This window comes from Amblyomma mixtum, chromosome 10 (genome assembly GCF_055824585.1).
Source record: "Amblyomma mixtum isolate Tamu chromosome 10, ASM5582458v1, whole genome shotgun sequence".
Taxonomy (NCBI): domain Eukaryota; kingdom Metazoa; phylum Arthropoda; class Arachnida; order Ixodida; family Ixodidae; genus Amblyomma; species Amblyomma mixtum.
The window spans coordinates 3875926-3948014 of record NC_143021.1 but is presented as its reverse complement, the minus strand read 5'-3'; the positions used below and the strand labels follow the sequence as shown (position 1 = coordinate 3948014).

Sequence of the window (72089 nt, the reverse complement as noted above, 5' to 3'; positions counted from 1 at the left end):
TGCAGGTATTCGAGTGGAGTACAACGTCAAGTTTCGGGCGTACCAGAGGGTGGCCAAGCTACAGACCATTTGTACTGACTGCCGCGTACCGATGTACATGAACGTGGAGAGGAACCAGACGTATCGCTACGTGGTGCCCCAGACCATGTTCAACGGCACAGCGCATGCGATCTTCGAGAGGCTTCCGAAGAAAGACATTCTCAACACTGGTGCGTACATTTCTGCCCCGCGTGATGGCAGACTTCCACTGCTCGGGTTTGGGGAAAAGTAATGGGAAAGCCCTTCCCGCGCCGTTGTCTCTGATTTCCCGTTTAAAAAAGGGAGAACGAAAAGCTGGAGCTCTAAGTTTAATTGTGCTCGGCTTCCGTGCTCTTCGTGAAGTTTTGTACACTGTGGGCTTCTGTGACTTTCAACACAGCTCACACACAGAGGCCCGGGCCGGGAAGCAACAATCCCTCTTTACTTTTAGTCCCTACATGGGTGTTGCGTAGACATGTTAGAGCGCTTCTTGGGAGAAATGAGAAATGTTCTGGGCAGTAGTAATCAATTTTAGTGTCATGTTCACTACGGCTACTTTTACAAAATAGCTAAAAGAGATAGGCAAAGGAAAAGGCTGCTTTTACCGCAGCTTGTCAATGCTACTGCCGCTTCATACCGCAATGACATGGCTAAAAGTACGGTCGTTTAGCGAATACTGTTATTTCAGAGGAGTGTTCTTCCGCATTTCAACATAGCTGCAAAAGAAAAACTTGAAATTCAGAGTTTGGTACACGTACGGAAAACTCAAGGAGGAATATCGTAATAAACGCTTAGACAAATTTAATGCTCATGTAAAAAGAAAAGACAGAATAAGTCTGTGCGCAACATTGCAGTAAAATTTATGAGCTGACAACCATTTAGATGGATAATTTCGCTCCTATTTGCCACACAGCTACAACGTGAAAAGGGAGAGAAAGAAACCAGATTGGATGATAACAAAACTGAAATGCAGCTGATGGTGGTTCGTTTAAGGTTTGGTTTGGTTTATGGCGTTTAACGTCCCAAAGCGACTAAGGCTATCAGAGACGCCGTAGTGGAGGGCTCCGGAAAGTTCGACCACCTGGGGTTCTTTAACGTGCACTGACATCGCACAGTACACGGGCCTCTAGAATTTCTCCTCCGAAGAAATTCTAGCCGCCGCGGCCAGGATCGAACCCGCGTCTTTTGGGTCAGCAGCCGAGCACCATAACCGCTGAGCCACCGCGGCGGCGTGGTTCGTTTAAGGTGTGCTTTATTTAAAACTGTATCAATTCTTTGCAATGGTTTTCTGTAGGTACACAGCAGCCTGGGCGGGAAAAGACTTTCAGCTTCCTTAAATTTTTGTTTGCGAAAAAGTTTTCACTGCGTCAAAATTTGAGAGTGTTTTTCTTGTACGGAGTTCCTTCTTTTCAAGCAATAGAACTCTTCATGTTAGCTGTGGAAGTGTCCGCCAGCACAAGGTTGCCGCGGTTAATCTGAGAACTAACCACAGCTTTGTGCAAAAGTTTCTTAACGTGAACTGAAAGCATCCGGTGACTACAGTTCAACGCACCCACATCCTTGTTTAGTTTAGAAGAAACCTTTTTAATATGTTCGTTCTGTAACATATTTTCGGAAAGATTACTCAAGCATTTTTACGCGCTTTTATGCAGTAGGGGCCCAACGCTCCACCGTAGTACGTCTTGTGCGGAACGAGGCATTTGCTCTTTTATCTTGTAATAAAACCGCGCAAGGACACAGGACAAGAACGGGGAGGAGACACACACTGCGCTGAACTTGCAACTGAACCAACTCGCCCAAACTGCCATTTTACTACTGCTGTTTTAATGAAAATAGCATTCTAGGACCTCTTATCGAGAAAAGCCTTTGGTGTCTTTTAGTGTCAAGTAATTTCCATTTAACGAGAAGGCTCTTCCGTGCTCGGGGCGTAGCAGTGACGTCTTTGCACGAGCACGTTCGCTTAAAAAAATACTTTTGGGTTGTGAGCCGGGCGCGCTCCTTGTACAACTCAGGAGCGTTTTTTGGCGTTGATAGTATACAGGCCTTGTGCGACCGCCTCATTCTACAAAGTGGCCAACAAACGCTTAGTTAATTTGTTTCAGCAATTCGCTTGACCAGTTAGAGTAATTATCGCTACCAGTTAAACAGAACTTATGCGCACTGAACAACCAGAATACTGTGCGATATCAGTGCACGTTAAAGAGCACGTCAAAATTTCCGGGGCCCTTCACTATGGCGTCTCTCATAGCCTGAGTCGCTTTTGGAAGTTAAACCCCATAAACCAGTAAAACTGAAGGGACATATGTCACTTTGAAAAGTACTTTCTTGCGCAATAGGACGAAGGACGAAACACACACACAAAAGGCATGATAACCGGACCGATGGCTGTTAACAGTAACGGACTGGATTCCAAGAGAAGGCAAGTGTAGCAGGAGGCGGCAGAAAGTTAGGTGGGCGGCTGAGACAAATAAGCTCGCGGAAATAGGGTAGGGTAGCCGCAGCAGATGTGCTAGGGGCCTTTAACCTTAAGTGGTCGTAGTCAGGCTGCTGTTGCTGCTGCTGTGATGCGATATGCACAGAGGACCCCGTGCCGCCGAAGCCAGCCATTAGCGGGATCATGTCATGTGCTTAAGAAGCAGCTTATGTGTCCCGCAATTTTTTTTTAAAATCAAGACAGTATGAGCGGCCGCGCTTTTTACTTTCAGCTTTTCATTCCAATAAACCTAGTGGTTGCTAGTAGCGCTCGTCTGGTCTGCATCGTTTCGTACGTGCTCTTGAGGTCCGGCTTCCCCTCATTCAACATATTTGACCGACTGGCTCAAAGTCCTCCTCAAAACAAGTGCGTTTTTTATCAGTTACGCATATTTTCTCGACGTGGAAAACAATTTGTCTTTATTTATTTATGTTCTCTTTTCAATCAATCAATCAATCAATCAATTTTATTTCCTTAAAGATCACTTTTCAGGGGCATTACATAAAGGGTGGGTACAATGTTTGGTGCGACAGAAAGTAATCATGCGTTATTATGATTACAAATATATCTATGCTCTGCGCGCGAAGTTTGCGGGACAGGTTATTGTTGCAACGTCATTGCAGTCCGCGGCGGTGCGAGAAAAAAAAAATGAAGGTGACGGTGCGTGAACGTGGATGGCTGATCTGGCGGTGATGGAGAGTGCGGTGAGATATGCGTGATGGAGGGACCATGTAGGGTGTAGCTCGTAGATGGCTGTAAAATAGCTTGTGAAATAATAAAATACTGCCTGTGCGGCGGCGCAGCTAGAGTGGCTCTATGCCTGAAAGCGATTTCAGATACGTATCACTTGTGCTGTCATGGTATGAAGAATGAATAAATCAAGCGGCGCGGTTCTGCGGAAGCTCGAGTGCATTAATGAAATGAGCTTGATGTAGGTGCCAAATGGGTGATGCGTATTCTAATTTCGATTTCACAATTGCTTCGAAAGCTAATAACTTAACATGCTTGGGCGCATGATGTTAGTTATATGCGTTTTCGAGGAGAGGTCAGCGCACAAGTTTACACCCAAATATTTGTATGATTCTACTGGCAGCACAGGAACGGAGTCGATATGATAGAAGGGCACGAGCGGGTTACAGCGGCGATGAAAAGAGAGTACGTTGCATTTGTGACGGTTAAGCTCCATTAGCCAAATTTTACACCAATCCTGAATCTTGTTAAGGTTGTTTTGGGGAGATAATTGATGGAGAGATTTTGGGAACAGTGATTTCGACTCTGGTTTATGCTTCATTGGGATTTAACATTCCAAAGCGACTCAGGCTGTGAGGGACGCCGTAGTGAAGGGTTCAGTAAATTCCTACCACCTGAGGTTCTTTAACATGCATTGACATCGCACAGTACACAGGTCTCTCGAATTTCGCCTCTATCGAAATTGGACCGCCGCGGTCGGGATCGAACTCGCGTTTTTCGGGTCAGTCAAATTTTTAAGGGAATCCCCGACGGTGGAGTAAATTTGTAATAAGGAGTAATTACTTATTGACGTCCACCCGAGTGCAGCCATACGGCTACAAAGGAAAGCTACACAGCTTTCTCAGAAACTTCGTAGCTAAAGAAAAATTCGTCCTGGTCCAGGGTTCAAACCCGGGACCACCGCTTCACCGGAGCAGTCGCTCTACCAACTAAGGTAACCGGGACGGTAAGCTCATGGTAGGGCGAGAACGAATTGATCAATAACTCGAAGTGGGAACAGTGTTGGTCAAATGTTTAGGGGAATCCCCGAAGGTGGAGTAAATTTGTAATGAGGGAGTAATTACTCATTGGCATCCACCCAAGAGCAGCCATACGGCTACAAATGAAGCTATACAGCCTTCTCAGGAACTTTGTAGTTAAAGAAAAATTCGTCCTGGTCCGGGTCAGCAGCCGAGTGCCACAAACACTGAGCCACCGCGGCGGCTGATTTCCCGTCTGTCGAATTCAGTTTCCGTTCAATTGCTGGCGTTCATATATTTTTGATGCCTCAAAGCTTGATTGATCTTTCTTTAAGTTATAAACACGGTAATCTACATTCTGTTCAAATTGAAAAAGCGTCGCGTAAAAGTAAAAACTTTTAAACACAATGTAAGCTTTTTCGCACCGTCAAGTGGCTGTTTTGCCAAAAAAAGACCAACAAAAACTTGATTTTCTTTAAAACAGTAAGAAGAAATGAAGAACGGTCCACTTTACGAGAAGAACCTAATTATGCTTTAAAACAGACTGAGGATGCAGGCGCTGCCATTCCACGTAACCCTTGCACTTCGCCGCAGGTGTCACAGTCCTGGAGCTCATACGGCTGTACATCAACCGGTCGTCGCCCGTCAGGACGAGGATCGAGGGCCGGATTACCATCACCAGTGGCTGCCGGCGCAGCTGCCCTGCACTCTTTGGGGTCTTCGCGCTGCAAGCGACGTGGTTGCTCGCTCGTGCGACGGCGTCGTGACGTCGCTTCGCGTGAAAGCTCCTTGTTCTGACGCCAACAGATTACAAATTAATGTTAACACCAATGTTAACAATGTTAACTCGACTGGTACTATTCAGTGCCCTGAATGAGCATTGTTCCTCGCTGTCGTATTTAATGACTGCTTATCGTGAAGCGAGCAGGCAGAACTAGTGACAAAATTTGCCAAACACTGGGTCGCCCTAAAAAATTTATGCTTTTATTTTATATTTATTCTTTTCTGATGAGCTAAGACAAAAAGCTAGCACATTTCTATTCATTTTTTTAACTGGACATGAAATCCGTGAGAGCAATTAACAGCATAGGTTACTTACTCCAAAAAACAAGGGTCAGTACTCGAGCAATTTCGAGATATAAATACAATGTGTAAGGACTTTTCGGCCAGCGCTGAGGAATTTGCCGCTCATATCATTATTTCTCTCAGAGAAAGCCAGGGAGACGCTTATAACTGACACGTCGCGATAAATACGCAGATAACGAGTGAAAGTTCGGCTTCAAGACCCTACAAATGCCCGATCATCATCATCACCATCAGCCGGACTACGCCCACTGAAGGCCAAGGGCCTGTCCCATGTCTCTGCAATTAGCACTGTCCTTTGGCCATACCTCTCAGTTACCAGATGGCTGCCTTTTCAATTGATAATGTCATCAATAAGTGTTTTTTTCTTAATATAAGAAGGCATAAGAGAAAAAAAGAAAAATGAATGTGGTAATTGTATTAAGAACCTTCTGTTTTGGTAATATCTTTGAATGGTATGATGTGTGATTGTCAAATTGGTTGAGAAAAATCCTCACCATGTACAGCGGTGGCTGGGCCAAGACGACGTTTATTGCTTTGATGCGTGTTAACATAGGCGTTGTGCGAAACGGTTAGAGAACGAGTGTGAGGAGGAGGACAGCGGCGATAACTGTAAGCTGGAGTGATGTCATTCCGGTGTAACATCTCGTTCACCCCATTGCACATAGAGGTATGGTGGTTTCCGTGTCCGGCCCGGCAGCGCACTGCTGGCGTCGGGGTGCTTGTGACAGCGTCGCGTGTTCCTGGCTCCTGTCCTGGCGTCCCAACTACTTGGGGGCTGGCGGTTCTATTTCGGCGATGAGGGTCACAGGCTCCGTTGTTCAGGTCATGCTCCCCCATACATGGCTTGATCTGGTCGATGTGTGCTCCCCCTCTGGACCATCGGCGTTCACCATGCGAGTGCCATCCGATCACGTTATTCGGGCCGGGATCCCTGGCTCGCCTCGCCCGAAGTACTTTACCCACACAGGTTCCCCCGGCCGCAACACACCAGCAACGTGGCAGTCAACTGGAGACTGCAGAGCGCGAGGTCCCGGTGGTGCCACTGCGTCGACCAGTATGGAACGGAGCTTGGAGCCCGTAAGGAGTACCGCTGGGGTACTGCCCCCGGCCTGCCGCGTCCTTCGGTACCTGTGCGGAATCCTTGCCCAGCGTGTTTTCAAAGACCCTCAGAAGCTCTTCAAGAACTATAAGAGTTCGCACGGCGCGTTCTGCGAGCCCATTGGACTGCGGATGATACAGTGCTCTCCAGAGATGGGCTATGTTATTCAGCTTCATAAACTCCCGAAATGGAGCACTTGTAAATTGCCGGCCATTATCAGAAACCGGCGTCCAGGGCGATCCGAACGTGCCGAACAAAGTGCGTCGGGCATCCACGGTAGCGTGGGCAGTGGTGCTTTTCAGGGATACTGTTTTGATCCATTTCCTATGTGAATCAACAGCGATCAGCAGTATGGGTACATCGACCGGCCCCGCAAAGTCAATACGCAGCCTGGACCAACGCTTGCCCGTTTCTGGACATGCTTTTTCTTTAGTTCAAATTTAAGCACCGCTAACTTTTAGGACGAATATACAGAGAACATGACAGGACGGGCGCTGACTCCAACTATGTTTATTGAACACGTTTTTCGTAGAACATAGAAGAAAAGGCCACCGTGAGCGCATGCGCATCTGCGACAGACCACAAAAAGAAAGGCCAAGATGACAAATATGACAGCAAAGGTAGATTAATGAGGGCGGCACGCTATTCGTCCCTTATTTTTAAGCAATGTGAATTCGCTGTCATTCAGGGAGACAGAAGTGGTGCTGACACACATGTCGCCTTTTGCCTTGATGAAAAATGCTGCGGATACTTCCCGAGCTAATCTATCTTTGCTCCTGGTTAGAGTTGATTTTGTGAAGCCGTGGCTCACAGTTCTCATCGTTTTGGTCCTTGCAAGAACGGCAATGGGCGGGTAGATTCAGGCATGAGTCTGATGCGTTTCCCAAACTTCGTTTATGTTCCCTGGCACGTTCGTTAACACAACGCCCTGTCTGGCCAACGTACACTTTGCCACAAGAAAGGCGGATCCCATAGACCACACCCGTGGCACAACGGACAAAGGGCTTAGCGTGTTTTGTTCCACAGACGGATGTTGCAGGGCCACTACTGCTGACTTTAGGGCACATCTTAGCCAGTTTACAAGGCGCAGAGAACACCATCGGGACGCCGTACTTGTTGCCCACCCTTTTTAGGTTATGGGACACCTTATGGATGTATGGCATAACCACTGGTTTGGCGTTCCCGGGTCTTTCTTTTCTACGTGTCTTTTTCTGCCTTCCTTTGAATTTCTTTAGGAGTGCCTCGGTCACAGCTGTCAACACGTGATCAGGGAACCCTGCTTTTCGCAGTCTTTCTACCTCGCCCCGAAAGCTCTCTTGCATCATGTGAGGGCACGGATTCTACACAAAGGGTCGCAATAGCCCTCTTAACAGTTTTTGACTGGGCCGAATCAAAAGGCAAAAAATCTTTCTTGGCTATAAGGCGCTAGCACCAGCGTACACACTTTTCTCCGAGCATGATGTTCAGGTCCAAAAACTGGAGGCGGTTAAGCACAGGTAACTCGTAGGTAAAAGAGAGCACTTTTCCATGTTGTACAAATTGTTCTAAAATATTCATGGCAATTTCCTCATACCGGTCTTTGTCACTTCTCTTTAAAATTACTAAAAAATTGTCTACATATCTAAAAATCTTCAGGAAATTGCCTTCGTCAGTTAGTGAAAGCACAGCGTTGTCGAATGATGCAAGAAAAATGTTGCACAAAACTGGAGCGACACATGGTCCGATGCAAATGCCCTGGCGCTGTAGATAGCGCCGGTTGTCAAACTCGATATAAGTAGCGTTTATATAAAATTCTAAAAATGACATGAAGTTATCTACACTTAAGCCAGCTGTATTCTGGAATGCGATAGTACCGTTTTCTTCTATGCACTGTCTGACAGCAATAAACAGGTCGTTATGTGGTATAGAATAAAAACAATCTTCAACATCTATGGAAAAGGCAAATCCAATCTGCTCTCCTTTCAACATACTGGTAACATGCAATGAATTCTTGGTTACAAACGGATCAGAAAGAACCAGATTATTTAAGTGCCTCAGCATGAACCTACTAATATGTTGCTGCCAGATCCCTTTCTCGGTAACAATCGTTCTGAAAGGTGCATCGGGTTTGTGAGTTTTCACAGAGAAGAACATGGTCAAGGTGTTCACTCGAGAGTCCACAATGGCTCTTGCAAGGCTCTGGAGTTCCATTGATTTACATAGGCCAACTGCCTTGGTCTTGATACGGGTTGCGGACGGTTTAACTGCCACAAAGTTCTTCTCTATTGCTTGCATCGCCTTCTCGCTGTAAATACCAGACGGTACAACGACGAAGCAACCTCCTTTGTCTGCTTGCAGGAGGCACAGTACGCTGTACTTGCAATGCGCCACAACCTTCTCAGTCAGTGCTTTCCCTTTTGTGGTGGGTTGTTTCAAAGTGGTCCTCGCCAAGCTGTCAACACCGTCCAGGACGCACCTGTCTTCACTGTCTCTGTCCGCCTTCATTGCTACGCGGCGATTAAAGGCCAACAGCTCATGAATAGACACGTTGGGCTCAAAGCAGTAATTCGGGCCTTTTTCAAGGACGTCCGTGATGTCTATGGGTAGGGTAACATTGCCTAGTACTACTGGTCCCTTCCTAGCATCCTCTCTTCCAGCAGGCTTCACACCAGTGTGGAGGGCTTGTTTTAACATGCACGCCCATAACGACTCAATGGTCCGGGCCGCATGTCGCCGTAGGGACTGTAGCTTCCTTTTGGCCAACCGTTCCACGTCATCACTAAAACGCACCAGGTCTAGCCAGTCTTGCAACAAACGCACTTGCCTCCATATCTCTGCTCTTAACACCTTGCTTACGCGTCAATTGCATGCCCAAAAGATGGTGTAATGGACCCAAAAAGGGCACTCACTTCTACAGGTATGAGTCATTTGCTGAGACAGAAGGCGATGAACCTTGCTCTACAGGTGGCGACTGCGATGGCGCTCACAATCTTCAAAGCGTCAGGCTTGACAGAAGAAACACAAAAGAAAGGGCCCACAGTAGAAGAAAGTTCACTTAGTAGAACACGTTGCGGGGCTAGTTGGTTATGCATTTTCTTTCGTTCAAATTTAAGCAGCGCTAACATTTAGGACGAATACACAGAGAACATGACAGGACGGGCGCTGACTCCAACTATGTTTATTGAACACGTTTTTCGTGGAACATACAAGAAAAGACGACCGTGAGCGCATGCGCATCTGCGACAGACCACAAACAGAGAGGCCAAGAGCACAAAGATGACAGCAAAGGTAGATTAATGAGAGCGGCACGCATTTCGTCCCTTATTTTTAAGGAATCTGAATTCGCTGGCATGCAGGGAGACAGAAGTGGTGCTGACACACATGTCGCCTATTGCCTTGATGAAAAATGCTTCGGATAATTCCCGACCTAATCTATTTTTGCTCCTGGTTAGAATGTTGATTTTGTCAAGCCGTGGCTCACAGTTCTCATCGTTTTGGTCCTTGCAAGAACGGCAATGGGCGGGTAGATTCAGGCATGAGTCTGACGCGTTTCCCAAACTTCGTTCATGTTCCCTGGCACGTTCGTTAACACAACGCCCTGTCTGGCCAACATACACTTTGCCACAAGAAAGGGGATCTCATAGACCACACCCGTGGCACACCAGACAAAGGGCTTAGCGTGTGTTGTTCCGCAGCCGGATGTTCCAGGGCCACTACTGCTGACTTTAGGGCACATCTTAGCCAGTTTAAAAGGCGCAGAGAACACCATCGGGACGCCGTACTTGTTGCCCACCCTTTTTAGGTTATGGGACACCTTGTGGATGTATGGCATAACCATTGGTTTTGCGTTCCCGGGTCTTTCTTTTCTACGTGTCTTTTTCTGCCTTCCTTTGAATTTCTGTAGGAGTGCCTCGGTCACAGCTGTCAACACGGGATCAGGGAACCCTGCTTTTCGCAGTCTTTCTACCTCGCCCCGAAAGCTCTCTTGCATCATGTGAGGGCACGGATTCTACACAAAGAGTCGCAATAGCCCTCTTAACAGTTTTTGACTGGGCCGAATCAAAAGGCAAAACATCTTTCTTGGCTCTAAGGCGCTAGCACCAGCGTACACACTTTTCTCCGAGCATGATTTCAGGTCCAAAAACTGGAGGTGGTTAAGCACAGGTAACTCGTAGGTAAAAGAGAGCACTTTTCCATGTTGTACAAATTGTTCTAAAATATTCATGGCAATTTCCTCATACCGGTTTTTGTCACTTCTCTTTAAAATTACTAAAAAATCGTCTACATATCTAAAAATCTTCAGGACATTGCCTTCGTCAGTTAGTGAAGCCAAAGCGTTGTCGAAGCGTTGTTTTTTTTCCCTGTTGTTTTTCTTGCCTCCCTTGAAACTGGTCACCTTCACTTGTTATATTAGTTAAGGTTTTTGGTTTGCTTGTGCCGCTTGTCTCATCATGACCTTGTAGTTTTCACTTGTTCTTGCTTTCCCTGTGTGACACGCCTCCCTTACATGGCTGTATATATACGTTGCATCTTTACTTCCGAAATAAAGTTGTCAGTTCAGCGCTCCTGTCCGTCGTGTACCACCTTTTTCTTGTCCGTTGTGTTTTGTGCGCTGGTTCCTTCAGAAGTATGTATTACCAACTAGCCCAACAACAAGTGTTGTCGAATGATGCAAGAAAAATGTTACACAAAACTTTTCCATTGTTACACAAACATTTTCCGATGTAAATGCCCTGGAGCTGTAAATGTTGTCTGTGTATTCGTCCTAAAAGTTAGCGCTGCTTAAATTTTAACCAAAGAAAATGCATAACAAACTAGCCCCGCAACGTGTTCTACTAAGTGAACTTTCTTCTACTGTGGGCCCTTTCTTTTGTGTTTCTTCTGTCAAGCCTGACGCTTTGAATAGTGTGAGCGCCATCGCAGTCGCCACCTGTAGAGCAAGGTTCATCAGCTTCTGTCTCAGGAAAGGACTCATACCTGTAGAAATGAGTGCCCTTTTTGGGTCCATTACACCATCTTTTGGGCATGCAATTGACGCGTAAGCAAGGTGTTAAGAGCAGAGATATGGAGGCAAGTGCGTTTGTTGCAAGACTGGCTAGACCTGGTGTGTTTTAGTGAAGACGAGGAATGGTTGGCCAAAGGGAAGCTACAGTCCCTACGGCGACATGCAGCCCGGACCACTGAGTCATTATGGGCGTGCATGTTTAAACAAGCCCTCCACACTGGTGTGAAGCCTGCTGGAAGAGAGGATGCTAGGAAGGGACCAGTAGTACTAGGCAATGCTACTTACCCAAAGACATCACGGACGTCCTTGAAAAAGGCCCGAATTACTGCTTTGAGCCCAGCGTGTCTATTCATGAGCTGTTGGCCTTTAATCGCCGCGTAGCAATGAAGGCGGGAAGAGACAGTGAAGACAGGTGCGTCCTGGACGGTATTGACAGCTTGACGAGGACTACATTGAAACAAGCCTCCACAAAAGGGAAAGCACTGACTGAGAAGGTTGTGGCGCAGTTCAAGCGCAGTTCAAGAACAGCGGACTGTCCCTCCTGCAAGCAGACAAAGACGGTTGCTTCGTCGTTGTACCGTCTGGAATTTACAGCGAGAAGGCGATGCAAGCAATAGAGAAGAACTTTGTGGCAGTTAAACCGTCCGCAACCCGTATCAATACCAAGGCAGTTGGTCTATGTAAATCAATGGAACTCCGGAGCCTTGCAAGAGCCATTGCGGACTCTCGAGTGAACACCTTGACAGTGTTCTTCGCGGTGAAACCTCACAAACCCGATGCACCCTTCAGGACGATTGTTAGCGAGAAAGCGACCTGGCAGCAACATATTAGTAGGTTCATGCTCAGGCACTTAAATAATCTGGTTCTTTCTGATCCCTTTGCCACCAAGAATTCATGGCAAGTTGCCAGTATGTTGAAAGGAGAGCAGATTGGATAAGCCTTTTCTATTGATGTTGAAGATCTTTTATGCGTAGCATATTGCAATCGCTCAGTTCAGCCCTTGGGCGCGGCCGGGCAGCCACCAAACCACGTTACGTGACGACAGCCAGAGGAAAAGCTGGGCCCCAACTCGCAACCATGCAACCAATTAAAGGGATCGTATAGTGATGCTCCAAGTAAGTTTGACTGAATTTAGTTAATTGCTTACTTAACCAATTAGTGTAATTAACCCTTCTAGTCAAACCAGATAAATAAATGAAACCAAGTAGGAAATTGGCCGAGCTTGGGAATCGAACCCCGGCCTCCGAAGTGCGAGTCGAGCACGGTACCACTCTGCCATGCCAGCTCGATGGTTTGGAACGAACAAAGGTGCGTCTAGTGAATACGGTGTCTTCGTTCACTCCCATCTTCCTCCCTTCCCGTTACGGCGAGGTTTAGGTGTCCACCGAGATATGAGAGACACATTTCCTTTCCTCAGAAACCAATTTACCGACGAGCACGGCGTATTTGTCCGCGTTTCATATTGATCCAAACTGTCGTGACCTCACCGCGCGCGAATTTTGACGGGTGTCCACCAATATATGTGAGGCAGTTACTGCGCAACTTCCTTTTCTCAAATACAATTTTCAACTAGTGTCTACTGAGATATGTGAGACAGTTACTGCGTAATTTCCTTTCCTCAAATACAATTTTCATTTTCTTCATTAGGGCCCCTCTTTCTTCTTTCACTCACACTTCCTCCCTTCCTGTACGGTGCGGCTCAGGTGTCCACCGAGATGACAGAGAATAGAGCCCCATTACCTTTCCTCAAAAAGCGTTGCGTTCAAAGGGCAACGCATCGCGCCGAACGGGTGGTGGCGTCCCTTGGACTCCGTGGCAGCGCTACAACACGCTGTCGCGTTCAACTCCTAAAGGCGAAGCCTAAGCGTCATTAATTGGCAGTTAATTAATGAACCAACAAAATGTTCACTGAACAATCGCGTAGCAGAATGCAGCACTCAGGCTTTCGCCTTTCAGCACTTTAGCCGCTAAAGTTCCTCGTAGTTTTTACCGAATAAATCCAAGTATAACCAACTATTGCCGATAAAATCGAGTGCCGCCAAGCAATACCTCGCCCTCAAAAAAAAAAAAAAGACCGCGCAATATGCAACGCATTCTTGGCTTATCCAAGCTAAGCCTGGGCCTTTTTTATTCTATGCCACATAACAACCTGTTTATTGCTGTCAGACAGTGCATTGAAGCAAACGGTACTATCGCTTTCCAGAACAGAATACAGCCGGCTTAAGTGTAGATAACTTCAAGTCACCTTTAGAATTTTATATCAACGCTACTTTTATGGAGTTTTACAACCGGCGCAATCTAGAGCGCCAGGGCATTTGCATCGGATCATGTGTCGCTCCAGTTTTGCGTAACATTTTTCTTGCATCATTCGACAACGCTTTGGCTTCACTAACTGACGAAGGCAATGTCCTGAAGATTTTTGATATGTAGACAATTTTTTAGTAATTTTAAAGAAAAGTGAGCAAGGCCTGTATGAGGAAATTGCGATGAATATTTTAGAACAATTTGTACAACATGGAAAAGGGCTCTCTTTTACCTACGATTTACCTGTGCTTAACCGCCTCCTGTTTTTGGACCTGAACATCATGCTCGGAGAAAAGTGTGTATGCTGGTGCTACCGCTCTAGACCCAAGAAAGATTTTTTGTCTTTTGATTCTGCCCAGTAAAAAACTGTTAAGAGGGCTATTGCGACCCTTTCTCTAAAATCCGCACTTGCTAAGTCGTGCCCTCACATGACGCAAGAAAGCTTTCGGGGCGAGGTAGAAAGACTGCGAAAAGCAGGGTTCCCTGATCACGTGTTGACAGCTGTGACCGAGGCACTCCTACAGAAATTCAAGGTAAGGCAGAAAAAGACACGTAGAAAATAAAGACCCGGGAACGCCAAACCAGTGGTTATGCCATACATCCACAAGGTGTCCCATAACTTAAAAAGGGTGGGCAACAAGTACGGCATCCCGATGGAGTTCTCTGCGCCTTGTAAACTGGCTAAGATGTGCCCTAAAGTCAGCAGTAGTGGCCCTGCAACATCCGGCTGTGGAACAAAACACGCTAAGCCCTTTGTCCGGTGTGCCACGAGTGTGGTCTATGAGATCCCCCTTTCTTGTGGCAAAGTGTATGTTGGCCAGACAAGGCGTTGTGTTAACGAACGTGCCAGGGAGCATGAACGAAGTTTGGGAAACGCGTCAGACTCATGCCTCAATCTAGCCGCCCATTGCCGTTCTTGCAAGGACCAAAACGATGAGAACTGTGAGCCACGGCTTGACAAAATCAAAATTCTATCCAGGAGCAAAGATAGATTAGCTCGGGAATTATCCGAAGCATTTTTCATCAAGGCAAAAGGCGACATGTGTGTCAGCACCACTTCAGTCTCCCTGCATGCCAGCGAATTCAGATTGCTTAAAAATAAGGGACGAAATGCGTGCCGCCCTCATTAATCTACCTTTGCTGTCATCTTTGTCATCTTGGCCTTTCTGTTTGTGGTCTGTCGCAGATGCGCATGCGCTCAGGGTCGTCTTTTCTTGTATGTTCTACGAAAAACGTGTTCAATACACATAGTTGGAGTCAGCGCCCGTCCTGTCATGTCCTCTGTGTATTCGTCCTAAAAGTTAGCGCTGCTTAAACTTGAACGAAAGAAAATGCATAACAAAACTAGCCCCGCAACGTGTTTTACTTCTGGACATGCGACCGAGGATTTCTTGGGAGGCATAGGCGCTGTTTGTACGCAACTGGGACACGACTTAACCATGTTCTCGATCTCTTTATCAACCGCGGGATACAACAGCAGGGAGCGGCCTAGCCGCTTCATTGAGGGGAGTCATGAAGGGAGTCATGTAGCATAATCTGAATGAGCAAACGTAGCGTTGGAACAGGACACAGAAAGATGAGGACAGGACGGGGCTACGGGGGTCCTGTTCCAACGCTACGTCTGTTCGTTCAGATTATGTATGACGAACTGGCCCCACAGTGTACTCTTTTAAAAAGTCATGTAGCAGGTGTAACAGTCCCGCTCTTGCGCTGTTAGGCATGATCACGCATGATTACTCTACGTTGTCTCAGCCTTCCGGTAGAAATATGGCCACAAATGCAGGTCCTCGGGCCGCAGGTTCCTTGGCCATCCTTCCCGCACCCATTTTGGCACCTTTTCTAAGTCGTAATCGTGCGAGGTGAGAGCGGCCAGTTGCTTCGCGGACATGACACTGTCATAGAGGTTTTCGGTGAGCAACACATACTCGCCATCCCCGGTTTCTTCCGGGGTCTCTGGCTTAGACGTTGCGGACGTGGGTGTCGGCTAAGGGCATCTGCTGGAACGTTATCTTTTCCCGGCTCTTGTTTGATGACGTAGTCGTATGCACTCAGCAGCAGGGCCCATCGCTGGATTCGGCCGGCGGCCATCACTGGTACAGCCCGATCCGGGTGAAAAACTCTCACAAGTGACTTATGGTCAGTCAACAGTGTGAATGGCTTACCGAGTAGGTACTGCCGGAATTTCGAGACCCCAAAATCTTGAGCCAGAGCTTCAGGCTCCAGCTGTGAATAATTTCGCTCGGCTTCCGTCAGTACTCGAGAACGAAAGTCTCTGGGCCGACGCACCCCGTCCCCGACATCGTAAGAAAGCACTGCATCGATCCCATCCGGGGAGGCATCGCATTCCAGGACAAGAGGCTTGAGTGGGTCGAAATGGCCAGGAAGTCGGCGGACTCGAAGAGGTCCTACACCTTGCTGAACGCCCGTTGTTGACTCGGACCCCACTTCCACCTAACTTCCTTGCGGAGCAGTTGATACAGTGGGGCCATGGCTGCAGATGCAGTGGGAAGAAACTTGTGGTAGTATGTTACCATGCCCAGATACTACCTTAATTCTGCGAGGTTCCGCGACACCTTCATCAGAAGAATGGCCTCCACGTTTTCCGACTTTGGTTGCCGTCCGTGAGCACTAATTCGACGTCCCAGGAAATCCACCTGTGCTCGACAGAACTTGCACTTGTCCGCATTGAAGCGCACGCTGTTTTCCCAGAACCGCTGCAAAACTTTGTGCAGTCATTGTGTTTCTCTGCGATTTTGACGTTGTCTAAGTAGACCTGGACCTCAGGAAGTTCTTGCAAGATGGTCGCTATGCGGCGTTGGAACACTGCAGGCGCAGAAGCCACTCCAAATGGCAGGCGATTGAAGCTAAACCGACTCTTATGTGTGTTTATGGTCGTAAGTAGCATGGCTTCCTTGTCTAACTGAAGCTGACTGTAAGCTTCCCGCAAATATATCGTGGTGAAAACGTGACCACCGTTCGACGTTGCCAGGATATCTTCCAGCCGGATCAACGGATATTGCTCAGTGGGACAAGCTTTGCTTACTATGAAATTAAAATCACCGCAGAGGCGAATGTGGCTGTTACGCTTACTACCGGCACCACCGGTGCGGCCCACTTAGAATGAGGCATAAGGACAATAATGCACGCGGTCAAAAGGCTCTCAAGTTCAGCGTCTACACTTGGACGAAAGGCGTACGGAACATCGCGTGCTTTCTAGAATTTCAGTACCACTTTGTCCCGCATCTCAAAGTGTACCCGGACCGCTGATGAGACCTAGGCCTGGCGCGAACACGTTAGCGAATTCTGTTACCAAACGGTGCACGTTAGCATTGTCCGTCCCGACGAAAGGCCTGCGCTCACCTGTCCTGTTCACGTTCATTACTTGCGCCACCAGCATGTTGAACGCTTGGATCAGGTCGCGTCCGCAAAGGTTAGGGTCAGAGCAACAGAGGACTGTCAGGGATCCGTCCATCGACCGGTTTCCGCACGAAACCTTCCGTCGACCCCGAGCGGGAAGCCCTCAAAGGAAGCAAGTCAGTTTCAATGGCGAATCACGCAGCTTGGGTTTTGTTTTTCTCAAAGGTGTGCCACGTGATGACCCACACTGGTGGCCCTGTATCGGACTGCGTGTCCACTGGAACGCTCCCACAATTGAATGGGCTACAATGGGTTGCGTGATGCCGACGTGGCAGCTGTGACTGTCCGCTGCTTCCAGCGCAAATATACCGTCCGTGCCCACAGATGTGCTCTCCTTCCGAGATGACAGAATATTTACCTGACGCGACAGCCCTGGTGGCCCTTCAGTGACCTCTCTCGCTTAATGGAAACAGGCTTGGGTGGTATGGTCCCGCTGTTGGCACTTGAAGCATGTTGCCGAACGGAAAAGGCACTCCTGATTCGTGCCCTTTCGCTCCGCAGCGGTTGCACGAAATAATCCATGGCCAGTTTTTTGGGCGATACGACTATCGTCCTATCGCATGTATTATCGCGCTCAGTATGACTTGCAACCCGCTAGCGTGTGGCCGCAGCCTATTCGGAAGCATGGTGGGGCCCACAAGCGGCGCGCCTGAAACCTAAGTGGGAAAGGATTCTGCTGTTCCAGCAGCCAGGCGCATCCAGGCGCAGCAGCCAGGCGTCGTCCGCTCAACGGAATCTGAGCTGGTTGATTCTCGCAGGCGCCGGCGCATCTAGCATTGCACAGGCGTGGTTTGATGCTGCGGCCGACGGCTTTATGCTAAGGCCGGAGGCGTAATTATGAGCTGAAGCAGGGAGCTAAGAAAGCGAGCAACTCGAGCCATATTTGCAACAGCAACGTGTGCTGCTTCTAACACCAGCTCAAATCGTCAAAACCGCTCCAGTCATACAGTGATTGAAGCGCGATTTGGGCCATGGTTTTAGCGGGCATGGCACGTGAAAGCAAATGGAATGAAACAAAATCAACTGTGACATGCGCCTAGCATTCGTCCCGCAATCGCCGGCAATCCGATAACGCAATGATACTGTCACGTTGTAGTGACGACAGTCCAGCGGTCAGGAAGACACCAGAAAGACTTGCAAACGAAGCTCTTTATTTGGGCTGACTTGCGCCCGCAAAAGAACTGAATCACTCAGTGGCGGCGTAAGCAACAAGCGTGCTAGTCAAACGTCGAACTACGAATGCCCGCTGCTCGAGGCATCGTTCAATTTAAAGCCGGCAAGGAAACCTCGAGATAACAGGTCGAGATCTTCTAGAGTAATCTAGAAACACGTAGATGCAGCCGTTCATGGCTGTGAACAATCGAGATAAGTCCGCTCGCTTCTCGAGTCACGAACAAAAATGATAACACCCCTTTCCTGCGGTCTTGCGCGAGCGAACGGACGCTACAATGATACGTGGCATTACCCCCCCCCCCCCCCCAAAAAAAAAAAAAAAAAAACCATCGTCTCGGTGCTTTAAAATGAAAATAAACACGGAGAATGCAAACTTCAAGTCCTTTAGCGTTCAGAATATGGCTTCAGGCGTACTACATGTACGACTTCCGGGCGTGTGCGGCGTCGCTGAGATGCTGTCGTGCCGTCTGGGATAGTCGAGGTCACCGATGCGACGGAGAACCTTGTACGGGCCAAAGTAGCGTCGCAGCAACTTTTCACTCAATCCACGGCGGCGAACTGGCGTCCATATCCAAACACGATCACCTGGCTTGTAATGCGTGTCTCGTCGGCGCAGATTGTCGCGTCGGGCGTCGGTGTGCTGCTGGTCTTGAATGCGAAGCCGCGCAAGTCTTCGGGCTTCCTCGGCGCGATGAAGGTAGGAGGCGGCGTTGAGGTTGTCTTCGTCGGAAACGTGCGGGAGCATTGCGTCGAGTGTTGTCGTGGGCTTCCTGCCGTATACCAGCTGGAATGGGGTAAACCTGATTGTCTCCTGGACGGCAGTATTATAGGCGAAGATCACGTAAGGCAGAATGGAGTCCCATGTCTTGTGTTCGGCGTCGATGTACATGGAGAGCTTGTCTGCGATGGCCTTGTTCAGACGCTCTGTGAGTCCGTTGGTTTGTGGATGATCGGCAGTTGTCCTCCGATGGCTTGTCTTACTGTAGTTGAGAATGGCTTGCGTCAGCTCCCCTGTAAACGCCGTTCCTCTGTCTGTGATGAGCACATCGGGGGCGCCGTGTCGCAGGAGAATTGTTCGACAAAAAATTTAGCGACTTCTGTTGCGGTACCATTAGGCAACGCTTTTGCTTCGGCGTATCGAGTGATGTAGTCGGTGGCCACGATGATCCATTTGTTACCCGATGATGAAGTCGGAAAGGGGCCGAGGAGGTCCATCCCAATTTGCTGAAAGGGCTTAGTTGGAGGTGGAATAGGGTTCAGGAGTCCGGCTGGTCTAGTCGGAGGCGTTTTGCGTCGCTGACACTCACCGCACGTTTTCACGTAATGGGAAACATCGGCAGCTAACCGCGGCCAATAGTACTGCTCCTGGATGCGGTGCAACGTGCGAGCAATCCCGAGATGCCCTGCAGTCAGCTCATCATGGCATGCCTGCATAGTTTCTTACCTGAGACTTTTGGGCACGACAAGAAGATGCACTGTCCTGTAGGGCGCGAAGTTCTTCTTCAGGAGGACATCATTGTGAACGACGAAGGACGACAGTTGGCGCTTGAACCCTCGGATAGGCGATGCAGTCTTTCTTTTCAGATAAGCAACTAGGCTTTGCAACTCAGGATCCGAGCAATGCTGCTGCGCGAAACTGCTCGCGCTTACCGGTCCTAAGAAAGCGTCGTTGTCTTCCTCTTCCGGTGCTGCGTCGACGGGGGCTCGGGACAAGCAGTCTGCGTCGGAATGCTTGCGGCCAGATTTATAGACTACAGTTATGTCAAATTCTTGAAGACGCAAGCTCCAACGAGCAAGGCGGCCAGAGGGATCCTTCAAATTGGCAAGCCAGCACAGAGCATGGTGGTCGCTCACAACCTTGAATGGTCGTCCGTACAGGTAGGGTCGAAATTTGGACGTGGCCCAAATAATGGCGAGACATTCTTTCTCGGTCGTCGAATAGTTGGCTTCGGCTTTCGACAGTGAACGACTTGCGTACGCGATAACTTTCTCCTGTTTACCATCTTTCTGAACGAGGACCGCTCCTAAACCCACACCGCTTGCATCTGTATGAATTTCGGTTTCGGCGTTTTCATCAATGTGTCCGAGCACAGGAGGGGACTGTAAGCGGCGCTTCAGCTCGTTGAAAGCTTCCTCTTGCGGCTTTTCCCATTTAAAAGGCACGTCAGCCTTGGTAAGTTGGGTCAAATGTTCAGCGATGCACGAAAAGTTCTTGACGAATCGCCGGTAATAAGCGCACAATCCAAGGAATCTGCGTATAGCTTTCTTGTCATTAGGCTGTGGAAACTCTGCGATCGCAGCCGTCTTCTGGGGGTCTGGGCGAACTCCATCCTTGCTTACGACGTGACCAAGGAACAGCAGCTCCTCGTAGGCGAAGTGGCACTTCTCTGGTTTCAGTGTTAGTCCTGAAGACTTGATTGTTTCCAGCACTATCTGAAGCCTTCTGAGATGGTCTTCAAAGCTTGAGGAGAAGACAACAACGTCATCTAAGTAGACAAGACAAATCTGCCACTTCAAGCCTGCGAGCACCGTATCCATTACTCGCTGGAACGTTGCAGGGGCAGAGCAGAGGCCGAATGGCATCACCTTGAACTCGAGTCCGTCCGGTGTAATGAACGCAGTCTTCTCGCGATCTCTTTCGTCGACTTCAATTTGCCAGTAGCCGCTCTTCAGGTCCATCGATGAGAAGTATTTAGCGTTGCACAGCGGGTCCAATGTATCGTCGATGCGGGGGAGGGGGTAGACATCATTCTTCGTAATGCTGTTCAGGCGGCGGTAATCGACGCAAAAGCGAAGGGTGCCGTCTTTCTTTATCACTAGGACGACTGGTGCTGCCCAGGGGCTCCTCGATGGCTGGATAACGTCGTCACGAAGCATTTCCTCAACTTGCTTGCGGATAGCTTGGCGTTCTAGCGGCGATACGCGGTAGGGGCTCTGTCGCAGTGGTCGGGCGTGTTCGTCTGTGACAATGCGGTGCTCAGCAAGCCGGGTTCGTCGCACATTCGATGCTGATGCGAAGCAATCGCTGTACTTTTGAAGAAGACTACATATTTGGTCTTGTCTGCTCCGTGGTAATGCCGGGTTGATATCAAACGTTAGTCGATGGCCTTGGTGAGATGTTTCTACGGGTTGGTCTGGTAAGGTAATAATGTCTCTGATGTCTGCCAGCTCGACGAGGAAAGCGATCGTCGTACCTTTGTTTAGATGCCGGTATTCTTCGGTGAAGTTGGTTAGCAGCACCTGGGCTTGGCCATTTCGGATTTGGGCGACACCCCTTGCGACGCCCAGTCCTCGATCAAGGAGTAACTGGGTGTTCCCCTCGACGACGCCTTCGGCAGTTTCGATGTCTCCTGTACCTATGCAGGCGACGACACTTGATCGGGGCGGCACGCTCAGTGCTTCATCGAGGACGTTTAAGGCAACGCGATGAGTCGCTGTCCTCGCTGCAGATATGGCTTTGTCGGTGGAAAGCTTGATGGACTTTGATCGAAGGTCGATGATCGCCCGATGTTCATTCAGGAAGTACATTCCCAAAATCACGTCTCGCGAGCATTTCTCTAGGACCAGGAAGGTTATAGCATAGGTTCGCCCATTTACTGTAACTCTCGCGGTGCAGCGTCCTGACGGCGTAATAAGGTTACCACCTGCGGTGCGGATCAGCGGGCCATCCCAAAATGTTGTCACTTTCCTGAGTCGGACAGTGAATGGCCTGCTCATGACGGAGTAGTCAGCTTCCGTGTCGACCAAGGCAGTAACCGCGTGACCGTCGACCGTAACTTCAAGGTCACTTGTTCGCGTTTTCGTGCTACACGTGGTCTTCGGTGTACGATCTCGGCTTCGTCGGGTAGCGAGGCTGCGGTGGGCGTACTCCGGCGTTACTTCTATGGGCTGCGGTAAAGGCGTCAAGTCCGGCCGCGTCGTCGTCGTCGTCGGTGTTGTCATCGAAGTTCTCGTCGGAGGTGTCGTCGGAGGTGTCGTCGGAGGTGTCGTCGGGGTCATCGTCGGGGTCATCGTCGGGGTCATCGTCGGGGTCATCGTCGGGGTTATCGTCCGGGTTATCGTCGGTGGAGGATCTTTGTCCTTGCGCTTGGAAGCAACCTCACCTCCAGAGGCTGCTTTATTCAGTTTAACCTTCGGGGGCACGGGGAGCGTCCACGCACGGAGTAACCTCGGTTAGGAGATACAAAGCGTGATGACGATGGCGACGGGGAACGTGATCGGCGGCTCGGCGATGAGCCTTCTTCCGAACGCTTCGATTTCGACTGGTCGCTGGCCGGATCGGGGTCGTGGGGCGTCGTAAGAGAACCCTCGGATGCCCAGTCTTCTCTATGGGCAGTGCCGGAGGACGTGACCGGCTTTGCCACAGTGGAAGCATAGTGGACGGCGCTGGTCGGGAGTTCTCCACTCGTCGCGTTTCCGCGTCTGTGTGCGGCGCTCGTAGGACGGGCGGGTTGGTGCGAGTGGGCGGCGGTCCAACGCAGCTCGCTGAGGGCGATAGGGGCTTGGGTCCCGTCATCGAGGTGCAGGACGGCAAACTGCTGCGGCGTAACTCATGGCTGGAGGCTCCAGAGGCTGGGTGGTGGTCGGTGTCACACGCGAGGCCTGTTGCACCTCGTCCCGGATGACGTCGGTGAGCGAAGTGAGCTGCGGCTGCGTTCCTGTTGGCAGCAATCGTCGGAGCTCTTCTCGCACATTTTCACGTATAACCTCGCGCAGGTTATCGTTGTTAGCGTTGTCCATGCAGCTTGCTGACAAAAAGCGCTGCTGGCGGTCATACTGGCGGGCTCTGGCATTAAAGGTTTTTTCCATGGTGGATGCCTCTTCGACGAATTCCGCGACGGTTTTCGGTGGGTTCCGTACGAGGGCGGCAAAGAGTTGCTCTTTAACTCCTCGCATAAGCAGCTTGACCTTTTCATCTTCCTTCATGTTCGAGTCGGCCCGCCGGAAGAGACGCTTTATCTCCTCGGTGTACATTGCAACGGTCTCGTTTGGATGTTGTATGCGAGACTGCAGCAGCTGCTGGGCTCTCTCCTTTCGCACGACGTTCGTGAAGATCTTCAGAAGCTGCTCCTTGAAGGTTTCCCAGTTCGTGAGGCTAGCTTCATCATTCTCAAACCAGATTCTTGCTGGTCCCTCCAAGGCGAAGAAGACGTACCTAAGTTTCGTAGCATCATCCCAGTTTTTGAAGACAGCCACACGGTCGAACTGTTCCAGCCATTCTTCGGGGTCGGCGCCAGGCGAAGCGTCGAAGGTTGGTGGCACCCGGGGCTGCTGAAGAATGATTGGAGTCGTCGCCTGGTGTAGGCTCATGGCGGACTTTGCTACTGGTTTTCGCTTCCTGGTAGGGTCCGGCAGAATCCAGAACTCAGGTGCGTCCCCTAGCAGACGTCGGCTTGCGCGGTAGACTGGGCTCAGGTCCTGCGGTGGATGACTCAGAGGGCTGGCGTCACGACTTGTAGGGGGTGGCAGGAACATGCAAGGCTACCCATCACCTCCACCAGATGTCACCTTGTAGTGACGGCAGTCCAGCGGTCCGGAAGACACCAGAAAGACTTGCAAACGAAGCTCTTTATTTGGGCTTACTTGCGCGCGCAAAAGAACTGAATCACTCGGTGGCGGCGTAAGCAACAAGCGTGCTCGTCAATCGTCGAACTACGAATGCCCGCTGCTCGCGGCATCGTTCAATTTAAAGCCGACAAGGAAACTTCGAGATAACAGGTCGGGATCATCTAGAGTAATCTAGAAACACGTAGATGCAGCTGTACATGGCTGTGAACAATCGAGATAAGTCCGCTCGCTTCTCGCGTCACACCCCTTTTCTGCGGCCTTGCGCGAACGAACGGACGCTACAGTGATACGTGGCAATACTGCAAAGACAAGACTGCACAGGGGAGAAGACTGAGTGGTGGAACAGCAAAATTCTTGCCCTTTCGTTTTCAAGCGCGTCGCTTGTCGGTTCCTTCATGCTTTCGGGAAGCACTACGGTCAGGCTGCTTGAGGTTGCAAGTCATTTTGAGCGCGATAGTACGCTTCCTTCCTCGGCGTAGCTCCTTATCTGTTGCGCGCTCGCTTCTACCATTTCGGCTGATACCACGATTTCTTCTTCACTCCTCCTCAGCGTTGGCTTCGCAAGCAACTTTCGACTCACTCCTGCGCTTTGCAGCCCACAAACGATGCGATTTCGCAGCATTCGATCCAACGTTGCGCCAAAATTGCATGTGTCCGCTCTTTGATGAATGGGAACTATGAAATCTTTGACAGGTTCGCCTGGCAGCAGGTCGCGTGTGATAAACTTGTAAGAGTGTGCTATTTCGATTAGTTGTGCCGAAAAGTGCTTCTGCAACAAAGCTGCCACTTGGTGGTAAGAGAGTTCGTTCACCTTGTCTGGCGCGCATCCACCACTATGTAAGTCCACGGTGTGGGTCGTCACAGTTGCAATCAACAGGACCCGCTTCTTCTGGTCGTCAGTGACGCCAATGCCTTCAAAGAAGGCCTCCAGTTGAACTTGGTAAGCTGGCCACTTGTCGCCCGTCTCGTCAAACTGCGACGGGCTGGCATACCCTCCCATGGTGGCGAAGGCTGCGGCGTACTAAGAGGACGGCCTGTTGCCATCCCTACCTGAACGCCACTGAAGAAATCGCATCGTACACAGCGGTGGCTGTGCCAAGACAACGTTTATTGCTTTGATGCGTGTTAATATAGGCGTTGTGCGAAACGGTTAGAGAACGATTGTGAGAAGGAAGACAGCGGCGATAACTGTTGCCATAAGCTGGCGTGGCGTCATTCCGATGTAGCAGGTTGCATTGATGAAGGTGTTGAGAAGCACGCTGTTGATTGATTGATTGATTGATTGATTGATTGATTGATTGATTGATTGATTGATTGATTGATTGATTGATTGATTGATTGATTGATTGATTGATTGATTGATTGATTGATTGAAACCACGTTTATTCCACATAATAATGCGCCGAAGGCGCGACGGTGGAAGGGGAGGGGGTATTGTAAAGGAGAAGAGGTAAGGTTGCTTCCGTTTTGTTAAAACATGATACATGGAATATGGAATTAAACATTAATAAATGTAAAGCTTTGCGTGTTTCCCGTGCACCTAACGCTGTTCCTTCATATTATCTTAATGACACTCCTCTTGGTTGGGTAGAAACATACAAGTACCTAGGCATTCATATCACTCAAAATTTAACATGGCCTATTCATATTGACTATGTTATTAATAACGCTAACCGCATGTTAGGGTACTTACGTCGCAATTTCTCAGCCGCTCCTTCATCTCTTAAACTTATCCTCTATAAAACACTTATGCGTCCTAAACTAGAATACGCAGCATCAGTATGGGACCCTACACATGAAAACCTCGTATATTCCTTGGAACTAGTCCAAAATAATTCCGTTCGCTTCATTCTTTGAAATTACAACCGTACGGCAAGCATCACAGCCACGAAATCTAACGTGTGACTCCTACCGTTACAATCTCGCCGTAAAATTGGTCGCCTAACACTATTTCACAAGGTATATCATCACGTTGCGCTTCACGACTATTTCATATCACCCCCAGAATACGTTTCACGTCGCATCGATCACCGCCACAAGGTTGGCATCCCAACATGCCACACCAAATCTTCTTTTCAGTCATATCTTCCTCGCACATCTGTGGAATGGAACCGCCTTCCCGCCGATATTGCAGCGATTGCAGACAACAGAACCTTTCACGACGCAATAGCTAACATCGTTTATTCAGAAGGAAGTTGATCGTGTTATATCTGTTTCCACTGTGTTGTGTACATTGATTTTATGTTATTTACGCTTTGTGAATGTTGTTTGTTTTATTCTAGAGAAAATTGATTTTGTACTACCTGTTTTCACTGTATTGTATTCATTGTTCCTTATCCTAATTAACCCACTCCCTTCTGTAATGCCTTTGGCCCTGAGGGTACAATAAATAAATAAATAAAAACTTCCTGGAAACAACTAAGTGGAAATTGCGTGCCTCTCGTGAGCCCTGCAGAGCCGATCGCCGACCAGCGGCGCCTTCGAGTCCTGGATGAACACGGCGAGTGCCCGCCAGAGTTCGATGACACGATCACGATACAAGGTATCGGGGTAGGCCCACGTCCAGATAGAAGAAGGCCATGGTACCCGCACAACGGTGGCCAGGCGTCAAATACTAGATGGTTTGTAGAGAGAACATTCCCAGAACAGGTGGTTCAGATCTGCACGGCAGTCGCACCTGGAGCAGGAACCAGATGCAGGTGTCGTCGTGCCCCCCCGATGAAAGTGGTTCAACAAGAAAGGATTAAGAACGGTGCTGTTTGAATCTGCCGCAGCAGGACCGATTCTCTTCGCGAGAATACCATCGGGGGGAGTTGAGAGAGGGAGTTGCCCATTGCTGTGAGGTAGGCGGTATGGAGAAGTTTCATCACAAGCTTCTCCGCGATAGAATCTGCAACCTGTGGTGTGATAGCGATGGAAGGAGGAAGAGTATCGGAAGTTCTGGCTAGCACGGTATAGAGATGAGCGCGTGCTAGTCTAGGAGCCTTCTCGTTTCCACGGGTACCGTAGTGTGCGGGAATCCAATAGATGCTAACCTGCTGACCGCGTTTGCGAAACAGGCCTGCGTTATGCCTTACCTTCTGCATTATAGACTCCGTATCAAGTATGTTGGCGCATGCCCGGTCGGCAGTTTGAGAGTCCGTGTACAGACGATGGTGAATGTGGTCAGTTTCAAAAGAAACTGCGAGAACCGATTCCAAGTGGTCTAATATGGCCATTAGCTCGGCTAGGGTACTGAATGGCGCTTTACAGATGTATGGTGGCATCAAATTTGACTCTCAGTTGTCTGGTCGTACCACGCAGTGGCGTAGTAAGTGTGGGTGCTGCCGTCTGCAGGCGGTGCAGCGTCCGTGTACACAACGCGTTCAATTGAGGGGAGTGAGCTTGTAGCCTTAGCATGCATCTTGGCATAAGCCTGCCGCCGCATTTGGTGATGCGCATTCATATGTAGTGGAAGTGGCTTCCCTTTGGTGAGTGGCGTGGTTTCCCATGGCGGCGTCTTGCTAAGAAAAGCGGGCAATGTGTGTACATCGTGCCCGAGGAGCAAAAGTGTGAGCCGCCCAGCGTTTGTGCCGTGAAGTTTCGTCCGCTGCGTGTGGGTGTGCATGTCGAGGAGCTGTGAGAGGTCATCGACCTTGCAGCAGCTCTAGAGCGCATCAAGCCGTGTGTACCTCAGAAGTCCTGTGACGATACGTCTTTCTTCGTCAAGTAAGCGCTCAAGCGCGATCAGCTGCGCATGGTTAACATTATGATACGACAGCCCGTACATGATGCGGGCGATGAGAAAAGCTTCTATAAATTGCCGCATTTCGCGTTTGTGTACTCCATGGGTGCGGTTAATGATCCCTAGTAAAGCGTGCAGAATTTGTTTTGTAGTCTTTGTGGTGCGTTGGACCCAACTGTTCGCTGTGTAGTTCTCGTCCAAGTGCATGCCAAGTATTCGGATAGTCTACTTTGGAGCGATGGACTGGTTGCCGATGGAAAGTTTAAAATACCGATATTCCTCCTGTTTGGTTATGGTGATCCGGCTACGGTGAATGGCGACAAATTATCTGGGGCAGTCTGTAAACCAGTCTCCGTGGCGTAGTCGTGAATGATGTCAAGTGCTTTTTGTAAGGCATGCTTCGGAATGCTTCGGAATGGGTTGGACCACCGAAACCTCCAAGGGGAGGGCAATACCCCGGCATCCCAGACTCAGTTAAACTCTTCTAGGAGAGCTTGCTTGAACTCAGGGGGTAAATTACGTAGATGGGCCACGCACACCTGATCGGCTCCCGGAGTACTACGTTCTGCAGGGCACGTTCCTGCTCGGGTATGGTGAAGGTCTTGTTAAAGGGGTCGCTCTGTTCTAGCTTTTTGTAGAGCCACTAGTGACGTCACTTGGCGCGTCACTTATCACGCCGATAACACTTCGTCGATACGCATCACGCGTCGCACTCGGCCCACACGGAACGCCGGCACGCGTCAGTCAGGTTCAACAGGGCAAAGGACGAGCTTCGATCAATTAATAATCAAACTAATCTGGCGAAAGATCATTTCAGCTGCAGCTTGGTAGTCTTTAAAAACGACAGCCACAAATTTTGGCAATCACTTTTTTCCGAAATAGCAAACATCTTCGTCTGTCGTCTTCAATAATGAAGCCACTTATGACGTGGTAAAGATATCTAACGCATTCATCGCCTACTTCCAATCCCTGTTTTTATCTGACACCGAGAGAGTTCCATCCTTTGATCCTTCTGACGTGTCAACCTCAATTGCTTGTATCACGGTTAGTGAAAAGGCTCTGCTAAACCTGATACTGAAATTGGACACATAAAATCGACTGCGCCAGATGGTATACCCAACTCGTTTCCCGCTGGCTTTTCATTATAGACTGCTCGATGTCTAACCATCATCTTCCGTCTGTCGCTAATCTGTGCTGCGGCGCCATCGTCCTGGAAGTTAGCGAAGGTGCTTCCACTGCTCAAATCCGGTAACAAACCACTTCTAATTACGGACCATAATCTCATTAACATCGTATTCGTGTAAAATGATGGTACACATAATCCAGAAACTTATACCACAATTTCTTGTTCCTAACAACGTGCCGTAAAATTTTCAGCAAGGATTTAGGCTAAGTATCAGCACCGTAACACAACGAATTGAATTTGCGCACGATCTATCCTACACCCCCGATATTAGAGCCCAGGTAAACGCCATATGTATAGATTTTTTTTAACCTTTTGGCATTGTACTACACTCTAATAACCTGATCAAACTAAACGCTATTTTCAAAAAAAAATTTTCTTGGTTATTTGGGTTCCTAGATGTTTTTCCACGGGTCACAGTTTACTTCCAATACAGTCTAGCCCGGTTATAACGAAGTCGGCGTTAATCGCAAATCACTTCGCTATATCCGCTATTTCGTAATATGCGGTCTACGAAAAAAAAAAAAGGCAAACATCGGCATACCGATTTATTGCCGCTGAAAGGAGTCGTCCAGCGTCCCCTGAACACGTTTTGCGAGTGCGGACTTCAAGATTGCGGCTTCCATACCATCCAACTGCGAACCAAAGATCTGGTCGAACTCCGGACTCCCGAGGTACATCCGTAGCGTGTCAACAGCTGCGATGGCCGCTGCGGAGGTGACCGGCTTAGGGGCACAACTAGCATCGTCGCATTCTCTGTCGGAGGCGCTCTCCGCCAAGGTCTCTTCCATGACACTCCTGGCAACTTCTTCAGTCGTCAAGTTCTGGGTGGCAGCATCAGCGGTTTCTCGCTGGTTCTAAGTCCTGCATGTATATATATATATATATATATATATATATATATGTATATATATATATATATATATATATATATATATATATATATATATATATATATATATATATATATATATATATATTGTAAGATGGGCACTGGGACGGTTAGAGGAGCAGGGCGCCGGTGGTAGACGCAGAGACACAGGCCTCGTAGACACACAGGTCGAGCACCGAGAGCTCACACACAAAGCGATGGCAATGCCGCTCAACACAACGGTCAGAAGTTCGTCGTCGTCTACGCCGGAACAAGAACTTCTTCGTCCTTACAACTGCCCCCCCGGGAAGGAGAGGAGCCATCCTGGCGACTTACGGGGTGGGTGAGATGGCAGGGTCATAATACGGCTTTAGGCGCTGCACGTGAACAGTCTCGAGTCCGCGCCGGCGAAGATCAGAAGACAGCATCAGCGGTTCCACCACGTAATTAACAGGCGAGGTGCGCTCCACAACTCGGTAGGGGCCATGAAACTTCGCAAGAAGTTTCGAGGAGAGGCCTGGAGTACTGGATGGAACCCAGAGCCACACGAGGCTACCAGAAGAAAAGTGCGGGGACGTGTGTTGGCTGTCGTGGCGGGATTTCCGACGGTATTGGGCCTCAGTTGTGAGAGAACGGGCGATTTGGCGACACTCTTCTGCGTGTCGTGCAGCTTGCGAAATAGGAGTACACTCAGATGCGTCAGGCTGGTATGGGAGAATGGTATCGAGTGGAGCAGAAGGATGACGGCCGTAAAGAAGATAGAACGGAGAGAAGCCAGTAGTCGACTGCGTTGCGGTGTTGTAGGCGTACGTCACATACGGAAGGACGAGATCCCAGTTGGAATGGTCTGATGAGACGTATATAGAGAGCATATCGCCGAGGGTACGGTTAAATCTTTCTGTAAGGCCGTTAGTTTGCGGGTGATAGGCAGAGCTTGTTCGGTGAATGATGTTGCACTTGCGGAGCAAGGCTTGCACAACTTCCGATAAGAAAACGCGGCCTCTGTCACTAAGCAGTTCGCGCGGTGCGCCGTGGCGAAGAATGAACCGTCGCAAAATGAAGGAGGCGACGTCAGACGCTGAGGCGGATGGAAGGGCGGCGGTTTCTGCATACCTCGTCAAGTGGTCAACTGCGACGATAGCCCAACGGTTACCGGCTGCAGTGTAGGGAAGAGGTCCATACAAATCAATGCCTACGCGGTCGAATGGGCGCGGTGGGCAAGGTAGTGGCTGCAACTCGCCTGCAGTAGGGTGGGCAGGGCGCTTGCGACGTTGGCAGGGCAGGCATGAGCGGATGTGCTTAAGGATGAAGTTATACATTCCGCGCCAGTAGTAACGCAGCCGGATCCGATTGTATGTTTTGAATACTCCTGCGTGTCCGCATTGTGGGTCAGCGTGGAAATAATCACAGACTTGCGAGCGGAGGTGGCGAGGAACAACCAATAACCACTTGCGACCATCTGCGCTGTAGTTGCGGCGGTGAAGGAGATTTTCACGAATGGCGAAGTGAGGAGATTGGCGACGGAGAGCGCGTGATGGAGAAGCCGCCGTAGTGTTAGAGAGGAAATCAAGCAGAGACGCAATCCAAGGGTCCATGCGCTGCGCTGAAGGCATGTCGTTGATGTGAAGCAACGGAGGGGAGTCGTCGAGTGTTGAGAGGCCGGCGAGCTCAACCGGAAGTGGGCAGCGAGAAAGGGCGTCGGCATCTTGGTGCTTGCGTCCGGTGCGATAAACTACACGGGCATCGTATTCCTGCATACGAAGAGCCCATCTTGCGAGGCGGCCGGAGGGGTCTTTCAGGGAGGATAACCAGCAAAGCCCATGGTGGTCCGTCATGACATCAAAGGGACGACCATAGAGATAAGGGCGGAATTTGGTAAGAGCCCAAACGATAGCCAAACACTCTTTTTCCGTCACTGAGTAATGGGACTCTGCCTTCGTCAGGGTGCGGCTTGCATAGGCGACAACGTACTCATGAAAGCCAGGTTTGCGCTGCGCGAGTACAGCTCCGAGACCAACACCACTGGCGTCGGTGTGGACCTCGGTAGGGGCCGTCGGGTCGAAATGGCGCAGGATAGGTGGTGCGGTGAGGATGCGGCGTAAGGTATAAAACGCGTTGTCGCATGCGGGTGACCACTGTGAAAAGTCGGAGCTGCTGGATAGGAGTTGTGTTAAAGGGGCAGCAATCGATGCAAAGTTTCGGATAAATCTACGAAAGTAGGAACACAGGCCCAGGAAGCTGCGCAGTTCTTTGACAGATGTAGGCTTGGGAAAAGCAGCGACCGCTCGAAGTTTGGCTGGGTCTGGAGAAACGCCTTCCTTCGAGACAACGTGCCCTAAGATAGTGAGTTTACGAGCGGCAAAACGGCATGTCTTCAAGTTTAGCTGCAAACCGGCGTCAGAAAGGCAGTTCAAGACGTGCCTCAGGCGATGGAGGTGGGTGTCAAAATCCGCAGAAAAGACGACGATGTCGTCGAGATAGCAGAGGCATACCTTCCATTTTAATCCCCGCAAAATGGTGTCCATCATCCTCTCAAATGTTGCAGGCGCATTACAAAGGCCGAATGGCATAACTGTAAATTCGTATAAGCCGTCGGGGGTTACAAAAGCGGTTTTGGGGCGATCGGCCGCTTCCATGGGGACCTGCCAATATCCGGAACGAAATCGAGGGAAGAAAATAGTTCGGCCCCTTGCAAACAGTCCAAAGCGTCATCGATGCGCGGAAGAGGGTAGACATCCTTCCGCGTAATCTTATTAAGGCGGCGGTAGTCGACACAAAATCGAATGGAGCCGTCTTTCTTCTTGACCAGCACAACAGGCGAAGCCCAAGGGCTACTGGAGGGCTGGATCACGCCGTCTTGGAGCATTTTATCAACTTGCTCTTCGATAACATGGCGCTCGGTGGCAGATACACGATAGGGGCGCTGCCGCACTGGTGCGTGGTTGCCGGTGTCGACACGATGGGTGACCGTTGAAGTTTGGCCCAAGGAACTCCGATGACAGTCGAAGGAGGAGCGGAACTGGTGAAGGAGGTTAAGAAGCTGCGTCCGTTGCGGGGAAGGAAGATCGGTGTCGATAGAGCGAAGGAAGAGGTCTGTAGCGGAGGAATCAGGCGCAGAAGATGGAGGGCTGAGCGCAGTCATGGCTAGATGAGGTGAATCGGCGGGGTCCTCACAGGTGAGAATGGACGCAATAGATTGTAAACTGCCGAGACATTCGCATGGCGCAAAGCAGTAGGGAAGGAAAACGGGTTAGAGACCCATAGCACGGAAAGGCCTGCAGAAATAGTGAGCACAGCGTAGGGCAGCGGGAGGGACTTGCGGCGCAGGAAAGTGCAGGCTGGCGTGAAGAGAACAACGTCATCACAAACAGAGTCACAAGAGATGCTTACAAGCGCAGTGGAGCTGGGAGGAAGGATGATGTCTTCAGTGACGACGGCTTTAGCGCACGGAACAGAAGGAGCAGCGTCTGGCGAGACATTAGGCAAAGCGGAGAACCCAACTTCTGCGCGAGCGCAGTCGATGACAGCTTCGTGACGCGACAGGAAATCCCACCCTAAAATTAAAGCATGTGAGCAAGAAGGCAGCACGACGAACTCGATGGAGTATAGTGTGTCCTGGATTGGAACTCGAGCGGTGCATGCTGCTAACGGCGTAATCGGCTGTGCGCTGGCCGTGCGCAGCGTGAGTCCCGAAACTGGCGTCTTAACTTTCTTTAAAGAAGTACATAACTTTTCGTCCATTACCGAAATCGCTGCACCGGTGTCTATCAGAGCCATCACAGACACGCCCTCAACAAAAACATTAATAAGGTTTGCAGGTGATCGATGAGGTCTTCGAAATTTCGACGGGGGCGCAGTTCTTGCCTCCGGAACTGCGGCGCCTAGTTTTCCTGCTGAGGAGAATCAGGGCGACGTCGCATGGGGGAGATAGAGCGGCGTCGAGGCGAAGGGGAGCGGCGGCTGGAGAGGGCTGAACGATCAGGAGAGTAAGGACGACTTGGCGTTTGGTCGACAGGCTCAGAATACTGACGGGTTGAAGGCCAGTACCCCGAAGATTGCGCACGTGGGGCTGGCGCTTGGAGATGGCGACGGCAGTAGCGCGCGACGTGGCCAGGCACTCCGCAAGTGTAGCATACACGACGGTTGTCACTGGTGCGCCACGGATTGCTTGCTCTTCGAGCTGGTCGCAGGGCAGGTGCCGACGCTTGCACAGGCACGTACATTGTAGGATAGGACGACGGCGGGGGCTGTACTAGAACGTCGGCGTAAATCCGAGGACCGGCTACAGGTCTTGGGGCGACGTCGGCGCAAGGCATGGGACTGGTGACAGACCTAGGAGCAGCATCGGCGTAAATCAAGGGTGCGGCGACAGGTGGCGGAGGATGGAAGGATGGAAGCGCCTCAGTAACCTGGTCTTGTATAGCCTGTCGAAGAGCCGGGGCCAAATAAGGCGGCGCCTGTTGAGGGCTAGGCAGAAGAGAAAGTTGCCGAGCTACCTCTTCACGGACGAAATCTTTGATTTGTTGCAGCATAGAGGTGTTGTCAGCTGCAGGCGCCAGTCCAGAAAGCGATTCAACCTGGGCTTGTTGGTGTTTCCGAGTCAATAACCGCTGTTTGCGCAGCTCCTCGAAGCTTTGGCAGAGCGTGAACACTTCCTTAACGGTGCGCAAGTCACGGGCTAATAGCATCTGAAAGGCATCATCGTCGATACCTTTCAAGATGTGTTTTATCTTGTCGGCTTCGGACATGTTCGCATTGACACGTTTGCATAAGTCAATGACTTCTTCTATATAGCTGGTGAAGCTTTCGCCGACGTGCTGCGAGCGTTCACGCAAACGCTGTTCAGCCCGAAGTTTCCGGACAGTGGGGCGACCAAAGACTTCGGCAAGCTTCGTTTTGAAGACTGTCCATGTTCGGATGTCTCCCTCATGGTTCCGATACCAGAGGTTAGCGACCCCCGTTAGATAAAAAATTGCGTTGTTCAGCTTCGTATCGTCGTCCTATCTATTGTACAGGCTCACCCGTTCGTATGACGCGAGCCAGTCTTCCACGTCATTCTCATCGGCTCCGCTGAAGATTGCCGCATCTCGCTGGCGAAGGGAGCCGGCGCAGATGAGAGCTGGTCCCGTTTGCACAGATTGATTTTGGGCGTCTTCTGGCATTTCAAGCGTGGGAAGAGTGCGGCTACGCAGCTCCACGATGGAGATTTCTACCCGGCGACCTCCACCAAATGTAAGATGGGCACTGGGACGGTTAGAGGAGCAGGGCGCCGGTGGTAGACGCAGAGACACAGGCCTCGTAGACACACAGGTCGAGCACCGAGAGCTCACACACAAAGCGATGGCAATGCCGCTCAACACAACGGTCAGAAGTTCGTCGTCGTCTTCGCCGGAACAAGAACTTCTTCGTCGTTACAATATATATATATATATTGATTGATATGTGCGTATGTGTGTGTGTATGTATGTATGTATGTATGTATGTATGTATGTATGTATGTATGTATGTATGTATGTATGTATGTATGTATGTATGTATGTATGTATGTATGTATGTATGTATGTATGTATGTATGTATGTATGTATGTATGTATGTATGTATGTATGTATGTATGTATGTATGTATGTATGTATAACGTGATAGTCTGTTGGCCTTGTGAATTAGGTGGGAGCCCCGTCAAGCTACTGAGTTTGTAGCTTTTTGCTCCTACCCTAGCATTTCTTTTCTGTTCAGGACAAAAATTGCTGAATAAAGTTGTTTGATTGATTGATTGATTGATTGATTGATTGATTGATTGATTGATTGATTGATTGATTGATTGATTGATTGATTGATTGATTGATTGATTGATTGATTGGTTGATTGATTGATTGCAGCGACGTCAATCGCGGTAGCTTCGTCCCCAGCAGGCGCCGCCTCCGAGCTGCTGCTTCGGGAGAAGCCGGCTTTCTCGAAGCAATGGGCGATGGTCAGGTGCTTCACATCCCTGCAGCCTCCGCTTGCGAAGAAAATCGCCTTTACCAAAGGCACCTTCATGCCGACCACGTTGTCGGCAGTGTGAACATCAATCAGGAGGCGCTCGATCTTGCTACCATTCTTGATTATTGTTGAAAGCGTGGACTGTGCAATGAAAAACTTCCGTGCAATAGCACTCTTTTTGACGTTTCGACGCACTTCGTCCAAAATGGCGCGCTTCGTCTTCAAAGACAGCACCTTTCTCTTCCCCGCCGAAGTGCTGGGGCTCGCGGGGCTCGACATTGCAGAGAAATGGAGTCAGTTCCGAGAAAGGGGACAGCTAAGTAGGTCCGCTGAGGCCAAGCGGTCACGAAATATAAAAAGAAGCGGAACAAGACAGGAAACCGTGATGGCGTCAATGCGGGCGTCAATGCGCGCAGAAAACAAGTGACAATGGCGTCACGCGCGATCTCAGTAGCGTTCGCCGTGCTCCCAACCTGGAACAGTGCGACACTGCGCTCAGTTGTCCGTTCACCAGCTAGATCAAGTCGAATAACTCAGTCCTTATAAACAGCATACAACGATCCGCTATAACGATAAAAATGAGCCACGCTTCCAACATGCACAATGCTGCCGCGCTTTCTCCCTGCCTTGCGCACCGCGGCACCGACATAAAACAAAGCGCGCGCTGGCACACATCCTGCAGACTGCAGTCCAGCCGTGGCGCCGACTGCCTGGGAGAAATAGAGAACCGCGATTGGCCAAGACGGCCGCTCTCTGCGACGTCAGCGAAAAAAAAAAAATCGTCTCTGTTCTTTTTTACACTTTTCCCCTGCGCGGCGTGCTCTACCGCTCTACGCCGTGACGGCGTTCAAGGACGGCGCAACACGAGACCGGCGTGCCATGCGATGCAGTGAAGCAACCTTTCGATCCGCAGGTCAGCAGACGACGCCACGAAAGGACGCCGTCAGCCGAATTTTGCTGTTATTTTCGCGGAAAAAATCGCCTTAAGGACGCAAAAATGTGGTGATTGGCAGATTATTTCCCGGTTGGTATTAAATCTCTTCGTTATATCCGCTGACGCGCTCTTATTTACTTCGTTAAAACCGGACCCAAAATGTATTGAAAATGCAAAAATGGGACTGGGAAATTGAAATCCCTTCGTTATAACCGCTATTTCGCTATAAGTGGCTTCGTTATAAACGGGCTAGACTGTATTTCAACTAATTCCTGTTTGGTAGATGGCTTATCTGTCATTCCTCAAGGGTGAGTGTTTGGCCCTTAATTATTCCTAATATACATCAACGACATACCTCGCCATATCACATCACAAATGCACCTCTATAAGGATGACTGTCTAATATATGAAGTAATCAACACATCAGATGATCACCTGCAACTTAATACCTGATTTACAAGATTTTCACCTGGTGTAATACCTAGCACATGAAAATAAGTTTTAATAAAACAGTAGTGATTCCTTTCACTAGCACATGCCCGCTTCATAGTTTAATTATGTCAGCACTACCTCCCTCTCCTCTGTGGTGTATGCTCCCATGTGTGCGCCTTGCTATTCCCGGGATAGCGAAGAAGTCAAATTTATCGACGCCAGCCATTAAGCAACTGACACTGTCTATGCTCCACTTCGAATATTGGGACCTTACTCACGTCTATACGGATGGATCAGTAACCTCTACTAGTTCTGCTTGCGTTGTGGTCGTTCCTGCGCGACAGACTCAAACTCACCAACAAATTTCGGATCGGACTACCTCTACTGGAGCAGAGTTGGCCGCACTTCTTGCGGCGGTACAGTATATCTCACAACAATCACCTGAAAAATGGGCTGTTTTCTGTGATTCAGAAGCTGCCCTACAATGTCTTCAATCTTCCTTGAGACATAGCGACCATGAGCAACTTGTAGCGGAGATACGATATCTGCACCACCAGGCAATCATGAAATCATCTTCCAGTGCGTACCAGGCCATAGCGGCATTGTTGGTAACGCCTTAGCTGACGATGCTGCTCGATCGGCTCACGATACAACCAACAGTGTCTGCATACCACTGACAAGAGCTGACGCAGCAAGGCACCTTCAACTGCTCGCCCGAAACCTGACTGTAACGTCGTGGTCTGCTCCTGGAGGTTGGACACACCGCTCGCATCACTTCAACCTCTTGCTCCAACATCATATACCATTCGGCCTCCCCCGCGGTGATACTACGCTGTTGTGCCGCCTGTGGCTGGGAGTGGCGTTCACAAACGCCTATTCCCATCTCATCGCAATGGCTGACTCTCCTGCGTGTGACAAGTGCGGTTGTGACGAAACGATCAGAAACCTCCTCTGTGACTGCTCTCGCTTTGGGCGAGAGCGCGGTTTCCTAATTGCTTCTCTGCTCCGCTTGCACTCGCGTCCTTTAACAGAGTCCAACGTTCTGGGGCCTCTGGGGCCTTGGACACAACCTTCCACACAACGGGAAGCGGTGAAAGCGCTCCTGAATTTCTTAAGGGACTCTGGGTTGCATTCCCGCCTATAATCTAAGTTTTCAGTGCGCGCCCTCTGTCCCTGTGACATAGTGGTCGCTGGATACTTAGAAAACTCATTTCCTTGCTGCTCTTTTTCCTTTTTTCCCCTTTGTTCCCCTCCCCAAGTGTAGGGCAGCCAACTGGGCATCGCCTGGTTAACTTTCCTGCCTTTCCGTCCTTTTCTCTCTCTCTCTCTCAATGATTCACCATTCAACGGAACTGTCGAATATAAGCATCTCGGCTTGATATTTACCATTAGCATGTCGTGCGTGATTAATTTCATTTGTACTAAAGCCCGAAAACGTTTGGGTATTAGAGAATATTTTCCAATGCTCCAGAAGAAACTAAGCTATTTCTGCACAAATCCATAATTCGTCCCGTAATTCAATACGCGTCTCCCGTCTGGAACCCTCATAAACAATGGAATTCACGGAATCGAGAGCATCTGTAGGAAAGCAATGAGGTTAATATACCGTCGGTATTACCGCCGTCATTCACCTTCTTGTGCTTTGCCCTCTTTGAATCTCGCCCCCACTCTCGGTGCGCCGTCATCTCGATTCACTGAAGTTCTTGCACTGCAGGGTCAATTCACTTTATCATATCACACCTAATATTTATCTTACAACCGATGTTCCTAGGTCAAGCAAAAGTCATCATTGTCTTAATTTAAGCCAGAATTCGCTCGTACTAACAATTTCGAACACAATTTTTCTCCTGGCAATTGAACATTGGAACATAATAGCTGGCATAACGCGGTCTGTTCCATTACACTCACTTTAACAGCTATCGATGCCAAATGATGTTTTTTTTCTGTTGTGTTCATTGTATACTGCTTCAATTTATTAGTTACAGCCTCTCTGTCACATTGTTCGCCCGGTACATGCGAACATCTTTGATTAAGTTTTTTTGTGTATGTGTTGTACCCTGATGCTTTTGTATCAATTGCTAACTACACTTCTGCAATAGTCTGAACAGTATGTATAAATAAACTGACCAATACGGGCCGTCAGCGTCAGGCGTCTTGCAGGGGGAGCCTCGCTGATGGAGCAGTGCTCCGTTTGTGGTGCGAGGTGGACACCTCCTCATGCACGTCGGATGGCCGCTGCGTGTCGTCGAGTGCTCCAGAGAGTTCAGTGTCCTATAGTGAAACACCCCGTCGGTGCTCCATTACTCCTATAGCTCTGTGCCTTCGTTCATGAACCCCACTCCCTCACACCCCTGCCATGGCTCCGAGCAGTGAATCCCGCAGAGTGCAGCAGGAAAGAGAGGCACAGTCCCCTCCAACGATGAGACACTCGCGAGTGGCGCTTACCGCCCCTTTCTTTTCTACCGCTCTGTACATTTCTGCTTTTCTCTGTACTTCCCTAATTTCCATGGCCCCTGTTTCTCTCTCTGCCTTTTCAAGCAGCGACGGCTGTCAGAGCTGTTCTGTGGTCAGCTATACGATGCATTGCCCTCTCTCTCAAGTTTGCTGCCATGGCGGGGATTATACGTCCCCACTCGTTCTCTCTCCTGTATTAACTAAGCTCAATCATTGTATACCTGACCTGACGAACGAAATGCCATTCTCGAAACTATTGTGGACATATTGTGGACTATTGTGGAAAAAACGAGCAGTCGCGTCTGTCAGAACGTTCTACTTACCTTAGTGAACTGGCCCACTGCAGCCTCTGCTGAATACTATAAGCATATACCTTAAGAGGGATAAAACGTATATTCTAGCTTTTTGCTCTTCTATTTTCTTACCTAATATATTGAATATTTTTGTAAATGTTTGTGCGAGTGCCACATCTTGTCAAGCATTCTTTTTCTTAGCAACCAATTATATTGCCGCGAGTCTTTGTAGCGTTTGTTTGTTGTGTTTATTTGTTCATGCTTCAAGGCTGCCGGCACGCCGCTTTATCGCTTCGTTTGTGACGCAAGACGCGCCTAGAATTATCTCGATGGATCGCATCCGGACGGAGCCGACTCTAGTTTGTGCCAGAATGTTCTAGTAACTTCTAAAGCTTTATCTCGAAGATTCGCTATCGGCTTTAAAAAGAGCACGGCCGACAGCGGCGGGCCTTCTGTTCGACGACCGCCGAGCGCGCTCGTTGCTGCGCCGCCGCCGAGTGATTCAGTTCTTTGCGGGCGCAAGTCAGCCCGAATAAAGCGTTTCGTTTCGAAGATGTTCTCGCTGTTTTCCTGTTCGCCGTACTGCAGTCACCACTACGTGACATCTGGTGGAGGTGCTGGCTTGCTATGCCCCCCAGGATGGAACCTGGTGCAGAGCCAACGCCCGTCGTGCTTCGCCAGCCCCGTGAGCCACCGACTTTTCGTGGAGAACCACACGAAGATGGGGAAGACTGGCTGGACATGTACAATCGTGTAGCAGCGCTGAACGCCTGGGACTACAGCGCTAAGCTTAGTAACGTTTATTTTGCATTGGACGGCTCCGCCAGAACGTGGTTCGAAAACCACGAATCTTCCCTCACGACCTGGGCGACCTTCAAGAAGCAACTACTGGCTACGTTCACTAGCGCCGTACGCAAGGAAACAGCAGAGATCCTGCTGCAGTCGCGATTTCAACGCCCAAACGATACCGTGACGGCGTATGTGGAAGACATGAAACGCCTTTTCAAGCACGCCAACCCTGACATGAACGAAGAAAAGAAACTCTCCTTCCTAATGCGTGGCGTGAAGGAGCAACTCTTCGCTGGACTGATCCGGGATCCTCCAACAACCGTCGCCGAGTTTCGAGCTGAAGCTTCAACCATCGAAAAGACCCTGAACGCCCGGACCCGGAACTACAACCGAGCACTTGAAGTACTGTCGGCGAGCCACCCAGAAGATACCCCTGCAAGTGGAGGTAACCTTCGCGATCTCATACGCGAGAAGAACTCTAGTTTGGGCTAGTTGGTTCATGATTCAACAGGAAAATGGCGCAAAAGACGTGGACAAAAGAGACAAACACGACAGGACCAGCGCCAACTTACAACTGAATTTTATTTCGCACCAAACCCGCCTTTATGTAGGCCAACACGCCCTAACATCCGTGTAATTACGCACAGGCAGTAGAAAAGATCACAGTAAGATATCTAGCACATGAAGCGCAATAGCGACCACGTAACATACTATCATGGCTAAAAAAAACAAAAAAAAACCAACAAAAGTATAGCAAACAACACTAAAACGGTCATGACCAAGCAACTCTTCAACACCAAAAACGATACACACTCATGAGTGATACCAGATGACCAACAAGAAACGTGGAAAAAGGTGAAGAATGAAGCGTTATGACCAAAGCAGTGTCAAAGGTAAAAAAAAAAAAAAGGTTGAAATGGATGAAGAGTGCAAGCCTTAAAAATTGGAAACCAAAAACCAGCGGCCACATGAATGATAACCGATGACCAACCAGAAAAAAGATGGACGCGAAGCTGAGACCAAAGTCGGCGTCAAAGGTATAAAAACGAGAAAAAAATTGGAAACGAACAACCAGCAGCCATATGAATGATAACCGATGACCAACAAGAAACATGAAAAAGGATGAATGCGGAGCTCAGACCAAGGTCAGCGTCAAAGGTGTAAAAAACGAGAACAAAAACCGCGCAAAAAAACCGCACATCGTCAAAAAAATCGTCAAAAATTGCAACCAATGCCAAAGGAAAGAGCGTGCACAACAAAACAAAACGAAGAGCCTACAGAAAACTTTCTAGAAAAGTGTACTCCTCGTTGCTAAGCGTAATGGATGGCTTGCTGACGCATCTGCTCCCTTCTTTCCTGATGTAAAAGGCTTCGACCACCTCTCTCTCAAATCTGTCCTTCCCACTCCTCAAAAAAATAGTTTTCTCGAACTCCGGACGGCAACCCCTGCAGGCTTTGCAATGATCCACTAGAAAGCTTCCTTCGTTATTCCGCAGATTCCGGCAGTGCTCGCTGGCTCGCTCATTAAAACATCGACCAGTTTGGCCAATGTAGCTGAGCCCGCAACTTAAGGGAATCTGGTAAACAACCCGCGTCCTGCACCGTGTGAACTTGTTTTGATGTTTCACAGTACAAGCCGGTTGTTTTTTCCCGTTAGTCATTGCGCAAACCGTGTGGCAGTAATACCGTATATCCACAAGGTTTCACACAACCTTAAAAAAGTAGCAGGCAGACATAATGTTCAGGTCGCATTCTCAGCCCCCTGCAAACTTTCTAAGCTTTGCGCAATGACTAACGGGAAAAAACAACCGGCTTGTACTGTGAAACATCAAAACAAGTTCACACGGTGCAGGACGCGGGTTGTTTACCAGATTCGCTTAAGTTGCGGGCTCAGCTACATTGGCCAAACTGGTCGATGTTTTAATGAGCGAGCCAGCGAGCACTGCCGGAATCTGCGGAATAACGAAGGAAGCTTTCTAGTGGATCATTGCAAAGCCTGCAGAGGTTGCCGTCCGGAGTTCGAGAAAACTATTTTTTTGATGAGTGGGAAGGACAGATTTGAGAGAGAGGTGGTCGAAGCCTTTTACATCAGGAAAGAAGGGAGCAGATGCGTCAGCAAGCCATCCATTACGCTTAGCAACGAGGAGTACACTTTTCTAGAAAGTTTTCTGTAGGCTCTTCGTTTTGTTTTGTTGTGCACGCTCTTTCCTTTGGCATTGGTTGCAATTTTTGACGATTTTTTTGACGATGTGCGGTTTTTTGCGCGGTTTTTGTTCTCGTTTTTTACACCTTTGACGCTGACCTTGGTCTGAGCTCCGCATTCATCCTTTTTCATGTTTCTTGTTGGTCATCGGTTATCATTCATATGGCTGCTGGTTGTTCGTTTCCAATTTTTTTCTCGTTTTTATACCTTTGACGCCGACTTTGGTCTCAGCTTCGCGTCCATCTTTTTTCTGGTTGGTCATCGGTTATCATTCATGTGGCTGCTGGTTTTTGGTTTCCAATTTTTAAGGCTTGCACTCTTCATCCATTTCAACCTTTTTTTTTTTTTACCTTTGACACTGCTTTGGTCTTAACGCTTCATTCTTCACCTTTTTCCACGTTTCTTGTTGGTCATCTGGTATCACTCATGAGTGTGTATCGTTTTTGGTGTTGAAGAGTTGCTTGGTCATGACCGTTTTAGTGTTGTTTGCTATACTTTTGTTGGTTTTTTTTGTTTTTTTTAGCCATGATAGTATGTTACGTGGTCGCTATTGCGCTTCATGTGCTAGATATCTTACTGTGATCTTTTCTACTGCCTGTGCGTGATTACACGGATGTTAGGGCGTGTTGGCCTACATAAAGGCGGGTTTGGTGCGAAATAAAATTCAGTTGTAAGTTGGCGCTGGTCCTGTCGTGTTTGTCTCTTTTGTCCACGTCTTTTGCGCCATTTTCCTGTTGACTCATACGCGAAATTGTTCGCGAAGAACTTCGCCGACTGCTGCCATCGCCAACACAGCCGACGCAGCAGACTCAGGTGGCGTCGTTCACGGACATCATCCGCGAAGAAGTACAGCACGCACTTGGCTCCCCGTCACAGACAACACCAACGGAAGTTGTAGCCATGAACTACGCCGCCGCACTACGCAGTCCTGCGCCTAGACGAGAGCCCCCAAGCCCTCCTCGACACGCACCAGTTCTACAAGAAGGATGGCCCCAAGCTCCTCCGCGCCCACATTACGACCGACGCAACAGCTTTAGGAAATGCGACGAGTGGCGGACTCCCGACAACCGCCCACTGTGTTTCCATTGTGGCCACGCCGTGCACATACTTCGCCACGGCCCGTACAGACGCATCGGGCTGCGAGGTTTCGCCATCGACGCCCCTCGACCGCTCCTCGGCCAGCGACCACAGGAAATTGACGGCTACCTACGTAGACGAGAGTACGTGTCTTCAAGCCGTTTTTCCCGCTCCCCGTCGCCGTCCACCGCACGATTTCCATCACCGGGCCGAAGCTACGCCGCGGCTGTCCGAGGAAGGTCCCCTAGCCCCCGTAGGGGAAACTAAACAAAGCAACTTGTGGAGGTCAGGTTGCTTGCCGAGGAAACGACGAAGATCCTCCAGCGACCACGCCGTATGAAGACTCCGCACCTACTACGCCGACGACGCATACAACAACCTCGAGCACGACGCAAACCGCCTTCAGAACTACGCCGCCATCAAGAAAAGCTCCTACCAAACGCCCCACCCACGATTCACATACCCGACGAAGCCGTAACCCGACGCCGAGGACGACGTGTAACTCCAGAGCCAGGACATTCGACTTAGAAGTGGTTCTCGACGGCCGGAAAGTGACCGCTCTAGTCAACACAGGAGCCGATTATTCAGTGATGAGCGGACCAATCGCTGCGCAACTGATGAAAGTAACGACCGCTTGGCACGGCCCACAAATTTGTACCGCAGGGGGCCACCTCATTACGCCATCAGGACGATGCACAGCGCGAGTGACTCTCAAGGGACATACCTATCCCGCGACATTCGCAGTGCTACGGCAATATTCCCGCGAAGTGATCTTGGGCATGGATTTCCTTAATGAGCATCAGGCGATCATCGACCTGCGATCCAAGATGATCACACTTTCCACGGACCAGGCCATCCCGTCGATGAGAACTCCGGAACATCACGTTGCGCTCAGTGTCCTGGAGGAACAAGTGAGTGTCCATCCCCGCTCAAGCGTCATCATCACCGTAGGCGCCACGGAAGCGGATAACACTGAAGCCATTATCAAGGGGAACATGCAGTTGCTTCTCGACCGAGGAATCGGCATCGCCAGAGGCATCGCACATTTCCGGAAAGGACAAGCCGAAGTACTCCTGACAAACTTCAGTGAAGAATACCGGCACGTTAACAGAGGAACGACGATTGCTTTCCTCGACGAAATATCCGACGTACGAGACTCATTCGCCCTCTCCGATCCATCCGTAGAAGATTCACCTAACCAAGAGAACTCGCCCACTTTCGACATAAACCCAGCCCTGCCCCGGACCAGACAAGACCAGATCCGCAATCTCATTCGGAGCTACAGCCAGTGCTTCTCGTCGTCGCCAAAAGTCCGACAAACGCCAATTGCCAAACATCGCATTATAACCGACCAGCACGCCCGACCTCTCCGCCAGAGCCCCTACCGAGTGTCGCCGCGAGAACGACAAGCCATCCGGAACCAAGTGGAAGAAATGCTGCGCGACGACGTTATTCAGCCTTCAAAGAGCCCCTGGGCGGCACCTGTTGTTCTAGTGAGAAAGAAAGACGGTGCACTTCGATTCTGCGTTGATTACCGCCGCTTGAACAACATCACAAAGAAGGACATCTGCCCCCTCCCCCGCATCGACGACACACTGGATCGGCTCTGCAACGCTAAGTATTTCTCATCGATGGACCTCAAGAGCGGCTACTGGCAAATAGAGGTCGACGAGAGAGATCGCGAGAAGACCGCATTCATCACTCCAGATGGCCCCTTCGAGTTTAAGGTGGTGCCGTTTGGTCTCTGTTCCGCACCAGCGACATATCAGCGAGTAATGTATGCAGTGCTGGCAGGCCTGAAGTGGCACATTGGTCTGGTATATTTAGATGACGTCGTTGTTTTCGCCTCGAACTTTGAGGAGCACCTGAAAAGGCTTCGAACAGTACTAGACGCAATCAAATCGTCCGGGCTAACCTTGAAATCAGAGAAGTGCCACTTTGCCTATGAAGAGCTGCTGTTTCTAGGCCACATTGTTAGCAAGGAGGGAGTACGCCCAGACCCGCAGAAAACAGCTGCTATCGCAATGTTTCCGCCACCAGCCGATAAGAAAGCTGTGCGCAGATGCCTCGGACTGTGCGCGTACTACCGACGATTTGTGAAGAACTTTTCCCGAATCGCCGAGCCACTCACCCACCTGACAAAGGCAGACGTGCCATTTAAATGGGAATCACAAAATGAACAAGGGAGGGGAAAACCTCAGTTTGCTAGAGCCAACGTTTCGACAAGGGGACTTGTCTTCGTCTGGGCAAAGCGTTCATCATCGGCAGGGATTATATAGGGCCTTCGCTCCGAGGAGGAAGGCCCCGGGGGTGGGGAAGGAAAGTGGTGTGGGAGGGGATGCGTGTCAGGAAGGGGAGGGAGGTGAATCATCATTCGCTAGGCTACAATAGTGCAACAACCTATATCCGGGTGGTATGCAATGAACAAAAGGCTTTGAAGGGGCTGCGACGGGAGGGGGGGGGAAGCGCTGGGTGAACCTGCAAAACTCAGATAAAAGGATTAGTCAGTGTGGTACAGGGACATGATAACAAGGGGAAAAAAAAAAAAGGGGGGGGGGGGGGCTGGCACTGGAAGGAGAAAGGAAGGGGGGCATTTCCCAGGAAGGACTAGGCAGGGGGGGGGGGGGAACGGCTCGTGTTCAGAGAAAGCCAAAAAGTGGGGGCAGAGGGGGTAACAGGAGTGTCTTGGTTTCCGAGAACTGGTAGCAGGGGATTAGGAGAAAAAGAAAAAAAAAAAGAGAGAAAAAAAAAAGAGAAAAAAAAAAAAAAGGTGAACAAAGGAAGAGGGTGACAAGGCCGGAAATGGGGTGGAAGATATGACTTGGGAAGGGTGCAAGGAGCGACAATATACTTATGTGAGGTTCTAGGAAATAGTCTGACCACGTGCAAGACATTTGTTAATTTAAAATTATGCTGAACCTGGAATGTACCTGAGAGATTCCAGGTTTCCTCTGGACATGTTGATCCCTGTTGGTTGCAGTGTTTTAAATTTGTGGATTAGGAATGCTTCTCTGTATTTTCTGTCCCTAGTCGATTTGAAGCCTGACTGAAGAATGAACAATTTGAGTTCGTCGAATTTGTGATGGCGTTGATTAAAATGGGTCGACACTGCCTTCTGTTCATTCCGTGTTGTGTCAGCCCGGTGCCCGTTTAATCTGGCACTCATTGTTTGTCCGGTTTCTCCGATATATTGTTTCTGGCAGTAGGAGCACTGGAGCATGTAGATAATATTGGACGATGTGCAGTCAAAACTGGTCTTTATATCGAAACTGAAATCGCTTGCCGTACTTTTAATCGTAGTGTCCCTTTGTAAATGTTTGCATGTCTTGCATCTGGGTCGAGAGCATGAAGTTACTGTCGGTGGTGGTTTCTTACCGAGCCTAGCATGCACCAGGATGTCCCTCAGGTTTGTGTTGCGTCTGTATGTTACCCTTGGTGCGTCGGGAAATATTTTCTTGAGACGGTCGTTACCAGTTAAAATGGGGTGGTATTTCCGCAGGATATTGTTTATGTTTGGAAGCGCGTTTGAGTATTTCGTTATAAGTGCAGGAGGTCGTTGACTGTTAGCTTTTGTTCGTTTTTTAAGAACTACATCTCGTTTCAAAGTGGTTGCTCGTTGGAACGCATTATTAAGGGTTGTCTGTGGATGGTTTCTGGTGATTAGTGTGTTTTTTAGCGAGTGGAGGTGTTTCAGGTAGTCATCGTCGTCGCTACATATTCTTCTTAGTCTCGTTGCCTGTCCTACGAATATACCTTGTTTGCAGTGTCTTGGATGATGGCTAGTGAAATCTAAGTATTGTTGTCGGTCAGTAGGCTTCCTGTAAAGTGTGGTTTTGAGCTTGCTATTTTCTAAATGGACAGTGGTGTCAAGGAAATTGACTTGCGTTTTCGAGGAGTTGAAGGTGAATTTAATGCTGGGGTGGAATGAATTGAAATGTGTGACGAATGCCTTCAGGGTCTCAGCCCCGTGCTCCCATATCATGAAAATATCGTCTATGTACCGCAGGTATATGAGTGGTTTTTTTAGAAATGAATTTAGAAGTTTAGATTCTAGTAGCCCCATAAAAATGTTCGCGTAGGTGGGTGCGAAGGGAGTGCCCATGCTTGTTCCAAATACTTGAAGGTAGTAAGAAGAATTGAATTCAAAGTAGTTGAGTGTTAGTACCAATTCAAGTAGCGTGAGGTACACTTCAGTTTCGTGCGGGTGAGGACTTTGAGTTAGAATTTTTAAGAGTGCGTCGATACCTTCATTAATGGGAATATTTGTGTACAAAGCGGCGACGTCAAGTGTGACAAGTATGCTATCTGCTGGGATAATGGAAGCGTCATTCAGAGACTCTATTATGCGGAGAAAGTGCGGTGTATCCTCGACAAAGGAAGGGAGGTGGGTGGGAATATCTGCAAGATAGTTGTTCAGGAAAATTGATAAGTTCTCTGTGGGCGTGTTATTGTTTGAAACGATAGGTCTGCCGGGGATATCTGCGGTAAACAAGTCTTCTGCGGAAACCTTATGGATTTTGGGAAGTAGGTAAAAGCGTCCTGCCTGTTTGTTTAGCGGATTTAAGAAGTGGTAATCGGACTGCGTGATTAGTTCTCTTGATAGTAAGTTTGCCAGTTTGTTCAGAATCAATTTGCAGAACTCTGAAGTGGGATCTGAATCTAATTTCCTATAATGACAAGGTACACTGAACCTGCAGACAAAGGAGGTAGCATAGTTATCCTGCCAGCCGAAAAATACAAAAAAGAAGCTTTTAGGCAACTTAACAACCCTTGTCATTATAGGAAATTAGATTCAGATCCCACTTCAGAGTTCTGCAAATTGATTCTGAACAAACTGGCAAACTTACTATCAAGAGAACTAATCACGCAGTCCGATTACCACTTCTTAAATCCGCTAAACAAACAGGCAGGACGCTTTTACCTACTTCCCAAAATCCATAAGGTTTCCGCAGAAGACTTGTTTACCGCAGATATCCCCGGCAGACCTATCGTTTCAAACAATAACACGCCCACAGAGAACTTATCAATTTTCCTGAACAACTATCTTGCAGATATTCCCACCCACCTCCCTTCCTTTGTCGAGGATACACCGCACTTTCTCCGCATAATAGAGTCTCTGAATGACGCTTCCATTATCCCAGCAGATAGCATACTTGTCACACTTGACGTCGCCGCTTTGTACACAAATATTCCCATTAATGAAGGTATCGACGCACTCTTAAAAATTCTAACTCAAAGTCCTCACCCGCACGAAACTGAAGTGTACCTCACGCTACTTGAATTGGTACTAACACTCAACTACTTTGAATTCAATTCTTCTTACTACCTTCAAGTATTTGGAACAAGCATGGGCACTCCCTTCGCACCCACCTACGCGAACATTTTTATGGGGCTACTAGAATCTAAACTTCTAAATTCATTTCTAAAAAAACCACTCATATACCTGCGGTACATAGACGATATTTTCATGATATGGGAGCACGGGGCTGAGACCCTGAAGGCATTCGTCACACATTTCAATTCATTCCACCCCAGCATTAAATTCACCTTCAACTCCTCGAAAACGCAAGTCAATTTCCTTGACACCACTGTCCATTTAGAAAATAGCAAGCTCAAAACCACACTTTACAGGAAGCCTACTGACCGACAACAATACTTAGATTTCACTAGCCATCATCCAAGACACTGCAAACAAGGTATATTCGTAGGACAGGCAACGAGACTAAGAAGAATATGTAGCGACGACGATGACTACCTGAAACACCTCCACTCGCTAAAAAACACACTAATCACCAGAAACCATCCACAGACAACCCTTAATAATGCGTTCCAACGAGCAACCACTTTGAAACGAGATGTAGTTCTTAAAAAACGAACAAAAGCTAACAGTCAACGACCTCCTGCACTTATAACGAAATACTCAAACGCGCTTCCAAACATAAACAATATCCTGCGGAAATACCACCCCATTTTAACTGGTAACGACCGTCTCAAGAAAATATTTCCCGACGCACCAAGGGTAACATACAGACGCAACACAAACCTGAGGGACATCCTGGTGCATGCTAGGCTCGGTAAGAAACCACCACCGACAGTAACTTCATGCTCTCGACCCAGATGCAAGACATGCAAACATTTACAAAGGGACACTACGATTAAAAGTACGGCAAGCGATTTCAGTTTCGATATAAAGACCAGTTTTGACTGCACATCGTCCAATATTATCTACATGCTCCAGTGCTCCTACTGCCAGAAACAATATATCGGAGAAACCGGACAAACAATGAGTGCCAGATTAAACGGGCACCGGGCTGACACAACACGGAATGAACAGAAGGCAGTGTCGACCCATTTTAATCAACGCCATCACAAATTCGACGAACTCAAATTGTTCATTCTTCAGTCAGGCTTCAAATCGACTAGGGACAGAAAATACAGAGAAGCATTCCTAATCCACAAATTTAAAACACTGCAACCAACAGGGATCAACATGTCCAGAGGAAACCTGGAATCTCTCAGGTACATTCCAGGTTCAGCATAATTTTAAATTAACAAATGTCTTGCACGTGGTCAGACTATTTCCTAGAACCTCACATAAGTATATTGTCGCTCCTTGCACCCTTCCCAAGTCATATCTTCCACCCCATTTCCGGCCTTGTCACCCTCTTCCTTTGTTCACCTTTTTTTTTTTTCTCTTTTTTTTTTCTCTCTTTTTTTTTTTCTTTTTCTCCTAATCCCCTGCTACCAGTTCTCGGAAACCAAGACACTCCTGTTACCCCCTCTGCCCCCACTTTTTGGCTTTCTCTGAACACGAGCCATTCCCCCCCCCCCCTGCCTAGTCCTTCCTGGGAAATGCCCCCCTTCCTTTCTCCTTCCAGTGCCAGCCCCCCCCCCCCTTTTTTTTTTTTCCCCTTGTTATCATGTCCCTGTACCACACTGACTAATCCTTTTATCTGAGTTTTGCAGGTTCACCCAGCGCTTCCCCCCCCCTCCCGTCGCAGCCCCTTCAAAGCCTTTTGTTCATTGCATACCACCCGGATATAGGTTGTTGCACTATTGTAGCCTAGCGAATGATGATTCACCTCCCTCCCCTTCCTGACACGCATCCCCTCCCACACCACTTTCCTTCCCCACCCCCGGGGCCTTCCTCCTCGGAGCGAAGGCCCTATATAATCCCTGCCGATGATGAACGCTTTGCCCAGACGAAGACAAGTCCCCTTGTCGAAACGTTGGCTCTAGCAAACTGAGGTTTTCCCCTCCCTTGTTCATTTTGTGATCGCCAAGGACCATCTACCGCACCCTCTCTCTACCATGGACTTCAGTCAACGGAAGATGACGGAACAAGGTAAGCCTCTCCCCCTTCTTTCATTGGCACATGTAGCGTTGATAGGTGATAGTCAATACAAGCACATCCACAATCACTTTCCTCCCGGAGAACATGCACCATACATTAGGTTTCAGAGCGGCGCCAAAACCAATGACATAAGGAAACTGATAGCCGCTGCACCACAGAACATCACGCACTTCGTCATTCACTGCGGGACTAATGACCTGAAACACAGCAGTGCGGAACAGACCATTGAGGCCATGAATACACTGGTACACGAGGTCCATGCCAACAGACCAAACACGAAACTGCACTTGACAACCGTGCTTCCTAGGGTAGTCAACTTGCACCACAGACACATGCCACAATTCCGCCAACTCGCAGCTCACGCACAGGACTCGTTTAAGCTCAACAATTTTTTGCTGGACATGGAACATTACCAAAAAGACGTTGAAATCATCCACCACGCTCAGATCCATCATGACCCCGAGGCACTCCTGGCCAGAGATGGACTTCACCCTAACTTTTTTGGCGTCCAAGTAATGGCAGACAACATAAAGTACCGGCTGAGAAACACATTTAGGCGGACGCTACAGACCACTCATGCTCCCTCTCCCACTCTGGCCAACACTCAACAACAGACCACCCACAAAAGAGACAACACCCCTGAACGAACACAGCCTGCCCCCGCTAGGACCCAGGACACCTCCACACAGTTCACTCCAGAGACTCGCGACGCTGGCACACAGACGGTAACCGTGGATCCCACACCAGCGGAACAGCACGTAGGAATCACACCGAAAGTAGCCACTAAACAACAAAGCGACCACTTCACACAGACACCTAAGCGATTAGTGACGCACACTAGCACCCAGATTGTCACCGACGCGGACCTCGACACCGATACCACCCCCAAACAGAAGTCCCCTAAACACACAACACCCGTCAAGAGGTCCACTCGGCACAAGCGCAGATGACTCACATCTGGCAGCACCAATCGCCCCGAACCCAAAAGACGAAATTTCCTGGTCGCCAGAAAAATAGCCACTAAACAAACTAACTACCGATTCCACCTACACACTTACAAATCCTACTCGCAGAGCAGGACAATACCCAAAGGACTTCGAGTTAATGTTAGGTGCTCCCTCGGTGCGCTCAGGCCTGAACTCCTCGCGCGATGGGAACAGGTTTCAAATGACGCATCCCTTTCATTCATAGCTATTTTAAAAGAACATTGTCAAGAGCAGTTAAATTCCCTCGATGATCAACTTAGTAAGATAGAACTAAATTCGGGCGAAAGCCAGGCACTAGCAGATTTTGTAGCCAGAAAGGAACGCAAGCTGCGCGATAAACAGCAGCATAAACAAATTAGAGATAAATTTCCGCTAGATACGAATACATCTGGAAAGTTTAACAACCGCCCTCCAATTTCGATACAGACAAAAGATGCGTATTTTCCGCCGCAGGACACTGACAGCAACATTGTCGATATTTCCAATTCCCTAAGTGATGGCGACAAACGGATTCTGAAGCATGGCCTTACATTTTGTCCAACTAACAATAATTTTAACGAGTATGAACTTCACAGAGACCTCACAGAATTTGCGCGAAGATTGCGAATTAAGGAATTCTTTGCCGAAAAAGCAAACACCCCAATTACTAACCTAGCTCTTTCCTGTAACACGTGGTCAACACGTGCTCACCCTACTGCAGTAACCAGCCTTAATCCCATCCCTCTCAAAGCCGAAAGCACGTGGACGCCGGAAGCGCAGCAGAGTCCCGAATTAGACCTGTACATTAAATCTGTCTCGAAAGAAATTATAGACCAAACAAAGCAAGCTCGAAAACGCAGAAACGTTACCCCAACGGAACAGGCTACTCTGAACCACTTAGCTTCTAGAACCGATATAGTCATTAAACCTGCAGACAAAGGAGGTAGCATAGTTATCCTGCCAGCCGAAAAATACAAAAAAGAAGCTTTTAGGCAACTTAACAACCCTTGTCATTATAGGAAATTAGATTCAGATCCCACTTCAGAGTTCTGCAAATTGATTCTGAACAAACTGGCAAACTTACTATCAAGAGAACTAATCACGCAGTCCGATTACCACTTCTTAAATCCGCTAAACAAACAGGCAGGACGCTTTTACCTACTTCCCAAAATCCATAAGGTTTCCGCAGAAGACTTGTTTACCGCAGATATCCCCGGCAGACCTATCGTTTCAAACAATAACACGCCCACAGAGAACTTATCAATTTTCCTGAACAACTATCTTGCAGATATTCCCACCCACCTCCCTTCCTTTGTCGAGGATACACCGCACTTTCTCCGCATAATAGAGTCTCTGAATGACGCTTCCATTATCCCAGCAGATAGCATACTTGTCACACTTGACGTCGCCGCTTTGTACACAAATATTCCCATTAATGAAGGTATCGACGCACTCTTAAAAATTCTAACTCAAAGTCCTCACCCGCACGAAACTGAAGTGTACCTCACGCTACTTGAATTGGTACTAACACTCAACTACTTTGAATTCAATTCTTCTTACTACCTTCAAGTATTTGGAACAAGCATGGGCACTCCCTTCGCACCCACCTACGCGAACATTTTTATGGGGCTACTAGAATCTAAACTTCTAAATTCATTTCTAAAAAAACCACTCATATACCTGCGGTACATAGACGATATTTTCATGATATGGGAGCACGGGGCTGAGACCCTGAAGGCATTCGTCACACATTTCAATTCATTCCACCCCAGCATTAAATTCACCTTCAACTCCTCGAAAACGCAAGTCAATTTCCTTGACACCACTGTCCATTTAGAAAATAGCAAGCTCAAAACCACACTTTACAGGAAGCCTACTGACCGACAACAATACTTAGATTTCACTAGCCATCATCCAAGACACTGCAAACAAGGTATATTCGTAGGACAGGCAACGAGACTAAGAAGAATATGTAGCGACGACGATGACTACCTGAAACACCTCCACTCGCTAAAAAACACACTAATCACCAGAAACCATCCACAGACAACCCTTAATAATGCGTTCCAACGAGCAACCACTTTGAAACGAGATGTAGTTCTTAAAAAACGAACAAAAGCTAACAGTCAACGACCTCCTGCACTTATAACGAAATACTCAAACGCGCTTCCAAACATAAACAATATCCTGCGGAAATACCACCCCATTTTAACTGGTAACGACCGTCTCAAGAAAATATTTCCCGACGCACCAAGGGTAACATACAGACGCAACACAAACCTGAGGGACATCCTGGTGCATGCTAGGCTCGGTAAGAAACCACCACCGACAGTAACTTCATGCTCTCGACCCAGATGCAAGACATGCAAACATTTACAAAGGGACACTACGATTAAAAGTACGGCAAGCGATTTCAGTTTCGATATAAAGACCAGTTTTGACTGCACATCGTCCAATATTATCTACATGCTCCAGTGCTCCTACTGCCAGAAACAATATATCGGAGAAACCGGACAAACAATGAGTGCCAGATTAAACGGGCACCGGGCTGACACAACACGGAATGAACAGAAGGCAGTGTCGACCCATTTTAATCAACGCCATCACAAATTCGACGAACTCAAATTGTTCATTCTTCAGTCAGGCTTCAAATCGACTAGGGACAGAAAATACAGAGAAGCATTCCTAATCCACAAATTTAAAACACTGCAACCAACAGGGATCAACATGTCCAGAGGAAACCTGGAATCTCTCAGGTACATTCCAGGTTCAGCATAATTTTAAATTAACAAATGTCTTGCACGTGGTCAGACTATTTCCTAGAACCTCACATAAGTATATTGTCGCTCCTTGCACCCTTCCCAAGTCATATCTTCCACCCCATTTCCGGCCTTGTCACCCTCTTCCTTTGTTCACCTTTTTTTTTTTTTTCTCTTTTTTTTCTCTCTTTTTTTTTTCTTTTTCTCCTAATCCCCTGCTACCAGTTCTCGGAAACCAAGACACTCCTGTTACCCCCTCTGCCCCCACTTTTTGGCTTTCTCTGAACACGAGCCATTCCCCCCCCCCTGCCTAGTCCTTCCTGGGAAATGCCCCCCTTCCTTTCTCCTTCCAGTGCCAGCCCCCCCCCCCCCTTTTTTTTTTTTCCCCTTGTTATCATGTCCCTGTACCACACTGACTAATCCTTTTATCTGAGTTTTGCAGGTTCACCCAGCGCTTCCCCCCCCCTCCCGTCGCAGCCCCTTCAAAGCCTTTTGTTCATTGCATACCACCCGGATATAGGTTGTTGCACTATTGTAGCCTAGCGAATGATGATTCACCTCCCTCCCCTTCCTGACACGCATCCCCTCCCACACCACTTTCCTTCCCCACCCCCGGGGCCTTCCTCCTCGGAGCGAAGGCCCTATATAATCCCTGCCGATGATGAACGCTTTGCCCAGACGAAGACAAGTCCCCTTGTCGAAACGTTGGCTCTAGCAAACTGAGGTTTTCCCCTCCCTTGTTCATTTTGTGATCGCCAAGGACCATCTACCGCACCCTCTCTCTACCATGGATTTAAATGGGAAGTGCCGCAAGTGGAAGCCTTCAACGAACTTCAGCGTCATTTACAGTCCCCACCGATCCTCGCGCACTTCGATGAAAACGCCGAGACTGAAATTCATACCGACGCAAGTAGTGTGGGCCTAGGCGCTGTCCTCGTTCAGAAAATTGACGGAGTGGAGAAGGTCATCGCGTACGCTAGCCGTTCCCTGTCCAAAGCCGAAGCTAATTATTCGACAACTGAGAAGGAGTGCCTTGCCATCATCTGGGCTACGTCGAAATTCCGCCCCTACCTGTACGGACGACCGTTTAAGGTGGTTAGCGATCACCACGCACTGTGCTGGCTCGCCAGTTTGAAGGACCCCTCCGGCCGCCTCGCTCGATGGAGCCTGCGGCTCCAGGAGTTTGATTTAACCATCGTTTACAAGTCCGGACGCAAGCACTCTGACGCCGACTGCCTGTCAAGAGCCCCTGTAGATGCACCACCGCCGGACGACGATGAGGACGCGTTCCTGGGACCCATCAGCTACAGCTCTTTTGCACAACAGCAACGCTCGGACCCCGACATAAAATGCCTCATCGAATATTTGGAAGGCAAGGTTTCTTCACACCCCGCCTCTTTGAAGCGAGGTTGTCTTCGTTCTGTTTACAGAACGATGTCCTCGTGAAGAAAAACTTCACAGCGAACAAGACAGCCTACCTCCTTGTTGTACCTGTCAGTCTGCGCGGAGAAGTTCTTCAGGCCTCGCACGACGAGCCGACAGCTGGACATCTCGAGTTTTCTCGCACTCTCCGCCGCATTCAGGACAAGTGTTACTGGCCCCGACTGTCTGCCGATGTCGAACATTATGTGAAAACCTGCCGAGATTGTCAGCGACGAAAGACCCCTCCAACCCGACCAGCAGGATTTCTGAACCCCATTGAACCCCCCTCAAGGCCCTTTCAGCAGGTCGGCATGGACTTGCTTGGCCCGTTCCCGAAATCAACATCTGGAAATAAGTGGATCATCATAGCGACCGACTACCTGACCCGCTACGCCGAGGCAAAAGCCCTACCGAACGGAACAGCAGCAGAAGTCGCCAAATTTTTCGTGGAGAACAATCTTCAGCGACACGGCGCCCCCAATGTGCTCATCACTGACAGAGGAACAGCATTCACGGCGGAACTGACGCAAGCCATCCTCCATTACAGCCAAACCAGCCACCGGAGAACAACTGCATACCACCCGCAGACCAACGGACTGACTGAGCGCCTCAACAAAACCATCGCCGATATGCTCGCCATGTATGTCGATGCCGAACACAAGACCTGGGACGTCATCTTGCCTTACGTAGTCTTCGCCTACAACACTGCAGTGCAGGAGACCACCCAGATGACGCCTTTTAGGCTCGTCTATGGCAGAGAGGCCACGACCACGCTGGACGTCATGCTGCCGAACGTTACCGAGGAAGATAACGGCGACGTCGCCGCCTACCTACAACGCGCAGAAGAATCCCGAAGACTTGCCCGATTAAGGATCAAAGACCAGCTGCGGATCGACGCCACACGCTACAACCTACGAAGACGCGACGCGGAATACAAGCCAGGAGACCGAGTCTGGGTTTGGACCATATGTATCAGCAGCGCGAACACCACACAGGAAGAAGAACGAGAAGAAGGTAAAGAGCGCTGAACTTCCAACTTTTATTTGAGCAAAACTGAAACCGCACTTTTATACACATAGCAGGTAAAATCCCACCAGGGGGGGTTTGGACGCCCATTCGCCGCCGAGGATTGAGCGAAAAGCTTTTGCGACGCTATTTCGGCCCGTACAAGGTTCTTCGTCGGCTAGGTGAATTGGACTATGAAGTCGTCCCTGACCAAATGACTGCATCCCAGCGACGCCGCGTACGACCCGAACTAGTCCATGTCGTACGCCTAAAGCCCTATCATGCACGCTAAAGGACGCCGTGTTTCCACACTCGGTGTTTATTTTTGCACAATCTGTTTTTGATTGTTGATAGCCGCATTATTTTCTAAAGCATCGAGGCGATGCTTCTTTGAGAGGGGAGTAATGCCACGAGTCTTTGTAGCGTTTGTTTGTTGTGTTTATTTGTTCATGCTTCAAGGCTGCCGGCACGCCGCTTTATCGCTTCGTTTGTGACGCAAGACGCGCCTAGAATTATCTCGAAGGATCGCATCCGGACGGAGCCGATTCTAGTTTGTGCTAGAATGTTCTAGTAACTTCTAAAGCTTTATCTCGAAGATTCGCTATCGGCTTTAAAAAGAGCACGGCCGACACCGGCGGGCATTCTGTTCGACGACCGCCGAGCACTCTTGTTGCTACGCCGCCGCCGAGTGATTAAGTTCTTTGCGGGCGCAAGTCAGCCCGAATAAAGCGTTTCGTTTCGAAGACGTTCTCGCTGTTTTCCTGTTCGCCGTACTGCAGTCGTTGTTGTTGTTGTTGTTGCCTTGGTGGCATGGCACATACCCACGACGGGGGATTGGCCAGGGTTCAGTGAGGTACTGCAGTCACCACCACGTGAAAATATCCTGTTTTTTTTTCTTCGTGGAACTTTAAAGGGAGCTCTTCTAGCTATGCTATGGTGTACTGCACTGGAGGAAATTTTTTTTTAAAGTAATAGTTGAATAAACTTTTTACGCAGACAACCGTGAAATGGTCTGTCTTTCTGCAGTAAGAAAAGTTAAATATAGAGGCACAGCGACGCAAGAACAGCTGCCGGCAGAATACTGCAAAACAGACACGTACAAGCGCAAAAAAAAGAAAGACTGGGACAACGCAAGCACTCCGCAAACAACGGCCTGCTCGTCCGCCTGGTAGCTCAATGCTCACGTTGAAGCGTGCTGCCCGGTCGCCAACAATTCTAGTGACTTTTTTGCCTGTGTAGTGTGCCAAGTGTGACAGGTTCCGCTATCACCATGCGCCGACACTGCGCTGCGCCTGACGACGACGAAGTTCCCCCGCTCTCTTCTCTCTTGGTGCTGGCTACGCCCGTCTACGCTGCCAGACCCTGCACAGCGGTTCGGTCTCTTGAGGACGCCTAATAAACGCACCCCTACAATTGGTGCAGGTGCTGGGTTCGTCCCCTACCAACCTGGAACTCCGGAGCCGTACGCTGCCGCCTGTGTCAACCATGCCAAATGAGACTGCCCCAACACCGGCGGCCAGTTCAACCACCGTCATTTGTTCTGGCGCCATCCGGCAGCGTGACCCTGCCCTCTTCAGTGGCACTGCCGACCAAGATGTTGACGACTGGTTGTCATCGTATGAGCGAGTGAGCAGCTACAACAAATGGGATGACACTATCAAGCTGAGTAACGTCATCTTTTATCTCACGGACGTGGCGAACCTCTGGTTTCGAAACCATGAGGCGGACCTACCCACTTGGCCCGTATTTAAGAAGAGTTTTGCGGAAGTATTCGGCCGCCCTGCGGTGCGCAAGCTCCGTGCCGAACAGCGCTTACGGGACCGCGCTCAACACACCGACGAGACCTTCACAAGTTACATTGAGGACATCGTTGACCTCTGCAAACGTGTCAACGCCGCCATGCCAGAAGCGGACAAGATCCACCACATCCTCAAAGGCATCGCTGACGACGCATTTCAGATGCTCCTCGCGAAAAATCCTATCACCGTCAGTGAGGTTATTAAGCTTTGCCAGAGCTACGACGAGCTCCGCAAGCAGCGCGCTTCCACACGGCGTGCCGGTGTCTGCGACGAGGCCCTCTCTACACTGGCCCTGGGCGGTACTTCTCCTGAGGACTCCCCTCTTCTCAACCAAATCAAAGCCTTCGTTCGTGAAGAGGTCGCTCGCCAGCTGTCCCTCATATCACATTTTCAAGACCCCGCCCGCCAAGTTCCTGACTCGACCCCGTCTTTGGCTCCTACCATTCGCCGTGTCGTGCAAGACCAAGTCGCTGACCTGCTACCGTCAAGCCCTGTGCTCCCGCCTGTGACAGCACCCCTGACGTACGCCCAAGCAGTGGCCAGGCCACGACATACGCCGGCACCCGATTCCTACCAGGCCGCCCCTTCTTTCCGTCCGCCGCCGCCGTCTGAGCCCCCGTCTCAAGCTCCGTTCTCAAGATTTCGCCCACATCCTACGAATCCCTGGCGTACTGCGGACAACCGACCCATCTGTTACGCCTGTGGTCGGCCCGGCCATGTCGCGCGGCTTTGCCGCCAGCGCCTTCCGCCTTCTCGACCTGATCTGCGCTCCTACCCGTACGATGCCGAACTATCCTCGCCGAGAAGTCCACCTGGTCCCCCCTTTGTTTCCCCTGATCGCCAAATTTACACCACTCGCCGATCGCCTTCCCCTCGACGCCGTTCCCCTTCTCCGATGCTGCGACGTTCTAGCTCCGCACTTGAGGGAAACTAACAGCCGCAGTTCCGGGGGCAAGAACTGCGCTTGTTTCGAACTCCTCAAGTCCTCCGAGTCGTCCCGCTAATGTAATCGTAGTGTTCGTGGAAGGTGCCAAGGTTCTCGCCCTCGTCGGCACGGGCGCTGCAGTATCTGTTATAAGTGAAGCTCTCTGCCGCCGACTCCGCAAAGTGACTACCCCACTTTCTGACTTTTCGCTTCGCACCGCCTCATCACAGCGCATTCATCCCTCAGCCGCATGTACGGCCCGTGTCCTCATTCAAGATGTTTTGTACACCATCGAGTTTATTGTGCTGTCTCACTGCTCACACGACATCATCCTGGGATGTGACTTCCTTTCGACCCATCGTGCCGTTATTGACTGCGCTCGAGCTGAAATCGCCTTTTCTCCGCTGTGTGACGCTCCCTTTTGCGACGTACCTACGCAGTCTGCCAAACTTGTGGTCGCGACTGATACCGACATTCCTCCGTTTTCTGCTGCCCTCGTACCCCTCTCCTGTGCCGGCGTCACTCATTCAACTGTTTTCTTCACGCCTTCCGAAACCGCTTCCCGCCATCCCTGCCTCCTGCTTCCCTTTGCTGTTCTGACGATCGACCATGGACAAAGTGCAATTTACGTCTCGAACCCATCTTCGTGCCCGTCAGCAGTGCTCCGAGGTGAATGCCTCGGGCGTATTGAAGAACTTGATTCCTACCTTCCCTACCCTATTCTTGATACCACCGCTTCCTTCGATGTCGATGTGCTCAGCTCCTGTGATGTTAAGAATGATCCACCGCCCTCCGACGTCTTCCACCGTGCTATTGACGCTGACCTTCCACCCGCGCTACTGATCAACTCGTCGCCCTCCTCCAGCGCTTCAGGTCTTCTTTCGATCTTCCTCAGACTGCCTTGGGCCGCCTGGTCGTTGCGCACACCATCGACACCGGTCGATGGGTCGATGGGTCGTTGCGCACACCATCGACACCGGTACACACGCCCCTCTTCGCCAGCGCCCCTATCGTGTCTCGGCTTCTGAGCGCCGCGTCATTTCTGATCACGTGGACGACATGCTCCGTCGGGGTGTCATACAGCCCTCTCACAGTCCCTGGGCGTCTCCTGTTGTGTTGGTAAAAAAGAAAGATGGTTCCATCAGGTTCTGTGTTGATTACCGCCGGCTCAACAACATCACACGCAAGGACGTCTATCCCCTGCCACGAATCGATGACGCCCTGGACTGCTTGCAAGGAGCTGAGTATTTCTCCTCGCTGGATTTGAGGTCAGGTTACTGGCAGGTGCCTATGGCTGACACTGATCGCTCAAAAACTGCCTTCATAACACCTGACGGCTTATATGAGTTCAACGTCATGCCGTTTGGCCTTTGCAACGCCCCGGCAACTTTCGAACGCCTGATGGACACCATCCTTAGTGGACTCAAGTGCGAGAGTTGTCTTTGCTATCTCGATGACATCGTCGTCTTTTCTGCGGACGTTTCTTCTCATCTCATCCGCCTGGAGCGCGTTCTGACTTGTCTTACTGACGCTGGGCTCCAGATGAATTTGAAAAAGTGCCGCTTTGCTGCCCGACAACTCACCATTTTAGGACATGTAGTCTCTAAAGACGGCATTCTTCCGGACCCCGCCAAACTTCGTGCAGTTGCCGAATTTCCGAAGCCCACCTCACTGAAGCAGCTCCGTAGCTTCGTTGGCCTTTGCTCGTACTTCCGTCGCTTCATCTTAAATTTCGCCTCGATCATCGCTCCTCTGACCCAGCTACTCGCAGGCAGCTCCAACCTCTCCGCTTGGACGCCTGCTTGCGATGACGCCTTCGACACCTTGCGCCGCCTTTTGGTTTCGCCTCCTATCCTGCGCCACTTTGACCCGACTGCGCCTACTGAGATCCACACTGACGCCAGCGGTATTCGACTGGGTGCCGTTCTCACCCAACGCAAACCTGGCTTCCGTGAATATGTGGTCGCCTACGCCAGTCGGACCTTGAGCAAAGCGGAGGCCAACTATTCTGTTACCGAACGAGAATGTTTGGCCATCATTTGGGCCATTGGAAAATTTCGTCCCTATGTCTACGGTCGCCCGTTCTGTATAGTAACCGACCACCATGCCCTGTGCTGGCTGGCCTCTCTCAAAGACCCGTCAGGCCGCCTAGCTCGCTGGGCTCTGCGATTGCAGGAGTATGACATTCATGTCATTTACCGCTCCGGTCTCAAGCATAATGACGCGGACGCTCTTTCCCGCTCGCCGCTACCTAGTGCTTCATCGCCTGCTCCTGTGTCTGCTTACGACTTGTCCTCGCTTGCCACTGCCGACATGTCAACCGAGCAGCCGAAAGACCCTTGGATCGCCAGTCTTATTAACTTCCTTTCGAGTCCTACGACTGATAATTCGTCCCGTTCTCTCTTACGTCAAGCCCGTCACTTTTCTATTCGGGACGGTCTCCTCTACCGTCGCAATTACCTGTTCGACGAACGCAAATGGCTCCTAGTGATCCCCCGCCATCTACGCACCGACATTTGCGCCGCTTTTCATGCGGACCCACAGTGTGCCCACGGCGGCGTGTTGCAAACCTACACGCGTCTGCGTCTTCGATTCTACTGGCGTGGCATGTACCGGTTTGTTCGCCACTTTGTGCGATCTTGCCCATCCTGTCAACGGCGTAAATGTCCGCCTCACACCTCGCCTGCTCCACTGCAACCGTTACCCTGCCCTGCCCGCCCGTTTGACCGCGTTGGCATAGACCTCTACGGCCCCCTCCCTCCCACTCCCGCTGGTCACCGCTGGATTATCGTGGCCGTGGATCATCTCACACGTTATGCTGAAACGTCTCCATTACCATCTGCCTCCGCCCGCGACGTGGCTTCCTTTCTTCTAAAGAACCTGATTCTTCGCCATGGTGCTCCTCAAGAACTGCTCAGCGACCGTGGAGGAGGAGGAGGAGGAAAACTTTTATTCCTATTTACAGTGAGAGGTCGATGGGGCGAGCCGTAAGGGCCCGCCCCTTACAAACACTAGGAGGGACCCCTAGTCCGGGATCCCTGTAGCTTCCGCAGCGGCCCGGGCTCTAGCTACCAATGCCTGTTGGGCATGGAGTTCGGAGCAGCCGCGCAGGGCAGCTTCCCAGTCCTCTCGAGTGGGGTGGAGGTGGGGTGGGTAGGCAGGATTGGAAGGGCATGCCCACCGCGTATTCCTGTCTGACGCTCTTGAGGCCCTCCTCAAGGAATGCCGCATTATCCATCGAACCGCTTCGTCTTACCACCCTCAGACCAACGGCCTGACCGAGCGTTTCAACCGAACCCTCAGTGACATGCTGTCCATGTACGTCGACGCCAACCACTCCAACTGGGACCAAGTTCTTCCCTTCGTCACCTACGCATATAACACTGCGACACAAACCACCACTGGATTCTCTCCCTTCTTTCTTCTGTACGGCCGCGAGCCCCCCTGCACGATGGATACTCTTCTTCGCTACCGACCCGACATTTCCGAGTCCACGCCACTGTCCGACGCTGCCAGGTACGCCGAAGAATGCCGCCAGCTTGCTCGCTCGTTTACCACGCAGACCCAGTGGCAGCAAAAACATGACCGCGACACTTCCGCGGCCTCTATCTCCTACCCTGCCGACTCCCTTGTGTGGCTCTGGGTGCCTCCCACAACTCCCGGCCTTTCGCGGAAACTGCTGCATCGCTATCATGGTCCCTACCGGGTTCTCAAGCAAACATCTCCGGTCAATTATATTGTTGAGCCTGTTGCACCCGCTGCGGACTTGCGTCGCCGTGGCCGCGAAACCGTCCACGTCGACCGACTGAAGCCGTACTACGACCCCTCTGTTCTTCCTTCCCCTTAAGACGCCAGGATGGCTCCTTTTCAGCCGGGGGAAACTGTAGTGTGCCAAGTGTGACAGGTTCCGTTATCACCATGCGCCGACACTGCGCTGCGCCTGACGACGACGAAGTTATGCGCCGACACTACGCTGCGCCTGACGACGACGAAGTTCCCCCGCTCTCTTCTCTCTTGGTGCTGGCTACGCCCGTCTACGCTGCCAGACCCTGCAGAGCGGTTCGGTCTCTTGAGGACGCCTAATAAACGCACCCCTACACCTGTAATAAAAGAGGTGTCAGTGAAAGCTTTTACTCGTTACCAGCTGTAAAACATTATTCTGGCAACTCAGTTCACGACGGAAGCAATGTCACGTGATATTTTGTAATTTTCAAGGGTTTTATTTGTGGTAAACAAACAGTAAGGCGAGACCTGAGTTTACACAACAACGACGTGCGATAAAAACGCACTGGAAGTTCCAGAAATACACTTGAATATTTGGTGAATCACAAATAGAAAAATAGTCTTTATATTCGTACAGCATCTTCAATGTTACCTCTAGAAAATATCTCGTAATTAAGATTTAAATTATAGGTGTACCTAAGTGCCTCCAGGACGCACAGTTGCAAGTAAACGAAAGCGGTCCTAGCCGCGTCGTACGCACAATTGTTCTTGCGTTGCAGAACGTTCATTAGTGCGGAGTAATTTGTGGCGACCATAGGGCTTATAAATATCTATACATTGAAAGCGATCGATCAATTATTGTTTTTCCATCTTGGCTAGAATCAGTTATATGACCTGAGGCCGTTGCAGCTGTTGCGGCATGCTCATTTGTAGCTTCAGCTGGTCGTAATCTCCTAACCAGCTGCCAGCATCGTTAATGCGACGTCAAAGTATTTCCTGCATCATCCCTTCAAAGTTGCAGAGGATGAACTCTACGCACTTGTGTACGCATATCAGATTTCTCTATAAAACTTTTCACGCAACCACCGCATGTCAGTTAGGGTCGCTGCAGTCTATGCGCTCACAGAGCGAACACTTGACTGACTTCACGAGTGTCCGAGACGGTTCTCCCACCGTGAAGTTGCCCTGTCCAGCACTTCCTGTCCACTCGGTGCGTCGGACTGGATGTCACCTTGTCATCGGTATAACGTATACCGGCGCCTTCTGCAGCTTCTTCTTTTGTCTGGAAAAAGCAATACACATGTCATGAAAATCAGTCTCCGATGACATTGTTTCCTGTAATTTGCTCCATGTCTGCGTCATGCTCAGCGGGAATCAGGAAAACCCCCTTGACGTCGGCGAAATAGGCAGGAGTGTTTGGCCCCGCACTGTTAACAACACGAGATGCACTAATTTGTGAATCTCGTGTGTAAGCATGGCATTGAGCCCTTAAAGGGAATATGTTGGTTCGAGACGGAGAAACAACTTCCTACTATTTATTCGTTTCACTGCTTGTATAAGTTAATATTTCACAATATGTACGATAAACTGGGTGATTGGTTGTCTATCAACATAATATTGAGCTCGTCGAAAAGTGAAATAGTTCTGCTTTTGGAACGTCCGTTTTTTTTCCTTCCATTTCTTGAACGACGGAATAAGATTCAATGCTTATGGTTGGGGGGGGGGGGGGGGCTTAATCCCAAAGCGACTCAGGCTACAACGGCGCCGTAGTGAAGGGCTCCGGAAATTTGGACCGCCTGGAATTCTTTAACATGCATCCTCATCGCACAGTACACGGGCCTCTAGAATTTTGCCTCCATCGAAATTCGACCGCCGTGACCATGATCGAACCCGCGTGTTTCGGGTCAGCAGCCGAGAGCCATAACCACTGAGCCACCGGGGCGGCTGGAACAAATTGCACTAATCCACAACGCAGACAAAGGAGACTTGAACCAACTCGCCCATAACCAAGTATTTCAAAGTGGAAACAGGACGTTCCCTTTCACACTAACGTAGCTACCCTACACACTTTCAAGAGCCGTTCATCTAGCTTTTGCCTTCTTCAGCGATTTCCCTGCTCAGAACACGCGGAGGGAGCCAGCTTGCCGTGAAAATTTTGCCATACAACTGGAGGCTCAATGAATACTTTGTTTGATGGCTATAAACAAATTACGTTACCCTGCAATGCGAGAAGAAAGCGCAGCTCTATGCGTGTTTTCAAGCCACAGCTGGCAGGTGGCGTATTTCGGCCTAGTCCGGGATCTTCCCGTGGCCCCGCCACGGTGGGTTGTGGTTACGGCGCTCGGCTGCTGAGCCGAAAGACGCGGGTTCGATCCCGGCTGCGGCGGCTGAATTTTGATGAAGGCGAAATTCTAGAGGCCCGTGTACTGTGTGTTGTCATGTTTTGGGACGTTAAACCCCAATAAACCAACCAACCAATCTTTCCGTGGCAGCCACCTTGTCCATTCCTCAGCTCTCGCCCCGACGTTTCACTCTGCCACTGTTGTCAGGAGGCGTGTTACGCCGACGAAGCCGACGACTACGTCGCGTAATACAGTGCCTAAGAGCTGCGCTCAAAAAAAGTAAGCGTGCAGTGCTTCCGAACTCCCCTCGGTCTACCTTCCTGGATTACTTTAAAATGCCTCTTGAGAGTGACCACGAAGCTCCAACGCATCCTAGTTTTTTAAGCATGAAATGCTTTTAGCCCCCGTTGTCGGCAGTGTGGTGACGTCACGCCGAGACCGAGAGCCATCATCCGGGTACTGAAATCCACTCATCCGGGCACTGAAATCCACTCATCCGGGCACTGAAATCCACTCATCCGGGTATTGAAATCTACTCATCCGGGCACTGAATTCCAGTCATCCGGGCTCTGAAACGAGAACATCCGGGCACCGTACGAGACTTAACGAGATTTAACGAGACTCTCTAAGCCGTCCTACGCGACCGGCATGCAAGCGCCGGTTGGTCTCCAAAGGAGTCACAAAAAATAACTGCTGCCAGTGCCTTCTCAATGTTTATCAAGATATCAGTCGCTGTGCGTTTGATAATGCACGGAATTATAATTTCCGATTTCTAATAACGCGTGCAAAAAGCACATAAATGTTACGATACACTTCGTTGTTATACGTGATCTCTTAGGGGCTTCGCGCATCGAAGCAAAGCCGCGCAGGCGCACAGGGGCCCGGGTGAGAAGCGCTGCGTTCAAAGGGCAAGGCATCGCGCCGAACGGGTGGTGGCGTTCCTCCCTTCCATTACGGTGCGGTTCGGGTGTCCACCGAGATGGCAGAGAATTACTGCGCCATTTCCTTTCCTCAAAAAACCTTGCGTTCAAATGGCAAGGCATCGCGCTGAGCGGGTGGTGGCGTTCCTCCCTTCCTGTACGGTGCGGGTGTCCACCGAGATGACATTAGGCCCGTAAACATTTCATGCTTACTCTACTCTCGGTTACGGGAGAGGCAGAGATTTTTTTAGCAAAGCGAGGAGCAGTTTTGAACTAGAGCATTGACACGAATTTAATAAGCTCTTCACAGGCTCATATCCTTCACAATAAGCCTGCGAGAAGAAAATGACTGGACAAAGCGAGTGAGTTCTATCAGTCCATCCTCTGGCATATGCGCTTTGCGTGTCTTTTTTAGCCAATACTATCGATACATTGCACTGCTTATCCATACTGCCCCCTTTGTCTCTTAGCGCATACATATGGTTTTTACCTATGCCTATTTTTCTCTTCACTGCTTTTAGGCTACCTCCGTTCTTTAGAGCATGCTCGATTTTCTCCATGTTAAACTTTCTTAAGTCGGCTACCTTGCGCTTATTTATTAACTTCGATAGCTCTGCTACTTCTATTCTGTTTGCGGAGTTAGACGTGGTAAAAAAGTTATTCACTACGCTATTCAAAGCGAGAGCTCTGCTCCCCGGCGTACAACTTCCGATTTCGATGTCGATGCCGGAATGACTTTCAATGTGTCACAAGCTCAAACCGAACTTAACTGCGTGGTGGTATGGCCCGAGCTAAAGCAGTATGACCACGAGATTATATGACTATGAACATTGGGTACCTGACCTTGGTATCTGACCTGGACACTTAACCTTCACCCTTTACGCTGACGCTTTATGGGAGGTGGGGCCCGTCAAGCCACACAACCGTGGCTTTTTTCTCCCCTTCCTTATCACAGTTTGTCGAACACCGTTTTCTCTCGTATGTTTCTAAGGTGCAAAAATTTTGGCTGTGGCAGTAATAAACTCCAACCTTGACATTTGATTTGAGGTAGCCAGCACCACATCGAAAATGACCTTCAATGCCTCACAAGGTGAAACCGAACTGAACTCCGCGGTGGTATGGCGTCCTGTCTCTACAGACGGGAGCGTCGTGGTGATGGCGGGTATTCCGCCGCGTTACATAATATTACACCGGCACAGGACATCCGGAGCAGAGATGGACCGGCACCTAGGGTGCTGGCATGGACGACAAGTAATGAGCGGAAAACTTGGCACATAACCACTCGTGTATTCGGAGGGACTGTACGACGACAGCTGCGTAGAAACCGCGCCGATGTGCACGGCAACGCAGAGGATGTTCTGTACTTAAATATTCACAGGGACATCTAACTAGACAGTGTTGACAAGGCGACAGTATTAGCTGTTGATGCCTTTGTCTGAAGGGGCGCCACTTTTGCCGAAGCCTCCCTGTATCGTTAGATCTCGGAGCTCATGTATGAGGATATATGAACGCCACCACACCAGTGGAAGTGGCGCTTATCCCTTAATCCCACGCATACCGATCACCGTACCATGGTACGCGCCGCTGGTGCGAACCCAATACAACAGCAACCGATCCCCTCAACTTTCGCGGCAGCGACCTGACCAGGTAGCGATGGCGTAGAGGTAGAGCATCCGCCTCGCGTGCAAGAGGACCGGGGTTCGAATCACGGTGCCGCGCAATTCTTCACCGTGTTTTAAAAAAATCTCCGCTTGTCGATGGAATTGCATAACGAGGGAATGTACGAGGTTCATCCAAAAATTAAGGTCTCCAGTTCTTATATACATCGAAAGAAATGTTTATTTTAAGCAATTTACTTATCACTCAAAAGGCAGACCTTTCTTCTACTTTTCCACATAATCGCCGTTGCGGTCTATGCATTTTTGCAGAGGCTGGGGCAGTTTCTGTATGCCCATGTCATGCCAGCTCGCCGCCATGCCGTTGAGGAAGCGTTTGACCGCATCCTTCACTTCGTCATCATCGGTGAAGCGCCTTCCAGCGAGATGTTCTTTTAGCTTTGGAAACGAGTGGTAGTAGTCACTTGGTGCCAAGTCCGGACTGTAGTGTGGGTGGTTGATGACGTCCCATCCAAACTGTTGCAGGAGAGCGACGGTTTGGCAGCCAACGTGGGGGCGAGCGTTGTCGTGGAGAAAACTCACGCCCTTGCTCAGCATTCCTCTTCTGCGATTTTGAATCGCCTGTCTGAGCTTCTTAAGGGTCTCAAAATATCTGTCCGCGTTCACTGTGGTGCCAGGAGCCATGAAGTCTACCAGCAATACCCCTTTTCAATCCCAAAACACAGTTGCCATGACTTTGCCGGCAGACTGTGTTCGCTTGAATTTTCGCGGCTTGGGCGAAGAGGAGTGCCGCCACTCACGTGATGCTTGTTTGGTCTCAGGTGTGAAGTGGAATGACCAGGTTTTGTCCCCTGTAACAATGGAATCCAAAAAGGTCTCCTTTTCGTCTTCATAATGCCGAAGAAATTCGCGGCAGGAGTCAACGCGTTGCCGTTGATGGTCGTCTGTGAGCATTCGCGGAACCCATATTGCGCACACCTTCCGATATTTAAATTTTGCTGTCAAAATCCTATGAATAGTGCTTCTTGAAACGCCAGGAACCAAAATGTAGAGTTCGTCGAGTGTGATCCTCCGATCTTGCCGCATAATTTCTTCGACCTTCGCGACTGTTTCATCAGAAATTGACGGTCTCCCGCTTCTTTCTTCTTCGTGAATTTCAGTGCGACCAGCTGCGAACTCCCTAATAACTTGCGGACGTTTTTAACATCCATGCACGAGCTCCGTACACTTCCGTCAACTGGCGATGAATTTCGATTGGTTGAACGCCTTTTGCGTTCAAACATCGAATAACTGCGCGAACTTCGCACCTGGCGGTAGCGACAAACGGGAGCTCCATTTCAAACGGCTGCCGTGCCAAGACTGACAGTCCCTTTCGACCTCAGTCATGGCTTGCTTGGAAGACGGGGGAACAATGAACACACCGGAGTATTGCGAGCAGCCACGCGAACAGTTTCCCTGCGGCCGCAGCCCTTTGGAGACCTTACTTTTGGGATTACCCTCGTAAGTACAGAGCTCGGAAACGACTTCTGCGATGTGTCGGGGGGATGCATGAGGGCTGAGAATGCATTTGGGTTGATCTTCACGTCTTGTTCTCAGTGAGATGCAAAATGCGAGCACCACGCGATCGTTTGCAGAGAGAAGGTGTTCTGACACGCTCGCTTGCCAATTATGCAACTTTTAATCCGCCGCCTTGCGCTCTTTGCGTCAGCTCCTCGGCGGAGAAGTTATGTGATAGAATTTGGTTGCAGGCTGGGAACTATGGGGTGCTGCTTGATTCGTTATTCCGACTGAACAGGAGCAGCGCGTGCAAAGGAGACCATAAGAACGAAAAGTGTTTGTATCGGCGTGCGTCTTTTGATTATGCTGTCTGAGTGTTTACTGGATATGGAGCATTGCCCGTTCCACATCTCAGTCACGTCAAGTGCTGTGGTTCTTAATACCTCTTGTCAACGAAACGACGATTCATCTTCTAAAAATAGCAGAACCATTCATTTGCAGTGCAGCTGAGGTAATCGCACAATGGAAAGTTTGTTGTCATTTTATTTGAATTACATTCAGTACATTTATGTCATCCCATATTTTCAGCCCGAAACGATAAATTATAACGTGATTCGCGAATAATAGCTCTAAGAAAAGTATGACTAGCTTTTTAAACCATTTTTATGCAAACTATTGGAGGCGTAGGCAATTAATTGTTAGCCTGCACTCCTGAACACATTGGACTGAACAGCTAGAGGCTGTAATGGGATGTGGCTTCTGGGATGATGTTTATGAAAGCATGGCTCTAATACAGCTTTTCTTGAAATGCGCCAGCAGTCAAGCTCTGTACAGCTGCTCTACCGGTATCATCACGCTACTTTTGCACCAGCTTTCACCTGTCATCGAGCCAGTGCTACCTCAACCTGAGGCAAATGACATCAAGACCTGCTGGTGCAGCCTATCAGCCATTGACACTGGATATCAAGCATGGATATCAAGGTACACGAGTGGGTATTTTTTCCTTGTCTTTTTTAGCACGACAAGTATCTTCTGGTCCAGGCTCCCTCTCTCTATCATCTGTTTTTTTTTCATCTTTTAAAAGACGACCAAGTGAAAAGGAAAAGGTATTGCGGGCGTCATGAAAGCACTCCCCTAGTCAAGCGCATAGTGTTATAGTGGGAAATGTTTTTTTATAGTTTTTGCCCTCACGCCTCTCGTGCTTGGGAATCACGAGAGGCGTGATTCCCAAGCACAGTATCGACCAAATTAAAACAATTATCTGCTTCATGACCTTTATACAGTTATCTAAAAACAGCAAATAAATTTTATAGGTTTACTTCAGCAGTACCTACCTCTTACAAGGTAAGGCATGTTGCAAGTGAACCAGTGGTGTGATAACTGTATGGCAGGCATAGCCTAACAGGCAATGCATAATTGAATATTAGTGTTCAAATGGAGCACTCTGCTTTAGAAGCGTAGGTGTTGCTAGCATCAATAACTGATACCTTACCAGATTATCCTTGCATTACATGAAACCCTGTAAAGCTTATATTGAAGTTGTACAGAAGAAAGGTGCTTATTCGATATGTCATGAGCATTGCTGAGGTTTTCTTTCACACTCCCTTTGTCACAACTGACTGCACTGTACAGTTGAAATGCATTTGGAATTGAGAATTGGTGCATTGTTATTTTTATTCATGCCAACGTTCAGTTACTGGTTGCATCACACTAGCTGAGCCTAAGTCAACAAATATTGCTGTGACCTTAACAAGACCCCCTGCTTTACTTGAACCAATGCGTTTGATGTTGCCTCTCTCCCGTGCCATCAAGGTTTGTATTAAGCTGTGTAAATAACTTAATTTACTTTCTCGAGGTATTTATTGCTGCAATTAGTGACAAAGAATTTCCTAAAGAACAACCTAAGTACTCCTTTGCAACACTTGTTTGCTTGTTTCCCTTGTATTCTTAACTTAAACAGATATGAGCACGCCTCAGCACTGGAGGGATGT

The 72089-nt window shown here is 49.5% G+C and overlaps 1 protein-coding gene and 1 pseudogene across 1 annotated transcript; both read right to left on the bottom strand.

The window, feature by feature from the left end:
- Positions 1 to 24268: 24268 nt before the first annotated feature.
- LOC149325007 (uncharacterized) lies at positions 24269 to 25094 on the bottom strand. Its single transcript, XM_089562524.1, has one exon. It carries the CDS (start codon positions 24829 to 24831, stop codon positions 24271 to 24273), a length of 561 nt encoding a protein of 186 aa, XP_089418650.1. The 5' UTR covers positions 24832 to 25094; the 3' UTR covers positions 24269 to 24270.
- A 203-nt stretch (positions 25095 to 25297) lies between these two features.
- Positions 25298 to 27687, bottom strand: LOC149325006 (uncharacterized; annotated as a pseudogene).
- Positions 27688 to 72089: the final 44402 nt, after the last annotated feature.

Bases quoted from the DNA above. Each gene is read 5' to 3' on its own strand.
- LOC149325007 (XM_089562524.1), bottom strand. From the start codon at position 24,831: ATGGGAGGGTATGCCAGCCCGTCGCAGTTTGACGAGACGGGCGACAAG.